Here is a 70,114-nt window from a genome sequence, read left to right as displayed (position 1 = left end):
AACTACGGGGAAACAGGTGATTTTTCCCCTCTGGGATCACTAAGTGGTAGGGACATGGGACCAGGATAGCTAGTGACTATCTTTGAGCATCACCCGAAAAAGGACAAAAATTGGAGCCAGTAATGAAGGAGTGAAGACATGAATGGAGTTGCTGGATCCAGCCATGCCTGAAGCTCAGACACATCTGACTCTGATGTGAGCGGCTACGTTGCTGATTGCATAAACTAGTTGGGATTGGGTTTCTGTCGCTTGCGTCCTGGTCTCTTACTCCTTGGACTCACCTTCCCTCCCTGCACTCATATCTTGGATAATGTCATCCCTTCAAATGATGGTTCCTCCAAAACCATTCTTCCAGAATCTCTCTGTACCCACTCGTCAGCCCCCGCCTCCTCACCCAGACCTTCAGCTGGGCTGCTTACTGACTTTATGGGGTCTCCCAGGATGGACCCCTGTCCCTGAGTAGCAGCCTATGCCAAAGCCATCTGACCACACCAGGGACAGATGAGCTCTCGCACCTGGACGGCTGAGGAGGGGTTTTGAACCTCATGTCAACAGCCCCTCCCGTTGCTGAGAGGCTGAGACCTCACAGCCAGCAAGTGGCCAGCTCAGGATTCTACCTGACTCTACAGCCTGTGTGTCCTGCCCTGAAGTCACACTCAGTTGTGGGGGAAGGAATGTCCACGATCCATTTACTTACTGTGTCCCCAAAATTGGCATCAAGGAGTCCCCGTTCAGTTGAACACTCAAGCCACCCGACACTCTTGAGTAAGGACATGGTACATGAAGGTTCAATCAGGACTGAGCTTCCATCTGTAACCTTTAGTCAGGAGGGAGTTGGGGGCAATCGAGAGGCTGAGGCTCAGGATTCTGGGCCTGGCTGCGCTGGGGTTTCGGTCTAGAGCAAGATTCCTCTCCCCGCTGGATGTGGTGGTCCACGACTGTGAGCCAGGCGCTGGGGAGGCTGAGGCAGGAGGATCGCCAGTTGGAGGCCAGCCTCAACAACTCAGCAAGACCCTGTCTGTAAAGAATCAGAAGGGCTGGGGACGTGGCTCAGTGGTGAAGCACCCCTGGGTTCAATCCTTGGGACCAAAAAACAAAACAAAAAAAATTCTCTCTTGAAGCCTGAGTTTCCTCATCTACAAATGAAGCCAAGGAAGTCTTGTTCGAATCACTCACCCGCTAAAGAGAAAGGCTCTCGACACACCGCATCCAGTCAGGGAACCCCCAGGCACCCCCTTCCTCACAAGAGGCTGGTTCGGGCCTTCCCGGGACCCTCTTTAGGATCTTCCTGGGTCCTCGGGTCTGATGGCCCCCCCGCCACCAGACAGCCCTGCATAAGTTGCCAAGGCTCTGTCCCAGGTGGTCCCTCTTGAGTGTCCCGGGGAAGATGGCGTCCCTACCCCGTCTACTTCCCTGACCAACGAGGCCTGAACAGGGTGGGCTGGGGGGATGGGGCACACTAGGCACGGGGGTGCTGACAGCTTCCTGTTCTAGCTCTGGGTGGTGGACCCCAGGTCACATCAGCTGTTCTGGCAATTTCACCAGTCACATGGGCGCAGCAAGGTCGTTTCTTTGCCCAGCAACACTACTGGGGCCACTTGCGGCTTGCAAGATGGATGCGGATAACTGGGTGCAGTAGTGCACGCCTGTCCTCCCAGCGACTTGGGAGGCTGAGACAGAAGGATTGCAAGTTGGAGGCCAGCCTCAGAAATTTACCGAGCCCCTGAGCAATTTAGTGAAACTCTGTCTCTAAATAAAAATTTAAAAGGGCTGGGGGTTTGGCTCAAGTGTCCCTGGGTTCAATCCCTGGTACCAGAGTTCCTTAGACAGAGGACTGAGTGCCTTTTAAGCATTTTCTTTGAGGCTGAGTCTCCATGACCAGTGGAGGTTTGAAGTCAATCCACGGCAGGCAGCAGCCCCCCAGGAGCACAGGCGAAACCCAAAACAGACTGAGCCCTGTGTCCACTCTGTGCTCTGACCTGGGCATGAGGGCAGCCTGCAGAAGCAGCTGCAGGGACCCTTGTTCCCAGAGCTAAAGGCGCCCCCGTCTGACTCAGGAGAAACGGGGAGGATCCTGGGAAAGCAGAGCGATGGAGGTCCAGGTGCCTGGCTCCGCACCAGGAGGTGAGTCAGCAGCCCTGCAGGCTACAGCTGCTTCCTTCCAAATCGGGCAAGAATCTGCACCCTGGCCCGCCCCAGGGAACTATGCAGGGAGGGGATTCTGGGAAATGTAGTTCAGCCTGGCCACGTGGCTGAGAAACAAAGCCACCACAGTTCCAAAGTTAGGAAATGGGGGTGCAGGGACCAGCGGTGGCGGGGAGACCAGGCCAGGCTCTCCCACACAGAGGTTGTGGCACCAGGCCAACAGAAAGGGACAGTGACTTCCCAGCTCTTGCTGATTGTTGCTAAGTGACCGCGGGACAGTGTCCCATTTGTATTCAAACTGTGTCAGGAGCCCTCCTGAAAGTTTGTGCTTGTCCAGAGACTGGGAGTGGCCTGGCCCGTCCAGGGAGACGGCCTCTGCCTGCTGGTTAGTTACTGATACGGGAAGTGACAAACCCCACACAGCCGGGCCTGACGAAAGGGCGTGACAAAGAAAGGCACCGCTGAGGGCCATCCCTGTGCAGCCCCTCCCAGGGACACAGCAGTCTCTAGAAAGGAAGCCGCAGCAGCGATCCTTCCCCAGACACGTCCCTTCCCAGGGACGGAGCCACGGGACCCTGAGGGAAAGGAGACGCTGAACGCTGACCCCAGGCCCTTGTTCTTCGCCACGTAAAAGTATCACCCAGTGAGGACAAACTTCTAAATCCCCATGAACCTGTTTCCTGAGTGCGCAGACTCATAGGCTCACCAGGCCACCCCCCAAAGTGACCCATACAAACCCAGTCCCTGTCTTTGTTCAGTGACTCAGTTTCCACCAGGAAAGTGGGCCCACCGGGCCGTCCGGTCCCCGCACCCGTTCCTGAATGAACGGCTGGGCTGATCCCTGAGGTCTGCGGCCCGTTGGGTCTTTCTGTGCTAACGCTTTGGTTCCCTGACTGGGGATGGAGAGCGAGGTGACATTCCTGACTTCAGTTAAACCCTGAGGAGTTCTGGAGGCTGACCTGCATCTGCTGGCACCCCCTGGGGTCCTCTCAAAGCTGGGAGGACCCCCGCCACGGCTCCGCACTGGCTGCGTCCCCACCCTGCGGGACAGCGGCCTCCCCTGCCCTGCTGTGTACCTCACGCGGGAGGCATTGGGTGGGACAGAGATGGGGGGCCCAGGACAACCGAGTCCAGCCACCAGGGCAACTCTGGTGCTGCGCTAAGGTCTTGGGTCTGACATGTAACTCAACAGCCCTCGGGGACCAGACGCCAGCCACCCACTACTCGGTGCAGCTTCGTGTCACACATCACACCCTTCGCTGGCCTCCCGGGTCAGGGACCTCCTTGCCATTTTCCTTCTGAATCCACCCCGGCCTCTGGTCTCTTCAGAGAGGTCGGACCCCGTCGCTCAACTAGGACCCTGTCCCTTATACGTTTCCTCTTTGCTGGACAGAGATGCCACCCCGAGGCTGACCGGGACGGGGTCCCTTAGCACTGGGATTGAGGCCAAGATGTTTCCCCTGTCCCATGTGGGGAAGTCCAGTCCAAAACTGGCATGTTGGTGGCAGAAAGAGTGCAGGGGACGCTTTGAACTCTGTTGTCACCTCCTCTGCCCAGGCTCTCCAGGATGGGAGCTCCCCCATCGATTCCCAGGGGCACCCGTGGGCTGTCCCTCCACCTAGGGTTAACCCCTCTCCTCCCTTCTGACCTCCAGATCAGACGCCGCCTGAGGCTGGGCCCTCGAATCTGGGCCACGGTTGGAACCGGATGGCCAGCACACGTGGCCCAATGTGGCACGGTGGGTACAGAGGTCCTGCAGGCCTAGAGACAGTGAGCCCCACGTGGCCGGCGCTCGGAGCACCGGCCTCCACCCGGCCCCTCCCTGATCAGCCTTGTGCTGCGACACAGCCACGCGGGACTAATGGACAGTCCCTCATTCACAGCCCCGGAGATGGCGGGTGGCCCCTCCTTACGGACCCAGGGTCCCCCATCCGACTCCCCTCCCCAAACCCCACCCTCTCTGCCCTTCGCTGTCCCCTCCCTGACACGGTCAGAGAAGCTCCAGCAAGACCTATGCGCCCTCTCAGGGAGCAGCAGGGGCTGAGGGGGCCGCCCGACTTCCTATCCCCTCCTCGGTGACAGCTATGTCCCCAGTAGAACATGAATGAGGCCCATTTTCTGAAAACCCAGCCAGGTTTAGGAAGGCGTTCACCTGTGGCCAGGTAGCCCAGCTCCCTGGGGCACGCGTATTATACATCAGCTGCCACCCTGGGGGTGACAAGTGGCCCGTCTGGCAGGCTGCTTGAGGTCCTGCCTGGCAGCAGATGCCACCATGCCTGCAGTTGAACCTGAATGGACGTCGGTTCCAAGTCGGGATGACCTCAGACCCTGGGTTACCGGGTCCCTTGCCTTCTTGAAGAAATGTCAAAAAAATCTGCCACCCGAGTAAACCGGGAGGAGCTACAGGAAATGACCCGGGGACCTGATGAGATTCCTGCCCTACTTTTGGTCCCACTTACTGAGGCCACCACCAAATATGCAAATTTGGATGTCCACGGCCCTGGTGGCGGTGTCTCTATGCACTTGATCAGCGGACCTGCACCTGATCAGCAAGAAACTCAGACTCCTAGAGAAGTTCCAGAACTTTCCAGAAGCACTTTCTAAACACTGCTTTCCAGACCTTTAGGCAGCGGGAAGATAAGGCCGAACAGGAGAAGGGGGAGCATTAGCTTCTGGCCTGGGGCATCCAGGGACCCCGGACAGCCACCGCCCCACCAGGGCTGCTAATGCACCTCCTGGGTCCTGTTTCCACTGCGGACAGACTGGACATTGGGATGAAAGCTGGTCCAAATCCAACGCCCCCGTTCAAGCCCTGTCCCAATTGGGGACAATGGGGATGCTGGAAGGTGGGCTGTCCCCAGGGAGAAGCACCCACTGCCGGGTATGGGTGACCGCCTGCTTGCAGCAGGCTCAGCCAGCGCCCAGCACAGGCGTTATTTAAAGGTAGTAACACAGACTCCTCCCGGGAGGGACAAGGGGACCACGCTGGACACTTCTGGAGTCCCCGCAAGAGAGGGCGCCCTGCCCCTTTCACAGACTAAGGTCCCCTTTCTTCTCCTGCTCTGTCCCCTCCTCTCTCTCCTGCCTGTGTGACCAGGCCCGGGAGACCTGGTGAGGGACGCAGGGGGACGGCCAGAGGGGGCCACCTGCGTCCCGCCTGCAGCCTTCGGGCGGGTGGCGGAGGCGGGTGGCCTTGGTGATCCAAGGGCTCTGGAGCCGGCGCCGTCCCAACCCCAGGCGCGTCCAAGGACCCGGGCGCAGACCGGCCTCCCCATCACCGCTCCATCCTAAGTGGCTTCGGAAGTGTGGCCGCGCAGAGTGGCCGGCGACCCTGGCGCGGGAGCGGGGCTCGCAGCCCGGCTTCCCCCGGGGACCCTCGCCCTGCAGCCCTGGTCCCCGGACCCCAGAGCGACGTGGCCTCCCCGAGCAGGGAACGTCCCCCTCCAGCTAAGTCGCCGTTCCTTGCAGCCTGGTGGCCTCGGGCGCGTGGCCTGCCAACCAGGAGGCGAGGCGACGCCCGGCCGAGCTCCGCGGGCCGCCTCGTCCCCAGCGCGACCCTCCGGGGCTGAGCGCGGCGGGAGGAGGCGTCGGCGGGGAACCGCGGTCGCCAAGCAACGCGGACACGCCGCCGCCCGTGCCGCGCATGCGCCTCGCGCCAGAGCCGCAGCCGGGCCGCGGTGCTGGGCTCCGCGAAGATCCGCCGCCTGCACCCCGGTCAGCTCCTGGCTCCTCTGCGCGGTCTTAGGAGTGAGTGTGGCCGTGCAGCGAGGCAGTGGCCCCGGAAGCTGGGGCGGAAGGAGGAGCCTGCAGGTCCAGCCCGTCACCCTATTGGCGGGCAGGGAGGGCTCAGCCTTGACCTCGAGGACCCATCGCCGCTTCCCCCTTTCAATCCCTAGAAAGGAAGCCACGGCATGGCATTGACTCTTCCCCAGTGCTGTCACTGTCCCCAGAGCCCTTTGATTACCAAGATTACCTGCTTATACTAAGTTGCTGAGGCTGGCCTCCAACTTTGGATCCTCCTGCCTCAGCCTCCCAAGCCTCTGGGATGACAAACATGTGCCACCACGCCGGGCCAGATTTGATTAATTTCCCATGGCCATGGTGATCTTCAAAAGAGAATAAAGTTCGAAGAAATGACTGTGAAGTATAATGCTTTTATTCTTTTTAGATAAAGAACGATTTGTGAAGGAATGACAAGAAAAATGGCTACCTTGGTCGGGTAGTTAATTCTAGAAATGTCATGAAAATTTTTGAGGGGAGGAATGTAGAAGTGAGGGGAAGATAAGGATTACTTCAAAGAATGGTTTATTCAGGTCCGCGGCTACTCCAGTCACCAGTCTCTGAGGATCAAGGCTATTTTCCTGGCCTTGGTATGTGAAGGCCATCCTTCCAAAGAACCTTTGTCTTGGTATTTTGCAGGAAACAAAAGAAAAGTCGTTTTTTTGTTTTTGTTTTTGTTTTGTTTTTTTAACCAGGAATTGAACCCAGGGACACTTTACCCGTGAGCCACATCCCCAGTCCTTTTTTGTGTTTTATTTTGAGACAGAGTCTAGGTGAGTTGATTAGGGCCACACTAAGTTGTTGAGGCTGGCCTCCAACTTGTGATCCTCCTGCCTCAGCCTCCTGACATATGCCCGCCATAAATGGCCTTTTTTGAAAACTTTTTCTCAATAATTTCAGCTGTAAATGGTTCATATACCAGTTTGATATATTTTGAGATGGCGGATCTTAACTCTTTCAGGATTCTGGGAGGTTGAGGCCTCTCTTGTGTCTACTTCCTAGCAAAACACCAGCAGCCCTCCTGGCCCGTCCCGGCAGCAAGCAAGATCCTGTCTAAACTCTCCAATTTGGGACACTCCTTCTTGGGTCTAACCTCAATTTACCTGTGCCAAGCCACATGCCCCTGGTCAAGCTCCAGAGGATGCCTGGGACCCAGGCTCTACCTGGACACACCCAGACAGGCCTGTGAAGGCGGTGCTGTTTGTTTTTTGAGATTTGGTAAAAACAAAGGTTAGAAGATACTCCAAGCTGGGCTTGGTGGTGCACGCCCCTAATCCCAGCAACTCAGGAGGCTGAGGCAGGAGGATTGCAAGTCGGAGGCCAGCCTCGACCATTTAGGGAAATCCTGTCTCAAAAGGAAAAAAAAAAAAAAAAAAAAAAAAAAAAACCCAGAGAATGGGATCCTAATGAGAATAAGTTATACTCCAAGTATGTATCATATGTCAAAATACAGTCTACTTTCATGGCTATCTGCAAAGAACTCCAAAAAGAAAGAAAAAACAGAAAGGGCTGGGGGTGTCGCTCAGTGGCAAAGCGCTGGGTTCCAACCCCAGCATCACAAAAACAAAACCATTTCTTAATAAAGCCACCAAACTCCACGTCGATCAGTGTGCAAAAGAAGGCCCTGTCCTCCCCAGCGCGAGGTCCCTGAGTACTGTCTGTCACCACCACGGGCGACCCCCTCCCCCTCAACCGGAAGGGAGGATGCTCAAAAGAGGAGTTAAGGACAGCAGGCCGGGAGGGCGGCCTCCGAGCCGGCTGGGCGGTCAGCGCCGGTCTGGGTCCGGCTGGCTGGCGGCGCCCCACCGGCTCCCGCCTGGCCGACCCGCTGCGGGCAGGATGCCCGGCGCGCACTCCCATTAGCAGGGCCCGGGTCGGCGCTGCCCGCTGATTGGTGGAAACTCCGATCCCTGATTTGCATAGGGCCCCAGGCCCGCGCCCGCGCAGGGGGATCCTCACCCGCCCAGTGCGCAGCGGCGGAGCGCTGGCCCGCCACGCCCTGTGCTCTCTGGTCGGCTCCCTCCAGGCCTGCTTTCTGCCAGTCCGAGTGGGACAGAGGTTTGGAGGCTCCTTCTTCCTTGATGCTCCAAAAAGGAAGAGCGGCCTGGCGTGGATGCTCCTTCTGGCCCTTTCCATTTGAATACCTGGCAAGGCCCCGCCCCGTGTGGCCCTCTGGGACCCTGGGCACTTTGTTCTGCTCTTCAGCAGAAACCTGGCCAGGAACCCTCAGCTCAAGCAGCCCCCTCGCCAGGCGCGGTGGTGCACACCTGTAATCTAAGTGGCTCTGGAGGCTGAGGCAGGAGGACTGCAAGATGGAGGCCAGCCTCAACAACTTAGCGAAGCCCTGAGCGATTCAGCAAGACCCTGTCTAACAAAACATAAAAAGGGCTCGGGGTGTGGCTCAGTGGTTTGAGTGCCCCTGGGTTCAATCCCTGGTACTGAAGGGTCATGGAAAATAATATTCCCCAAGAAAAACGAGGGACGGTGTGGCGCAGGAGGAGGGAGGGGAAACCAGCCAAGCATTAACCTGCCAGTTACTCCTGTCCCCAAAACACAGGGCCTTGAAGGAAGGAGGCAGATACGGAATGCTGGGCTCTGGCCTTTGACCTTCCCCACGCAAATTAGCCCTAAACGGAGGCTCGGCAAACATTGAGACTCCGGGACACAATGGATCGCAGAGAAAGGAAAGCAATGGCGAGACGTGGGCCTCGTCCCTGGGGACCTGGGCTCCTGTCTCCCCAGGTGACCATGAGCTCCAGCCTTTTACAGCTGCCCTCCTGAGCTAAAGTCCAACCCGCTCGACTAGCCCCTGACTGTCCAGCTGCACATGCGCAGTTTCCAATGAAAACATAAAACCCAGACTCCGATGACCGGGGCCACCTCCACACCCAGAAAATGGGCCCCCGGGCCTGATCGGTGGACCTGGCTGCAGAATAGAGGAGAGCTTGCGGATCCCCGTCTGCGTCCGGCCTCCTGCCGCCAGTTACGGCACCGAGAGAAAAACCAGGCCCTCCTGCTGGCGGCCCAGACCTTCACTGGAAGGATGGCCTTCCTGGCCGCCAGGGGCAGGGGCAGAGAACAGTGGGCACGTGGCTCCTGCTTTCAGGGATCCAAAGGTCGGGGAATGGAGGAGCCAAGGTCAAGAAGGAAGTCAAAAGCGAGCGCCCAGCGAGCGCGGCCGGGCTGCAGCTGGCGGGCAGCCTCGCTCCTGCCAGCCTGGGCGCCGGGAGTCGGGATGCGCCGCTGCCTCGCTCGCTCGTCCAAAGGCTGGGAATCTTCGCACAGGGCTGGGCGGGGCCGGCCCTCCCCGCTGGACTCCACGCTCCGGGGGAAGGGCAGGGCTGGCCTCTGCGGCCTGCTCTCTCCCAAGCTTCTCAATATGGTGGCCACTGCGCTCGGGTTGGTTTTAAGCTAAAGAATCACAAGTCCGGGTGGCAAGAGTGAAGAGAGATTCGACAAGGGGCGGCCGCACTCAAGGCCCAGTGGGGCGCGCACGTAATCCCAAGGGCTGGGGAGGCTGAGGCAGGAGGATCAGAAATTGGAGGCCAGCCTCAGCCACTTAGCGAGGCCCTGCCCTAAGCAACTCAGCGAGACCCTGTCTCTAAATAAAATATAAAGAGGGCTGGGGAGGTGGCTCAGGGGTTAGCGCCCCTGGGTTCAATCCCTGGGACCAAAAATAAATTAATAAATGCATGAAAGCAAGCCGGCGCCTGACTTGTAACTAAGCCGTTTCTTGGAACCCGCGCCAGGAGACAGCAGGGCGAGTCCAGGAACCCCCGCCCCCGCCCCCAGTGCCATCCTCTGCAATGTAGGTCAAAGGTTATCAAATATAATTTATTCAGAAAAAATATATTTTCAGAACTGATCAGCACGCTCCCGGAGGCCGGGAGGAGCACGGCAGCGGACGGCAGGGGCGCCAGGAGCTTCCCTGGCAGCAGGCCGGGCTCTAAGGGGAGGACCCAGCGCCCGGCCGCCCGCAGCAGCCTGCACCGGACACAGGCGCCGGGCCGGGAGTCCGCTACTCGCAGGGAGGCCGCTTGGCCGCGGGCTCCTCCGACTCTCGCTTCAGCCAGCGCTCCAGCAGGCCCGGGGCCCCTCTCTTGGTGGGGAGCGGGCTCTTCTGCAGGAACTGGCTGGTCCATTGCGGGACAGCCGGCTTGTCCTCCTTTTTGGGTGACTTGGTGGCCTCCTTTTTGGGTGACTTGGTGGCCAGCCACTGCATCATCATCTGGCTACTGCCACTTGCCTTGGGCTCCTAGGAGGAAGGAAGGTCGTCACCAGCCAGCTCAGACTTGGGAACAGGCAAACTCAGTGGAGGGGGCGGGGGGAGGGGCATCAGGGCCAGGCGTGGGAGGGGAGGAGCCACTGAGCGTGTGTCAAGGTCAGAGCGGAGAGCTCAAGGGCATTCCAGAGTGTGCAGACCAGGGAGGGCCAAAGAAAGACATTTAGAGCTGCGTGTGGTGGCTGCGCCCCCGATCCCTGCAACTGGAGGCTGAGGCAGGAGGATCACGAGTTTGAGGCCAGCCTCGGCAACTAAGCAAGACTCCGCCTCAGAAAGAAAAGAAACAAAACCCAGAAAGGAACTCAGTGTCACCAGGGGGTTGGGTTGGAGAAGAGGCTGTGGAAGGACAGATGAGCTTTCCACAGCCACTGTGATCAGGGACTTGAGCTAAACTGTCCCCCCTGGGTGGCCTGTCTGTACACCTTCTCCTTGAATGTCACCACTCCCCTCTGCTTCCTCGACCCCGTAGCCCAATCCAAAATGGAATCAGCATATTGCCACCTATCCAGAAAGTGACTTCTTACAGAGTAAAGACGCTGCAGAAGCCGGGCCCAGTGGCACACACCTGTCATCCTAGCAGCTCAGGAGGCTGAGGCAAGAGGATCCTAAGGTGGAGGCCAGCCTCAGCAACTCAGGGAGGCCCTAAGCAACTCAACTGTGTCTAAATAAAATATAGAAAGGGCTGGGGAGGTGGCTTAGTGGTTAAGCACCCCTGGGTTCAATCCCTGGGACCAAAAAAGAAAAAAAAAATTACTAATTTACAGCTGGATTATTTTCACATTTCTAACTACTGGCTTCTCAATAGTAGTTGGTATATTTTTGTCTTGGTTTACCCATATGGATTTCAGGGAGACGGTGAAATTGGAAAGCTCTGTTCAATAGGCAATTAAATTTTGGTCATAGCTGATTTGAAACTATGCTAGATTACCATTATCTGTTGTGTCATTTAATGTTCCGGAAGACCTGTGTTCATTAAACAGATTCAATAAAGAAAACCAGTTGCACTCTGGGCGTGGTGGCCCATGCCTGTAATCCAGTGACTGGGAGGCTAAGGCAGGAGGATCGCAAGTTTGAGACCAGCCTCAGCAACTGAGTGAGACCTGGTTTCAAAATAAAAAGGCTGGGCTGTACGTCAGTGGTAGAGACTTGCCTAGCATGTGCAAGGGCCTGTGGTCGGCTCCCTAGCCCGCACCCCATCAATGACTGAGACCAACACAGGACCACCGCCAAGGGTCCCTGGACCCCCAGTCACTGCAGGAGTCCTTTGGCTTATTGCTCACCAAAGACACCTGATGACATAGAAGCTCTAGCCTTTACCTTTGCCAAGAGTCTCTCTGGGGACACTGGGTCTGAAAATCACTGCGGCACTCTACCTTGCATCTTCAGAATATGAGCACTCTGGCTGACTTAGCCTGATTCTAATTCTATTTTTGTGCTGGGGACTAGACCCAGGGCTCAATAAGCCCCTCTACCACCCAGTTATATAGTTTGGTGGCTTCAAGTTCTGATCGTGGGGCCAGGCATGGTGGGATATCCCTGACATCCCAGCGGCTTGGGAGGCTGAGGCAGGAGGATCGCAAGGTGGAGGCCAGCCTCAGCATAGCAAGGCCCTAAGAATTCAGCGAGACCCTGTCTCTCAATAAAATAGAGAAAGGGCTGGGGGTGTGGCTCAGGGGTTAAGCGCCCCTGGGTTCAGTCCGCAGACACACAAAGAGTTCTGATCCTGAAAAGCCACATCCTCACTGCAAAGGCCACACTGACCCGAAGCCCACGTAGGACCCTGATGGCCACAGGCCCTTACCTTTTTGACCACGAGGCTGAGAGGAGTCAGACACTCGGGAGTGTTGTTCCGTGCGTTATTCACCACGGAGGAGACGGGATGGAAGGTGATATTGTCTGTGGGCTGGATGAGCCTCAGAGCTTCCTGAGCTGGAACCTCCCCAAAGTCAAGCCACTTGGAGATGGCCTCCTCTCCATCCAAGATGGCGGGCATCCTAGTCAGGCAGGGAAGAGGGTCTGTCAGCGGGTCCACCCTCTGCACGTCCGCTCACCTGTTCTGAGCACAACTTGACAGGGCTTGGAGACTCGTAATGAGTTCACAGGAGACGGCGGAGATGGCTACAACCCAATCTAGTGCAAGCCAGTGGACATTCTAGAACACCGATGAACTTTTGTTGATGCCCCAGCCTAAAATTAAAGAACAGATCCTCATCTCTTCACAACAATTTCCAGCCTCACCAGCTATGAAAGATGTACAGTGAACCAGGCCGAGGGGCGCACGTCTGTCATCCCAGTGACTCGGGAGGCTGAGGCAGGAGGATCGGAGATTGGAGGCCAGCCTCAGCAACTTAGCAAGACCCTAAGCAACTCAGTAAAACCCTGTCTCTAAATAAAATATAAAAAGGGCTGAAGATGTGGCTCAGTTCTGGGTTCAATTTTCAGTACCAAAAAAAAAAAAAAAAGTGTTTTTGATGAGGTGAAGTATGGGAAATTGTTTTAGGTTAATTAGCAAAACAGAATAGAACCAAATATCACAGGAAAGCGCAGGTAGAGGCTGGGACAAGGCTAAAGCCACAGAGGTAACGTCCCTTCTTCTCAGGACGCCACAGGACCACTGAGGTGCGTGTTCAGATGTGGCGATGTCACGCAGGCCACTCAGTTGTGCCGAGGCTGGCTTTGAAATGGCAGATGGGTTCCAAGGCGTGCGGAGATCTCAGGGCGCAAAAGGCACATAAAGAAAAGGTTCGCCTCTGCTCACGCGACACCCGCCTGTGAAGACGAGAGGCGAACACGCAAAGCCGGCCCAGCTGCACGGGGCCTTGGAGGCGCGCACACCCCATCTCAGACGTGTCTAAGCTCCCTGGCTCAAGACATGCTGGGGTGCTGGGCTTGTGGCTCAGTGGGGGGCGCTTGCCTCCCACATGCGAGGTGCCGGGTTCGATCCACAGCACCACATCAAAATAAATAAGTAAAATAAAACACAGGTGTTGTGTGTGCGCCCACACAACTAAAAAAAAAAAAAAATATATATATATATATATAGCAGGCCACCACGAGAATGGAAGCATTTTAAATGCTGAAGAGAAGCGTGAAATGATAGAGCGTCTTGAGAGAGAAATGAGATCATGTGATCATCTCCAGAGCAACCGACATACAGAGATCCGTACCGCTGAGGATGATAATCAATGTCCCCGGTGGGAACACCTTTAAAAAGTACTGTGAAGGCAATACTAGCCAGGCCTGAGGGGGGAGAAGCGATGGGAAGATTCTTCAGCATCTGCACTGATTAAAAAAAAAAAAAGAGCAAGAATCTTTCTCATAAAGAAAAAGCGATATTATATATATATACACATCTTCTTTACATATACATATATGACTCAAATACCACAGAACTGGCTCCTTTGGGAGCTAGAAGGGACTGATTCGGTGGCTCACGCGGCTACGATTTTCAAAGCTTTCTGTGGTTGGAAGAAGCCCTAAGTACACAGGAAAATGGCGCTAAGGAATTTTCAGCAGCGCACGCCAATCATTCCAGGGGCTCGGGAGGCTGAGGCAGGAGGATCGCAAGTTGGAGGCCAGCCTCAGCAATTTAGCAAGGCCCTATGCAACTCAGCAAGACCTTATCTGTAAATAAAATATAAAAAGGGTGAGGATGTGGCTTATTGGTTAAGTGCCCCTGGGTTCAATCCCTGGTACCAAAAAATAAAAATAAAAAATTCAGCAGTGGACTGGGCTGTGGCTCAGAGGTAGAGCGCTTGCCTAGCATGTGTGAGGCACTGGGTTCGATTCTCAGCACCGCATGTAAATAAAAATAAAGGTCCATCAACAACTAAAAATATTCGCAGTGACACAGAGTTACATGAAGGAAGAGGCTGTGCATTCATTGGTTCAATTTTTTTTCCCTGACTAAACCCAGGAGCTCTCGTGCCAGCCAATGGCTGTCCTACTGAGCCACATCCCTGTCCTGTGATTCCTTTTACCTTTGGTCCTGGAGACTGAACCAATGACCACATCCCCAGTCTTTGTATTTTAACAGCTGAAATCAATTTTCATAACATAACCCAATACATCCAGAATATATCACTACTAATGAAGTCCAGTTAGTAACTAGACTACTAGTTAATAACTAGTTACTACTAGTAGTAACTAAACTACTCTAGTAACTAGACTATTCCCTCCAATCTGACTCTGTCCAGCATGTCAGCTCCCAGTCCCTTTTTATTTTATTTTGAGACACGGTCTTACTAAGTTGCTCAAAGCCTCACTACATTGGAGGCTGGCCTGGAATTTGTGATCCTCCAGCCTCAGCCTCCCACGCCACGCCCTGGGATGGCAGGTGCCTGGCTTGTTTTGCTTAGTTTTTCAGACAGGATCTTGCTAAGTTGCACATACTGGTCTTGATCTCACAATCTTTCCGCCTCGGTCTCTCCAGAAGTTGGGGATACAGGCATGTGCCTGGACTCACAAAGTCTGCCCACCCACATATACATATATGTATGTTTCTGGTTCACACTGAACCACGTCTCCAGCCCTTATTTTGAGACGGGCTTTGGTAAATTGCTGAGGCTGGCCTCCAACTTGCAATCCTCCTGCCTCAGCCTCCTGAGGCACTGGGATGACAGACGTGCACCACCATGCCCAGCTAATCCACCCCCACCCCAAATTTTTGTTGGTGCAAGTTAATGGGACTTGTTATTACAGGTTCATACGTGCACATGATCTAAAAATATAATTTGGCCAATTATTGTTCCCTAGTATCTCCCCTTTCCTCCCTTGGTCTCTCAGTTGTTATGGTTTGGATATGAGGTGTCCCCCCAAAAGCTGCTGTGTTCATGTAGGAATATTCAGAGGTGAGAGGATTAGATCATGTGAACTGACACCCAATCGGTCCACCCTAGTTTGAATGGAGTAACTGGATGGTGACTGTTGGCAGGTGGGGTGTGGCTGGAGGTGGCGGGTCACGCCGGTCCTAAGCCCCTTCTGCCCCTCTCTGTTTCCCAGTTGCCAGGTCCTGAGCTGCTCCCTCCACCAGGCCCTTCTGCCATGATGCTCTGCCTCACCTGGAGCCCAGAGCCATGGAGTCGGCCCACCACGGACTAAATCTCTGAAACAGTGAAATAGTGAGCCCAAATAAAGTGCCCTCCTCTAAATTTTTTTTGGTACCAGGAATTGAAACCAGGGGTGCTTACCCACTGAGCCACCTCTGCAGCCCTTTTTAGATTTTATTTAGAGACAGGGTCTTGCTCAGTTGCTCGGGGCCTTGCTAAACTGCTGAGGCTGGCCTCCAACTTGGGATCCTCCTGCTTCAGCCTCCTGAGCTGCTGGGATCACAGTCGTCGCCACCGCGCCTGGCCTCTAATTTGTAGCTGTCGTGCAATGTGGTCCCCGTGATGTTTACGCCTGTGCTGCAGCCCCAACTGATGGTCCCTAGACTTTGTAAACTTTCCCTTCTCTAAAGCTGCCTGATAAGCGCACAGAGGACGAACCCTTCCCGGAACGTTTTGGGCTGGAGGACAGGAAGCGGACTTGCCTGGGGTGGATGTCGGTCAAGCTCCTGCAGGAGTCCACGGTGATGATGGAGTAGGAGTACAGCAGCTCTCCGCCCTCGGGGGGCTCCCAGCAGTCAAAGATCCCGGCCATGGTCAGCGGCCTCCAGCTGTCCCAGACCTTGGCCCAGCACTCAGGACTGTCCGCAGCATGGCCGCCTGGCTGCAAGCACAAGGGCAGATCGGACACCCGAGGCCTCCGTGCCCACGCCGGCACCATGGCAGACGTGACAGCACGGCGCAGCGGCAGGCGCCCGCCATCCCAGGTTCTCGAGAGGCTGAGGCCGGAGAATCTCAAGTTCAAGGCCAACCTGGGCAACTGAGTGGGACCCTGTCTCAAAAATAAAAAGGGGCACTGGGCTGGGGCTCAGGGGCGGAGCGCCTGCCTGGCATGTGTGAGGCCCTGGGCTCCATCCTCAGCACCGCAGAGAAATACATAAAATAAAAGGTCCATCGTCTACTAAATATATCTTTAAAAATAAGGGCAGAGGGTGGAGCTCAGCAGTAGCACCTATGTTCAATCCCCAGTAATAGAAAAAAAAAAGAACGAAACTTGGGAGCACTGAGGCTTCCCACGATCTGGCGCCCTGTTTGGGGCTACCACTCACATTATTAATTGGGACCCGAACTAGCTGTTTGTAAATACAACTCTCAAGCAATTTCACGCCCATTTCTCGTCTTTCTGTCTTACTGTTTTTTCACCAGGGTAGGGTCCCCCAGATTGAAGCCAGGGGTGCTTCACCCCTGAGCCACCTCCCCAGCCCTTTCTATATTTTATTCAGAGACAGGGTCTCGCTGAGTTGCTTAGGGCCTGGCTAAGCGGCTGAGGCTGGCCTCCACCTTGCGATCCTCCTGCCTCAGCCTCCCAAGCAGCTGGATGACAGGTGTGCGCCACCATGTCTGGCTATTCCTGTTTCTTGCAGAAGCAACCTACTTCTGTCCCAAAGATCCTTTCCAATCTCCTTTCTCCTCATGCTAACGCCTACTTATTATTCAGATCCAGCTGAAGAGCTAGAATATAGAAACCTGGAAAGAGCATCACTTCTACCCTAACAGTAAGAAAAAAGACGCATAATTTACACAATCATAATTTTCCCTAAATGTTTCAGAGAACTGACGTTGCTAGGCAACCAGTATGCCTAAAATTTAAGAAAAGACAGGGAGCTCCAAGAGGAAAGAGAACAGAAATACTCATTCATTGGTGGCAAAAAGAGGAAGACGGGGCTTTGTACCAGCCATTAAGAAGTCAGGTCTATTATCTTTCTTTATTTTTGGTACCTGAGACTGAACCCAGGGTTGCTTAGCCACTGGGCCACCCCCCAGCCCTCTTTATATTTTATTTAGAGACAGGGTCTCACTGAATTGCTTAGGGTTTGCCTAAGTTGCAGAGGCTGGCCTCTAATTTGTGATCCTTCTGCCTCAGCCTCCTTAGCTGCTGGGATGACAGACATGTCACAGCACCCAGCTATTATCAAATTTTTAAAAGCAGAGTATAGGTTAGTCTGAGGGACAGAAAGCCAAGCATTGCAGTCATCAGGGGAGTGTTTATCAGCTCCAAGGACCCCATGGGATGTTCACATGAAAGAGTGGGGACAGGGAAGGAACCTGGAGGAACCTGGGGGTGGCTGCACACAACTATAATTCCAGTGGCTCGGGAGGCTGAGGCAGGAGGATGGCAAGTTGGAGGCCAGCCTCCGCCACTTAGCAAAGCCCTGAGCAACTCAGTGAGACCCTGTCTCTAAATAAAATATAAAAAGGGCTAGGGAGGTGGCTCAGTGGTTAAGCACCTCGGGTTTACTATCCAGTACCTAAAAAAGCACCTAGAGGAGGCCTTGCTCTCTGTGTCAGGCCGCTGCCATCAGGTGACCTTTCCTGGTCGCTTTTTCCCTTAACAAATGAATCTTCAGTTGCCAGAGAAAATCCCAATACCCCTCGAATTCTTGCTGAAGCCTGTCGGGGTGGGAACAGAATACCGAGAAAGTTGCACACTCGGGAGCCAGGATCCCAGTGTGCCCAGGATTGAACCTCGAGAAAAAACCACACCCACCCAACCTGCAGATTAGCAAGCGCCAAGTTACAGGCAAGAGCAGGGACATAGACCTTCTAGAAGATCAACCCTCACCCGAGCACCTGAAAGCACTAGAAGGCAAAAGCCTGCAGGAAAGGTAACTAGCAGTAAAACCCAATCCCAGGTCCTAGAAGACGGACTGGACCCTGCACATCAAAACCAAACAATTTCCAGAAATAGTTTATTTCCACCTGTGTCCCGCACATTAGATCTGACAATGATGCTCTTAAGAAACACACACACACGAAAGGCTTGGAAAGAAACGAGCAACTGCTGAGAGAGAAAGCAACAGAAGTAGACTCAAGACATTCCCCAGATAAGGAAACTATTTATAGAGACTATGTAATTAGAAGGCTAAAGGCTCTTGTGGAAAAGGTAGACAACACACACGAACAGACAAGAGGGATTCAAGACGGGGTGGCGGCACACGCCTGCCATCCCCGGCTCGGGAGGCTAAGGCAGGAGGATTGCAAGTTGGAGGCCAGCCTCAGTCACTTATCGAGGCCCTAAGCAACACAGCGAGACCCTGTCTATAAATAAAATATAAAAAGGGCTGGGGAGGTGGCTCAGTGGTTAAGCACCCCTGGGTTCAATCCCTGGTATTGCAAAAAAAAAAAAAAAAAAAAAAAAAAAAAAATTCAGGAGAGTTGGAAACTGCAAAAACAACAGGTAAATTTAAAGGCACATCAATAAAAAGCATCTAAAGCAACATAGAAAAAAAGAAAAGCTAAATACAGAAGAGTTCAAGCAAGAGCTACAGGGCAATATCAAAGCATCTTCTGCCTGTCTCATTAGAATCCCAGGCCTGGCGTGCACCTCAGTGTAAACGCAGCACACACCAGGTCCCGGGGCACAATCCACAGCGTGAACGGAAGAAAAACTCATCTCAGGAAGACAAGAGAAAGCAGAGCAGAGGAAATCCTCAAAGGTAGCAGAGGAGAGTTTTCCGAACATTTCCCGAGTCACAGATGCAAGCAGCTCAGAGAGCAGGCCAAACTCCACAAAATCTACTGTGCTCCTCCCTTTCCACACGTGGCATTGGAGCTGCCGAAAACCAGAGAAACTCTTACAGGTGGACATGGAGGGAAGTACCTGCTACATACAAGAGAGGAACATGGGATCACCACACACTCCTCAAAAACCACGAGTCAGAGAGGACATGGTATTTTTTAAACTACCAGAAAACAAGAACCAAAAAAATCTGCCAGCCCAAATTCCTGTATGCACGTGTCATCTTCAAACGAAGACACCAAGCCAGGGGCGATGGCACATGCCGAGAAGCCCAGCGGCTCAGGAGGCTGAGGCAGGAGGATCATGAGTTTGAGGCCAGCCTCAGCAACTTAGCGAGGCCCTGAGAAACTTACTGAGACCCTGCGTTAAAATAAATGCAGGTTCCTCCTCCAACAGACGCTTGGTACATCTGTATCTCCTGCCTGCTCGGTACGTTCAGGAGGTGAAATTCATCGCCCGCTGAGGTGCTCCAGGCTGCCTGAGAGGACCTGAGCACGGGCTCGTTTTCTAGCAAGTTCCTTCAGGGTGGTGACTGGAATGTAGAACACAGAGGGTGCTTTTAGTGTGGTCAGCAGGTGAGAGAAGCTGGAGCCCAGTGAAGAATGTGTTTCCACAGATGACAAGACGGATGCCTTGAAATGAGCCCTCTGAGGTCAAGAGCACGCCTGCCACAGGACCGGGAGGCGGGGTCCCTCTCTGACTGCAGGTGGTCTCCCGCCCCCTCCTCTGTGTCCTCCCGGACACTGCTGCAGATGGACAGCACCGTCCACAGACAGTGGTCCAGGTCCTCCCTGAGGAGGAGTGGACGGACTTTTCAGGATCAGAATAGACTGAGCACTAGGGCGTCCGGCTGCCATTTTTAAAGCACATGTGAACAAGAACAAAGCTCAAGAATAAACTGCTCTGCGCCTCTTAAGACAACAACAAAAACAAAATATAGAAAGAGGGCTGGGGCTCAGTGGTTAAGCACCCCTGGGCTCAATCCCCAATTAAAAAGAAAGAAATGAAGACGGTAATTAACGCTGGGGGCAGGGAAGGAAGTGATGGCTGGTGGGTTTCTCCTTGGAGCAACGATGATGTTCTGGAATTAGACATGATGGTGGCCGTATGACATTTTGCATGTGCTAAAAACCACTGAGGGGATTTTATCACACTAGCTAAGCCTATGGAGCCGACCCAGGTGCCCTTCAACAGATGAACAGATCAAACAACTGTGGTCCATCTACACCATGGAATATTACTCAGTCATGAAGAAGAACAAAATGATGGCATTTGCCAGTAAATGGACAGAGTTGGAAAATATCACACTAAGTAAAATAAGCCAATCCCCAAATACCAAAGGCCCAGTGTTTTCTGTGAAGATAAGTCACAATAAGCGGGGAGTGGAGAATAGGGGTACCTTGGATTAGACAGAAGGTGAGGGAGAGGAGTGGGTGGGGGTGGGAGGGAGAGTAGATGCATGAGTCGTGATACCCCGTGTGCATCTGACTACACACCAGTGTGACTCCACGTCATGCACAACCACGACAATGAGAAGTTGTCCTCCATTTACGTATGATGTGTCAAAATGCATTCTACTGTCACACAGAACTAATTAGAATGAATTCAAGATTAAAAAAGAAAAAAAAAAAACCTACCCCCTGGGGGGGAATGAATATATATATATATTCTATTTAAAAAAAAGAGGTGAGGGGCTGGGGACGCAGCTCAGTTGGTAGAGTGCCTGCCTGCCAAGCACAAGGCCCTGGGTTCCATCCCCAGCACCACACACACACAAAAAAGGTGAATTTTATGACATGTGACTTTGTGCGTGTGTGTGTGGCACTGGGGACTCAACCCAGGAATACTTTACCACTGAGCTACAACCCAGTCTTTGTATTTTTTTTTTTTTTTTTTAGTTGTTGATGAAGCTTTATTTTATTTATTTATTTTTCTGAGGTGCAAAGACTCAAACCCAGGGCCTCACACGTGCGAGGCGAGTGCTCCACACGGAGGCACCTTCTGGTCCCATTGTTCACTTTGAGGCAGGGTTTCCCGAAGTTGCCCAGCTGGCCTTGAGCCTGTGACCCTTCTGCCTCAGTCCCAGATGGGTGGCTCACAGACCCTGGCCCGGCGAGACTCGACGTCTAGATGAGCCGAAATGATGAGTGCAGAAATAAATCCTCTCCTCTACAGTCGAGCGACCTCCATGACGCCAGCCCATCAATGACCAAAGAAGCTCTTTAATAAGGGGCACCAGGCCACTAGAGGACCGCCTGGGAAGAATGAGGCTGGACCCCACCTCACGCCGCGGACAGATGCCGGCTCCGACTCACAGAAGAGCTCATTGTGAAGCCACCAGGAACCAGGCTGGGGCCCAGCACGGGCAAAGCCCCGGCCTAGCATGGCCCCGGCCTAGCATGGCCCCTAGCACCACAGACACAAAAACCCCCTAGAGACCCTAGAAGAAAACACGAGTGACCTTCATGACCCTAGATCTGGCACCAAAAATAAAGGGGAAAAAACCAAAACAAAACGAAGAAACTAAGAAACTGGACCACGTCAACATCAGAAACTTGGGGCTGGGGTTGTGGCTCAACAGCAGAGTGCCCCCTGGCGTGCGTGAGGCCCTGGGATCAAGTCTCAGCACCACATAGAAATAAATGAATGAATAAAGGTCCATTGACAACTAAAAAGAAATTAAAAAAACAATTTTTTTTTTCTTATTTCTGGAGTGGACTGGGTCTTGCTCTGTTGCCAGGCTGGCCTTGAACTCCTCGACCTAAGCAATCCAGGTGCTGACAGTTTTCTAGATTTTATCTTTTATTTAGAGACAGGGTCTCACTGAGTCGCTTACAGCCTTGCTAAATTGCTGAGGCTGGCCTCCAACTTTCCATCCTCTTGTCTCAGCCTCCCAAGTTCCTGGGATTACAGGTGTGTGCCACTGTGCCTGGCTAAGGTTTTGTTTCTTATTTTATTTTTTTAGCAGTACTGGGGGTTGAACCCAGGAGTGCTATCACCAAGTTACATCCCCTGCTCTTTTAAATGTTATGTTGAAATTGGGTCTCACTAAGTTTCGAAGGCTGGTCTCAAACTTGCAATCCTCCTACCTTGGCCTCCCAAGAGGATGGAATTACAGGCGTGCACCATAGCACACAGCAATATTATTACATGAGTTCCCTGACAGAGTACCTAACCCAGAATAAGTACTTCATATTTGTAAACTATTATGATTAATAGAAGTTGGTTGATATTAATTCTTATAGATTAGACAAATTCAATTTCTACCACATTATCTGTATGTTACTAGATTGGCAAAATGGGATTTTCTGTGGATGAAGCAAACTTTGTTATTTTGCTACCACAGATTGAACCCAGGGGTGCTTAACCACTGAGCCACATCCCCAGCCCTCTTTATATTTTATTTAGAGACAGGGTCTCGCTGAGTTACTGAGGTGGCTGAGGCTGGCCTCCAACTTGCGATCCTCCTGCCTCAGCCTCCCGAGCCGCTGGGATGACAGGTGTGCGCCAGGGCACCCAGCTAAGCAAACTTTTGATTATGAGATATTCCCAAAAGATGACATCTGGAGAACAAACAATTCTCAAACCAAGGAAACTGCAGAGAGAATTTAAGTTCCGTGCCAGACTGATAAATCTAACTAAAAAGAAAACCCAAGATTGTCACAGCTGAATCTTTCCCAGTCACCTAACAAGGTCACGATGAGAACCATCCAGACATGTGTCTGATAATGAAAGTTCTACGTGGAAACGTTAAACACAGAGCTCCGGATGAGCCAGCAATTCCACTTCCAGACACACATCCACGCAAACCTCTTACGCCAAGGTTCGCTGCACTGTTATGACCAAGAGCCAAACAGCGGGAACAACCCAAGTGTCTATCAGCTGGTGAATGACAGGAAAAAGGTGATCGGTCTATACAAAGGATTATTATCCAGGCATTTAGAGAAACAAAGCACCGACCCTGAAAACCGTCCGCTGAGAGAAGCCGCGCACAAGAGGTCACCTACTGTGCGATGCCATTTTTCTGAAACAGCCCCAACAGGCACTTCCATGGAGACAAAGGAGAGTGTTGGGGGCCAGGGTCTGTGGGGACTGGCGAGGGACTCCTGTGGGATACGGGGCTTCTGGGGGTGCTGAGGGGTTCTAAAATGAGGTAGTGGTAACAGTTGTACAACTTTGAATGTAATAAAATGTCACTCAATTACAACTGTACTTTGTTTTTCTGGTACTGGGGACGGAAGCCAGGGGCAGATTGATACTGGGCCACGTCCCCAGTGAGTCCCCCCGCCCCACCTTATTTTTTGAGACAGGGTCACGGGGCCTTACTAAGTTGCCGAGGCCGGCTTTGGTCTCGCGATCCTCCTGCCTCGGCCTCTGGAGATGCTGGGACTACGGGTGAGCGCCGCTAGGCTGGGCCGGGTCTCAACTTAAGAAAGGTGCACTTGGGCCAAGTAAGGTGGCACCCGCCTGCAAGCCCAGAGACCCGGGAGGCTGAGGCACGGGACTGGCCAAGTTCAAGGCAACCTAGGCAACTTGGTGAGACCCTGTCTCAAAGTAGACGATCTTAAAAGAGCAAGGGCTGGGGACGTAGCTCAGTGGTAAAGACCCACTGGGTTCCACCCCTAGAACTGGGGAAGAAAAAAGGCGACTTTTGGGCTGGGGAGATAGCTCAGTCGGTAGTGTTTGCCTTGCAAGCACAAGGCCCTGGGTTCGATCCCCAGCACCACAAAAAAAAGTGAATTTTATGGTAAATCATATTTCAGTAAGGATGTTATTTAAAAATAAAGAGAAGAAAGAAAATGTCCCCTCTGCCCCTTTGGAGGTATTGGGAACTGAAATAAGGGGTGCTTTACAACTGAGTTACAACTTTCCCTGCTTTTTACGTACGGGGGATTGAATCCAGGGACGCTTCATCCCTGAGCCGGTTCTTTTATTTTTCTGTTTTGAGACAGGTCTCACTAAAGTTGCTGAGGACAGCGCTGAATTTGTGATTCTCCCATCTCAGCCTCCCAAGTGACTCCAGCCCTTTTTTTTAAATGTTGGAGACAGGGCCTCACTAAGTGGCTGAGGCTGGCCTCGACCTTTGTGATCCTCCTGCCTCAGCCTCCTGAGTCACTGCGAAGATAGGTGGGTACCACTGCACCCAGCTGAAAATACCCTTCTTGGGGTGGCCATGCACTGCTTGATAAGGGGGACATTCTGCACACCTGGAATCCCAGCAAGTCAGGAAGCTGAAGTGGGAGGACTGCCAAGTTCTGGGCCTGTCTCAGCAACTTAGTGACCCTCAGCAACTTAAAATCCAAAACCAGAAAAAAGAACTGAGGCTCAGTGGGAGAGCGCTTGCCTGGCACGTGTGAGGCACTGGGTTCCATCCTCAGCACCACATATGAATAAATAAAATAAAGGTACTGTGTCCACCTACAACTTAAAAAAAACAAATGGCAAAGCAGATCAGTAGGAAAGCGCCCCAAGTTCAAGTGTCAGTATCAAAAAAAACGGTAAAGTTCTGAGAAGTGGAACGTAAGGTGACATTGTGACGCTCACACAAACCTCGACGGTGAGGTCCAGGACACCCTGGCCGCGGGCTGCAGCCGGCCCTGGCGCACCCATCGATCCTGACCCAACACAGCCACGTGGCGCGTGGCCTGGCCGGGTCCCTGGTCCTTCCCATACACACTGCCCAGGCGGCGGCCGCTACCTTGTCCGTCTTGGCCTGGGGGAAGTAGATGAAGTACGGCTGACTCTGGCTGGTCACTTGGCTCCGCTGCCACTCGTAGAATCCATCTGCCAAGACCACGCAGCGTCTGCCCTTTCCCAGAGGAACCTGAGGGAGGCGGGCAGGACAGGGACGCGTCAGGCAGACCTGCGCTGAAGTCTCAGGTCCAGGGCTGCGGTGGAGGGAGCCGCCGGCTCCACACTGAGCGACATCCGAGCCCTGGACCAGCATGTGACCTCAGAGGAGTCCATTTCTGTGCCTCACTTATGCACAGCGTTTTTTTAGGCAGTACTAGGGTTCAAACCTCGTACCTGCCGGGCAAGTGCTGACTACTAAGCCATGCCCAGTGCCTCGCTTTTCTTACGTATAAAGTCACCATCCAATCACACACTTTTTTTTTTTGGTACCAGGGATGGAACCCAGGGGCGCTTAACCAATAAGCCACATCCTCACCCTTTTTAAATTTTATTTAAAGACAGGGCCTTGCTGATTTGCTTAGGACCTCGTTAAGTTGCTGAGGCTGGCCTCCAACTCACCATCCTCCCGCCCCAGCCTCCAGAGTCACTGGATGACAGGTGTGTGCCACTGTGCCTGGCCAATTACACAGATGCTGAACATTAAAAAAACCAGTTCTGACAGACTGGGGGATGTGGTAGCTAGTTTTTAACGTTGGCTCCCAGCCAGCCAGACCTCCTAGGGTTCACATTCCACGTAGGCCCCTCCCAGTGAATTGGGCTGGCTCGTAGGACCAATGACATGCAGCAGGAGCGACGCCGAAAGGCATCAAGGCCAGGCCCCAGCTTCGCAGCCCCTGTCTTGCTTTCTTGGGCCAGAAGCTTGGTGGTCAGGGAGTTGGTATGTCAGAGGCCTGGCTACCTGACACCTTCAGGGGAGGCACGTTGTTCTAGGTGACAGGTAGCAGATGCCCTGGAACTTTACCATGCGTACTGGGGACTTGAAAAGTCTGATGCAATCCTGCCGTCACTCAACAGTCGAGGGGTGGGCCTAGGGGTGTGGCTCGGCGGCAGAGTTTGGCCAGAGGGCAGTGCGTGAGGCACGGGTTCCACTCTCTGCACCACGTTAAAAAAAAAAAAAAAAAAAAAAAAAAAAAAAAAAAAATATATATATATATATATATACACATATATATAAAATAAAGATACCGTGTCCATCTACAACTAAAAAAAAAAAAAAAAAAAAAAAAGGTCAAGGGTGGACCTGGATGGGCTCTTCTAGAAACTTCCCTGGGATCCCCATAAAACTGGAAGACAAGAAGGGTGCGCCATCCCTCTCTTTCCCTTGACAGAACCCTTTTCCCCTATTTCTTTTTTAATGTAATTTTTTCTTTTCCTTTCCAAGATTTTTCAGCACCAAGGATTGAACCCAGGGGTGCTTGACCACTGAGCCACATTCTAGCCCTTTTTTGTATTTAATTTGGAGACAGGGTCTCACTAAGTTGCCGAGGCTGGCCTCCGACTAAAAATCCTCCTGCCTCAGCCTCCTGAGTCACTGGGATGACAGATGTGGGCCACTGCGCCCAGATCCCCCTTTTCTGTCCCTTCTAATAAACACATGCCTACCACTCTGAGTGACAGGTCTGAAATCTTTCTGGCGTTAATAGCTCTGGGCTGGGGCTCGCGGTAGTGCGCTTGCCTGGTGTAGGTGAGGCACTGGGTTTGATTCTCAGCTCTGCAAAAAATAAATAGTTAAAAGAAAAAAAAAAAAGAATGTGCCTTTTCCCTCGACCAGTGACCTACCTTGAATGACCGTTTCTCCATGATGGTGTCGCTGCGACAGTTGGTGATATTGAAAGGCAGCTTGGAAATATCGGCTTCTTTGAACCAACACGGAACCAGGCCCCATCGCATGGGGGCGATGACTCGCTCTGATGAGTCCGCATCCTGCCACGGAAAAACGGGGAGGATCTGGTGAGGAGATCGTGAGGAGATTCAAAACAAAATTTTCTAGGCGTGGAAGGACATGCCTGTTGTCCCAACCACTTGGGAGGCTGAGATAGGAGGATCACAAGTTGGAGGCCAGTCTGCGCAACTTACTGAGACCCTGTCTCAAAATAAAAAAATAAAAGGGCTGGGGATTAGGCTCAGGGGTAGCGACTCCCAGACTTAATCCCCTGTACTACAAAAAGAACACTTTCCAAGTTTAACATACGCACTGCAGTCTTTGCTGTACTGAAATACAAAGAATACAAGACTGAAAATGGAGGGGTCTACCTAAAAATAGTTTTAATGCTACATCATGACATAGATAACTTGCTTTTTTTTTTCTTGTGAGTTTTGGATCCAGGGATGTTCTAGCACTGAGCTCTATCCCAGCCCCATCTATCTATCCACCTACCTACCTTCCTACCTATTTATTTATTCACTGGTAGCAGGGATTAAACCCAGAGGTGCTTTACCACTGAGCCACATCCCCAGCCCATTTTTAATTTTTTATTTTGAGATAGGGTCTTACTAAGTGGCTTAAGACCTCACTAAGTTGCTGAGGCTGGCTTTGAACTCACGATCCTCCTGCCCTGGCCTCCCGAGCCACTGGGATAACGGGTATGCACCATTGTGCCCAGCCAGATTTTTGAGACAGGGTCTAAGTTGTCCAGGCTGGCCTTGAACTTGCGATCCTCCTGCCTCAGCCTCCCGAGTTGCAAGGATTAGAAGGGTGTGCCATTTCACCTGGACTAATCTGAGTTCTTTAGCAACCATTCAGTTGGCTAGGGCAGGGGATGCAGAGAGGTTAATCCCTACCATTTAACCCAGCTGTCCCACTCCTCAGTTTATACACAAAGCATACTACAGCATAAGAGTATACTACAGTGTACTATTAAAATCAGCATACTACAGTGACACAGCCACATCAATGTTTATAGCAGCTCAATTCACAAGAGCCAGATTGTGGAACCAACCTAGGTGCCCTTCGATTGAATGGATAAAGAAACTGTGGTATATATACACCATGGAATATTACTCAGTCATAAAGAAGAATAAAATCATGGCATTTGATGGTAAATGGATGAAGTTGGAAAATATGCTAAGTGAAATAGGCCAAGCCCAAAAAACCAAAGGCCAAATGTTTTCTCTGGTAAGTGGATGACGATATATAACGAGGGGGGATGAGGGGGAAGAGAAGAATGAAGGAACTCTGGAAGGTATAGAGGAAAATGGGGTGGGAGGGGGTGGGGACGGAAAGACAGTTGACTGAGACGGACAGAACTACCCTATGTGTATGTATGATCACATGAATGGTGTGAATCTACATTGTGTACAACCATCGAAATGAAAAGTTGTTCCCATGTATGTACAATGAGTCAAACTGCAGCCTGTAAAAATAAAACAAATTTTAATTTAAAAAAATGAATGTAAACACACACACACTTTAATCAGTGTCTATGGGACAGGCAATGCTAGGTCCTGTCCTTCATGTGGCCCCGGCTCTCTGTTTTTATTTACATGCAGTGCTGAGAATCAAGTCCAGTGCCTCACACGCTAGGTGAGCGCTCTGCCGCTGAGCCCCAGCCTGTGCTGTGGTCCCGCTTTTGAGAAGCGCAGGGAGGGGCTGGGGATTCGGCTCCGAGCTAGAGCACACACGAGGCCCTGGGTTTGATCCCCAGCACCAAACACAACACAAGGACAAGCACACAGGAGGCCTGGGGGTGCAGAGGGGTGGAGGAATTCACGCTTGGCATGCATGAACCCCGGGCTCCATCCTCAGCACCCCGCACACAAAGCAGCAGCAGATGTCACAGCACAGGATGATGAGACGCTTGCTGTGACCGGGAAGCAGAGTGCCCTGGGGACACGGAAGTGTTCGAGCCAAGGACTTGTACTTGAACCCGTGAACGCACACAGCACAGAAATATTAGTAACAGGTGGGACTGTATAGACTAAGTGGCACACGTAAGTGTCAGAAGAGTTTAGTGAGAGTCATGTGTGATAGCGAGTGAAGAACCAGGTCCTAATGAGGGACAGAGGAGGAGAGAGGTTTTTTTTTTGGTCCCAGGGATTGAACCCAGGGGTGCTCTACCCCTGAGCCACCTCCCCAGCCCTTTTTATATTTTATTTAGAGACAGGGTCTCACTGAGTGGCTTAGGGTCTCGCTAAGTTGCTGAGGCTGGCCTCCAATTTGCGATCCTCCTGCCTCAGCCTCCTGATCCACTGGGATCACAGGCATATGCCACCATGTCAGGTCAGAGGCTCCTGTTTTTCGGGTCCTGCTCTAGATGATTTGAGCCTCTGACGTCAAGTCTGCCCAGCTGAGGCCCTGGACATCAAGGAGGATACAAACCACACCAACTGTGCCCTGTCCTAATCCCTCACCAGTGAAAAGAAAGATTGCTTTAAATCACCAAAATAAAATCCAGGTGCGGCCGTTCACTATACCTCACAAGCGCCCAGAGGAGTAGAATCAGAGCTGAGGAGACACAGGATGGTATGAAGAAGGGATGAGCAAACTTCCTCTGCTGTCTTTGGAAATGTGAAAGCCACCCTAGTCAGGAGGTAGACACAGGAGCAAGCAGGGCGCCATGGCGCACGCCTGTCCCCAGCGCCTGGGGTGGGGGGGCAAAGGCAGAAGACTGCAAGTTCAAGGCCAGCCTGGTGACTGAGTGAGACCCTGTCTCTAAATAAACTATAAAAAGGGCTGGGGAGGTGGCTCAGGGGTAGAGCACCCCTGGGGTCAGTCCTGGGACCAAGATTAACTAACTGATAGGCGTGGCTGTTACCTTAGCTCTCCCAGACTGCCTGGGGAGCTGGGAAAGGGCAGAAACGTGTCTCTCACAGATCGAGAAGCTAAAAGGTCCAAGACGGGAACACGTGCTTTCCGCTGACAGCTGGCGTCTCTTCCCCGAGTGTGCGCAGGGTGGCGGGGCGGCCGCCCTCTGGGATCCCTGAAGGGGCACTTATCCTGGTGCTGACAACTCTGTGCTCATGACAGCCACTTCCCGAAGGCCCGCTCTATTGCTACCATCTCCTTGGGGACTGAGGATTTCAACGTGTGACTTTTACGCGGCTACAATTTAGATCACAGCTTACCAACCTCTGGCAAGGAGAAGGAAAAGGTTTTTGTAAGGAGATTCTTTTTTTTTTTAAACCTAGGGGTGCTTAACCACTGAGCTACATTTTTTATTTACAGACAGAGTCTCACTAAGTTGGTGAGACTGGCTTTGAACTTTTGATCCTCCTGCCTCAGCCTCCCAGTTTGCTGGGATGACAGGCGTGTGCGACTGCGCTCAGTCATCTGTAAGGAGAGGCGGGTTTAGAAACCCCCTCTCTTGCTGGGTACAGTGGCACCCGCTGCACTCCCAGCAGCTCCAGAGGCTGAGGCAGGAGGATCGTAAGATGGAGGCCAGCCTCAGCAACTCAGGGAAGCCCTGAGCAACTCTGTGAGACCCTGTCTCTAAATAAAATACAAAATAGGGCTGGGGATGTGGCTCAGTGGTCGAGGGTCCCTGAGTTCAATCCCTGGTACCCACTGAAAAAAAAAGATCCCCTGTCTCATACCAGGCTCAACTTCCTGGTCCTTCAACTTTCCTGATAGGTAAAAACAGAGTAAAGAACCCTTAGCTTGCTGAATTGGTTGGTTGGTCATTCATTCGTTTATTTTTGCAGTACTGGGGAATGAACCCAGGGACTTCTACCACTGAGCTACATCTCTGGCCCTTTTAATTTTATGTTCAGACAGGGTTTTGCTAAATTGCTCAGGTTGTCCTCAATTTGCAATCCTCCTGCCTCAGCCTCCCAAGCAGTTGGGATTACAGGTGTGTGCCACCCCCACCTGATCATCTGATGCAGGATGTTTTTTTTTCTTTTTTCTTTTTTTTGGTACCAGGAATTGAACCCAGGGGTGCTTCACCACTGAGCCACATAACAGTCTTTTTATATTTTATTTTGTGATAAGAGTCTCACTAAATTGCTTAGGACCTCACTTTTGCCGAGGCTGGCTTTGAACTTGCAATCCTCCTGCCTCAGCTCCTGAGCTGCTGGGATGACAGGTGTGGGCCATCATGCCCAGCCCTGCAGGATGATTTTTAGGAATTAAAGGTCATGAAAAAAATTTTAAAAGTAAATAAAAGATAATGATGCCAGGTACGACGGTGCACACCTGTAATCCCAGCAACTCAGGAGGCTGAGGCAGGAGGATTGCAACTTGGAGGCCAACCTGGGCAACTTTGTGAGACCTGTCTTGAAAAAAAATTTTCAAGGGCTGGGGATGTAGCTCAGTGGTAAAGCACCCCTGGGTTGAATCCCAGGAAGAAAGAAGGGGAGGGAGATAAGGAGAGATGGATGGAACAACTGACTTGGGGGTTATGAATAAATTGAAAGAGTAGGTGAATCTGCAATAGGACCTAAGAGTAATGGTGATCTGTATGTGAGAGAAAGAGGAGATGAAAACACAGAGCTTGGTGAATTCTTTCCCTTCCACAGTGAACGGTGCCTGCGAAGCAAAAGGGCCCCTGCTTAAAGCATGAATGAGAATGAGAGATGACATTGCACAGAAGTCACAGGTGTGGTGGCGCACGCCTGTAATCCCAGGGGTTTGGGAGGCTGAGGCAGGAGGATGGCAAGGTGGAGGCCAGCCTCAGCCACTTAGCGAGGCCCTAAGTAGCTCAGTGAGACCCTGTCTCTAAGTAAAATATAAAAAGGGCTGGGGAGGGGGCTCAGTGGCCCTGGGTTCAACACCTGGGACCAAAAAAAACTGAATTCAGGGTTCATTTTCATCAGAAATCTGCAAGGCTGAGGTGTGCTCTCACCAATTCTATCGGCGACCTTGAACTTGAGTGTGTTCGCTGTCCGGACCACTGTGAGCCAAAGGCACGCGTGAGGACAATGACTAGGAAGTGGGTGAGAAGCCCCAATGCTGAAAATAGTGCTCGGGATTAGTCATCTTGTCCATTTTGGTCCTAAACAGAACAGCTGGGGGCACTGAGGTGGATAAATGAGAGGAAGCCATTTGCAAAGCAGCGGTTTCAAATGCAAATGCGGATATGGGGACCCGTGTGCTGGCCGTTGAGGGTCTGGATGAATGAACTGCTGAAATATTTCAGATTTTGTCTTACAAATTACAGGTTTGAGAAAAATGAAATACTATTTACCACATTCTAACACCCATGCAATCTTACCCAGACTTATTAGAGATGTGCTGTCAAAAGTGAATTCATGACAGTCACCCAAGGGGGCTGCTGGCTTCCACTTTCCCTATTGCTAGTTCCAGGATCCATCACAGAAATGGGGATCGGGTCTGGAATTCGGCTCCAGCTTCACCCTCACTGATGAGGCAACCTAGGACAAGTACCCATTCCCCCACCCCTGTCCCCAGGGGGAGGGGTACTGAGGATTGAACTCAGGGGCCCTGGACCACTGAGCTACACCCCCAGCCCTATTTTGTATTTTATTTAGAGACGGGGTCTCACTAAGTTGCTTCGTGTGTCGCCATTGCTAAGGCTGGCCTCGAACTCCTGATCCTCCTGCCTCAGCCTCCCCAGTCACTCGGTTGACAGTCCTGTGCCACTGCATCTGGCACAAGTCCCAATCTTTGGGTACTTCTGTCTTCATATCTGTTAAACACTATTTTCTTCCAGCTAACCATTCTATAAGTCTTCAGAATATTTGGAAGAGAACTAAGGCTAAAAGCACATGAGACACACACACTTAATCCCCTCTCTTCTAAATTATGCTTTCCTTTTGAATATGTTTTATCTTTTCCTTTCCCCTTCAAGAATCTCCTTTTTTTGGGGGGAAAGAGGGTACCAGGGATTAAACCCAGGGGCGCTCAACCACTGAGCCACATCCTCAGCCCTTTTTATTTAGAGACAGGGTTTTGCTGAGTTGCTTAGGGCCTTGCTAAATTGCTGAGGCTGGCTTTGAATTCACGATCCACTGTCAGCCTCCCACGCCACTGGAATTACAGGTATACACCACCACCTCGGGCTCCCAGACCTTTTTAATTTTTTTATTTTGAGACAGGGTCTTGTTAAGTTGCTTAGGGCCTCCCTAAATTGATGACGCTGGATTTGAACTTGTGATTCTCTTGCCTCAGCCTCCAGAGATTTGCTGGGTTTACAGGCATGAGCCACATGTTCAGAGTTGCTGCCTTAAAAAAAAAAAATTTTCCCTTCTATAAATCGGGCAGGCATTATGGCTAGTAGAGCAAGTGCATTTTAAATTGAGCCTGGAGAATAGTGAATCAAGTCCTTAGGTTAGGAAGCAATAATAAAACTACTTTCAGGGGCTGGGGTCGTAGCTCAGTGATAAAGCACTTGCCTAGCACACATAATGCACTGGGTTTGATCCTTGACACCACATAAAAATAAATAAATAAAATAGTGGGCTGGGGATGTAGCTCAGTTGGTAGAGTGCTTGCCTCACAAGCACAAGGCCCTGGGTTCAATCCCTGGCACCACCAAAAAAAATAAATAAATAAAGTATTGTGTCCACCTACAACTAAACATATTTTAGAAAAAACAACAAAAAAACTACTCTTAGTGAGGCCCAGAACAGTTCTCATCTGGCAGCCAGAATATATAGATAAAGGCTGATTTAAATGAAATCCCAGCCAGGCACAGTGGCGCATGCCTGTAATACCAGCAGTTTAGGAGGCTGAGGCAGGAGGATCACAAGTTGGAGGCCAGCCTCAGTCACTTAGCAAGGCCCTGAGTAACTCAGCAAGACCCTGTCTCTAAATAAAATATCGAAAGGGCTGGGATGTGGCTCAGTGCGTAAGCACCCCTGGGTTCAATCCCTGGTACCAGGGGGATAAGGGAAAAGTGACCCCACAGGCTGAGCATGTACCAAAACGAATAGGAGTGAGATGTGCACCAAAATGCTGAGTCAGAAACTGGCTGGTCCAGACCAGACTGGTTACCTTCTCAAAGTGCAGCCGAGACAGAAGCACGGGGCTGCTGGACTGAGGGCTCTTGTTGTAAGAGGGGCAATATTTGTCCGGGTCCCTCCACTCAGGGAGTCGCCGATGGCCCTGTCGATCGTGATAGGCACAAGCTCTGGTGAGGACATCTCTAGGTAAGTGACAGGATGTTCGCCCACACATTATTCAACTCTGCTTCCCTCTCACAACCTTCAAATAAAAACATAAGGAGATCGTTTATATATGAAATACTGGGTCTTTTTTTCAGGGGGGGATTGAACTCAGAGTGCTTAACCACTGAGTCACATCTCCAGCCCTTTTAATATTTCACACAGAGACAGGGTCTCACTGAGGTGCTTAGGGCCTCGCTAAGTTACTGAGGCTGGCCTCCAACTTGCAATCCTCCTGCCTCAGCCTCCCGAGTCGCTGGGATTCTAGGCATTCGTGGGAAATATCAGGTCTCACTCCCTTAGTCTCGGCGTTCTCCTGATTTCCAGGTTCTATGGTAACTACTTGGAACCACTAACCTTCCCCCAAAGTCCCATTAGGGCAAGGATTTGCCCCTTAATACCTAGGCCCACTGTCGAGCTCCTTGCAATTAATTTGTTTGCATTAAAGTATTAGATGCGCCCAAGTATCTGCCAGGATGCAAGAAAAAAATTCCCCGAGGAGGTTGATTTTGTTGGTTCCCCGGTGCAGCCGAGAAAGGCAAGTGGGGCCACTGGCTCTGCCCTCGCGGCGACGCTTGGTTCCCGCACTCCTGGTCCTTCTCTCCCGGCTGGCGCCGCGACCCTGCCGAGGGGCCCGGGTCCACCTCGGGGCCCGCGCCGGGCTGAGCGGGCGGCCGGAGAGCAGAAACCGCCTCTTCCCCACCCGCCGGCCGAGACCCGCCAGGCCCGCACTGGACACCTGCGGCCCGCGAGCCCGCTCGGGCTCTGCTCCCCGGGAGGGGCCCGGCCCTCCCCGCGGGCGACCCGCGTCCCCTCACCCTTGCGCGGCGAGATCCAGGGTCTCCGGCCGCCTAGCGTCGCCTCACCTCATCTCCAGTGCGCGCCGCGCTCAGCCCGGACGCCGCGCGCCTGCGCGAGGCCCCGCCCCCGCCCCGTCAGCTTCGGCCCCGCCCCGCGCGCCTGCGCAGGCCCCGCCCCCGCCCCGTCAGCTTCGGCCCCGCCCCGCGCAGGCCCCGCCCCCGCCCGCTTCGGCCCCGCCCCGCGCGCCTGCGCAGGCCCCGCCCCCGTACCAGGCTCCGCTCCCACCCGCCGGTCCTCGCCCCGCACGCCAGGCCCCGCCCACCCCGTCAGCTTCGGCCCCGCCCCGCCCCCGCCCGTCCCTGCGCCCGCCTGGCCGCCGGGTTCCTTTCCCTGGCGCCGGGAGGCATCTTCCCGGAATGTCCAGGTGACTGCCAGGGGACTTGGGCCCACGCTTCTCGCAGCTCCACTTTCCTCCCGGCGGGGTTAGTCGCCCCCGTCGCGAGCACCCGGGCGGGTCCTCGGCCGTGCTAACCAGCGCGCCCGGCCCCAGTGCGAGTGGTCAGGAAAGCCGTCTTCATTTCAGGGTCCCGGTCAGGGCCTCCGCGGGGACAGACGAGCAGCCGGGGACGCCGAGGAGTCGCGCAAGCTCCCTCAGTCCGCTGGGCACCGAAGCCACCCCCAGAACAAATCCCAACGCGAGGTCGGCCGGCCTCCCACCCGGCCCGGACTTGAGCCTCAGCCAGTTTCCTCGTGTCGCCCCCGCTCAGTGCGGAGGCCGTTCGTCCCACTCGCTTAACCTGACACCTGGGAGCAGAAGTCCCAGCACCTCAGAGCTGATGCTCGGTGCTCTGGTGAGGGGTCCCCAGAAGCCCCCGTGGAGACGCTGCAGGAAGGTCAGGGGGACACGATCGGGTCCTGAGAGCCTCAACCCGGTCCGTGCCTGGCTCCCTGGGGGATCCGCTGGGGGCACCTGGAGGCAGGTGGTGTGGTGAGGAGGTGGCACTGGGGCCTGGCTCTGGGGACACATGTGCATCTGGGAGTGGAGTCTCTCTGCCTCCTGGTCCCCAGGGGAGCTGCTTCCCTGCACCACACTCTTCCTCCATGAGGTTCAGCCTCCCCTCAGGCCCGAGGAACGGAGCCGGCCGTCTGTGGACTGAGCTCTCTGCCCCGTGAGCCCCAAACCCACTCCTCCTCCTCTGCAGCTGTTCTTATCAGGTCTTTTGGTAACAGGAGCAGAAAAGCTGACGAAAACGCTGGATCACAGCCGGTTCACAACCCAACCCTCTGACGTTGCCAGGTGCCATCTGTAAAATGAAGGGCTGGGACCCCAGGAGCTGACCTCCCCCAGCAAACCTGCACTGCTCCTGCCCGGCTGGGGCAGCATGGGTAGAAGATTCCACAGCCACCGGCCTTCCACCAGGAAGGCCCCTGAGCAGGAGTCTGCGGAAGCAGCAGTCATTCAATAAATACATGCTGATTTATTATAGTAGGAAGGTGACTGCTTTGGGGACGTCAGGGTGTGAACATTTTACTCAACTGGGATGTCCCTTCCCTCTCAGGCCAGGCAGCCAGACCTGGGACACACTAAAAGCTAAAATAATCCTCTATTAAAAAAAAAGTTACCCCCTAGCAGTTCTGGGGGGGCGTGGAATTTTTAAAGAAACCCATGATGATTCCCGGTCGTTTTTCAGTATGAAGGCTTGAGAGCGTTTCCACCCTTTCATGGGGAAGCAGGATTTCTGCATCATGTTGGGGGAAGAGGAACGACAAGGGCTCTGCAGCTGGCCCCTTAGCCCACGGATGCCAAGATGATGTCCACTGGCAGCTCCTCGGAACTCCTGGCTGTCACCTGCATGGTCACTGTGTCCAAAAGCAGCAGTCGGGAGCGCACCAGGACGTCGTGACCGCCCCGGAACACACCTGGGAGGGAAGAGAGGCAGGCTGGAGAGGAAGGCAGAAAGGATGGCAGGGCCCAGCGGAGGGTCAGATCGAGTGGCTCTGCAGGGAAGAGGGAAGCAGAGCTGGGCTCCTGAACCCAGAGCCACACAGGAGGAGGATGTTTCCGGCGTCCTCCGAGCTCTGGTGACTTCACGGACATGCACCTGATGCCACAGAGGATCTCAGACGCGGGGCTAAATCTGACAACAGATGAAGGGACAGCCCCACCAGGAGGAAACCACAGAGCAGGTGTCTGCGAGACCCAGGGGACAGAGTTACTTCAGTGTGGCCAGAAATGAGGGGTTTGGGGCTGTCAGCTGGGAGCAGGCAGTGAAGCACAGCACCCTCCCTACCCTGTTTATAAACACTCAGCTAAAAAAAAATCCCATTTCCTTTTCTTAATTGTTTTGGGTATGGTAACTGCACGGCCCTCTTTGCACTGAACACAGGATCATGCCAGGCTCCGAGGTGCACGCCTGTCATCCCAGCGGCTGGGGAGGCTGAGGCAGGAGGATCAAAAGTTGGAGGCCAGCCTCAGCAACTTAGTGAGAGACCGTGTCTCAAAGAAACAAACAAAAAAAGGGCTAGGGATGTGGCTCAGTGATTAAGTACCCCTAGGTTCAACCCCCAGCACATCTGGGGGGGTGGGGGAGAGAAAAAGCAAGCAAGCTCTATATATTGACAGGGACTACCTCCCAGATGCATTATAAAGCCAAAAGCAAATTACACAATAGACATACTATTCTTGCAGAAATGTGTGGGTTAAGACAGCAAAACAAAAACCAGGCAGTTTTGAACTGCAGTTACTTAGGAGGCCGGGGCAGGTGGATTCCAAGTTTGAGGTCATCCTGGACAGCTTAGCAAGACCCTGTCTCGAAAATAAAATTAAATCAAAAAACAAAAACCAAAAACGGGATGTAGCTCTGTGGTAGAGTGCTTGCTTGGCATGTGCCAGGCCTGGGGTGGTCTTCCAGCACCTCCAAAAAAAAAAAAAAGTGTTAGCCTTCATAGCCATAAAATGGCTGAATTGCTGTTAGAGAAGACAAGGAGTGGGGTATCTTTCTTCTTTTTTTTTTTCTTTTTTGGTACCAGGGATTGAACCCAGGAGAGCTTAACCACGGATCCACACCCCCAGCCTTTTATATTTTATTTAGAGGCAGGATGTCACTGAGGGCCTTGCTAAATTACTGAGGTTGACCTCCAACTTGCGATCCTCCTGCCTCAGCCTCCCAAACCACTGAGATTACAAGCATGGTGCTTCGTAGGAGTCGGATTATCTTGTTACCAATCTTTTTATACTTCGTGAATTTTAAACACAGTAGATTTTTGACTCCCCATGTTCCCAGGGGAGTCTGCAGTCCAGGATCCAGCAGCATTCCTACCCGTAAGCTGCCCAGGCCCTCCCACCGGAGAGGCTGCTCACCTGCCAGGAGCAGCGTGTGCGTGTTCTTGTTCTCCGGCACTCTGTCGGACCTCTCGCAAGGGTGCATTCCTAAGAACTTCACGATATTGCCCACAGCCTCTGTAGGGAGGAAGCCCAGCAGCACGGCGTCATGTCTGTGTGTGTGTGTGGTCCTGGAGGTCAAGCCCAGGACCCGCTAAGCATGCCTCTACCTTCTCCTAGTGGCCACATCCCCCACCCCACACCATGTCTCTTGTCTCTTATGTTTTCATTTTTTTGGTGCCAGAAATTAAACCCAGGAGTGCTCAACCCCTAAGCCACATCCCCAGTCCTTTTTATTTTTTATTTGGAGACAGGGTCTCGCTAGGTTGCTTATAGTATCGCTAAGTTGCTGAGGCTGGCCTCCAACTTGCGATCCTCCTGCTTCAGCCTCCAGAGTTGCTGGGGATGACAGGCGTGTGCCACCGCGCCCAGCTCTTGTCTCTCATTTGTGGCACTACCAGTCCCCCGTGCTCTGAATGGCTTTTGGTGAAGCTGCATTAAAGGTACGGGCTCTGGACATGGCCCTGGGTCTTTGGAAGCCATGGGGGGACACCTCCGGAACGCCCAAGGGTCCGACGGGCAGGCAGGCATCCCTGGGACTCACCTTCCAGCGTCTTGATGGTGGACAAGGTGAACGTCTCCTCCTTTTCAAATTCGTCCCCCACCTCATCCCAGGCGGCTTCGAAGTTCAGTTTCATGACCTTTTGGATGTGGTCGGCCACGGTGACTTCCAGGTCCTCCAGCTGCAGAGGGGGCAGAGGTCAGACGCCGTCTCCCTGCCCCTCCCCCTGGGCTGCCACTCGAATCATCCTCTCTTGCTGCCCTGCACCTCGCCTGACCCGGACACTGAGGAGGTGGCTGGGTGCCCAGCGCCAGGAGAGTGTCCGGCCGGTCCTGGAGTGTGTGCTGGGAGGCACGTCCTCGTGACCTGCCTGGAGTGGTCCCGAGGAGCGGGTATCCAGGGACAGCCTCCCTGCTCAGTCACTCAGGGGCAAGGTGCGCGGGAGAAGCCACCAGTTCTTTAGCTCTCCGTTTTTTTTTTTTTTTTTTTGGGTGGGGGCCCTGAGGTGCCCTGCCATTGAGCTGCATCCCTAGACCTTTTTATTACTTTTTAAATTTTATTTAATTTTTAAAGAAATTTTTGGTGGCACACGCCGTCATCCCCAGCAGCATGGGAGGCTGAGTCAGGAGGATTGAAAACTGGAGGCCAGCCTCAGCAAGAGTGAGGCCCTAAGCAACTCAGTGAGACCCTGTCTTTAAATAAAATACAAAATAGGGCTGGGGATGTGGCTCAGTGGTCAAGTGCCCCTGGGCTCAATCCCCAGTACATGAAAAAAAAAATCTTTACTTTTTAGTTGTGGATGGACACAATACCTTTACTTGTTTATTCCTATGTGGTGCTGAGGATGGAACCCAGTACCTGACATGTGCTAGGCAAGCGCTCTACCGCTGAGCCCCATCCCCAGGCCTAGTCCTTTTTATTTTGATAGGTTCTAAGTTGCTGAGGGTCTTGCTAAGTTGCCAAAGTGGCCTGGAACTTGGAATTCTCCTGTCTCAGCCTCCCATGTCTCTGGGATTACAGGCATGTGTCACTGTGCCCAGCTGATTTTTTTTTTTTTGGTACCAGGGATTGAACTCGGGCTCATAACCACTGAGCTACATCCCCAGCCCTTTTATATTTTATTTAGAGACAGGGTCTGAGTAAAGCTGAGTTGCTTAGGGCCTCACTAAGTGACTGAGGCTGGCCTCCAACTTGCAGTCCTCCTGCCTCAGCCTCCTAAGCCACTGTGCCCGTGATGAAATATTTTAAAGTCATTAAAAATTGTTAGGGGTGGGGGTTTAGCTCAGTGAGAGAGAGCATGTGTTTAGTAAGCACAAGACCCTGGGTTCCATCTTCAGCATAGAAGAAAGAAAAGAAAGGTGTTTCTGAAGTATATCTAATGATACAGGAAAATATATGAGGGTTTTAAGTAAAAACCCAAAGCCTCTATAACATACAAGTTACATACATGATCTCAGTTATGAATTTCCCTTAACAAAAGGACTCCTAAGGTTTATGGGTAATGTTTGTATTTTGTTTTTGTATTTCCCAAGTTTTCTTTCTATTCCATTTTTTTGAGGGTGCGCTGCACAAGCTAGACAAGCACCTGATCTCTCTGGCCCATAAGTGTCCTCTTTTCTTTCTTTTTTATTTTTAATTTTTGCTTGTACTGGGGATCGAACCCAGAGGTGCTCTACCACTGAGCCACATCCCCAGATCCATTGTTTAAATTCTGAGACAGGGTCTCACTAAATTGCTGAGGCTGGCCTTAAACCTTTGATCCTCCCGCCTCAGCCTCCAGAGCTGCTGAAGAGCAGGCGAGAGCCACCAGCCCTTCCTTTCTGCTTTCTGCCTTTTTTTACGGTACTGGAGGTTGAACCTAGGTTCATTCTACCGCTGAACTATATCCCCAGCCCTTTTCATTTTTTATTTTGAGACTTAGCCTTGTGAAGTTGGCCAGGATGGCCTCAAAATTTGGGATCTCCTGCCTCAGCCTCCTGAGCTGCTGGGTGACAGGTGTGCACCGCCGTCCTGGCTCACATTTTCTTTTTACATGGGAACATGAATTTTTCAAGTTAAAATAAATAAACAAATAAATTCTTTGGGTTGCTTTTTTCCAGCACTGAGGACTGAACCCGGAGACGCAGATGTGCTAGGTCAGCACTCTGCCAGGGAGTTACTAGCGGCCCTCGGAAAAAACAAAACAGCAAAAAAGCCAACAACAGCCGCAGACCGTTCTGAAGGCCGCGGCCGCCTGCTTACCACGTACTCATCCTCGTAGCCTTCCTCGTCCGTCTCCCCGGTGGTGGGGTCGCAGTCCTTGACGGTGAACTTCATCATGCAGCTGAACGTGCAGGCCACTGAGGGGAAGATCGGCCGTGGCCAGGTGACCGGCCCTCCTCAGGGGCAGCCGGCCCTGTGGCAGCAGCGACACCCCCCACCCCAGCAGGCCGGCGGAGGTGCCACCGCAAAGGACAGCAGCGTCAGGCCACATCTGAGGAAGGGGCAGACACGGCGCCCAGAGGCCCTGTCCATGTCGCGTCACAGGGTGGAAAAGGAGTGGACGTGGGCTGTGTGAGTGAGTGTGTCTGTCCCCGAGGGGCAAGGTGACATGCTGAAAGGTGACATGGTGACTGGCGTGAGGACCAGACAGGCTGGGTCCACGGAGCCCGGCCTCCGTGCTCAGCCGCGAGTAAGGAAGCTGCTCGCTCCTGCAGGTCTGCTCCGAGCAGGGAGCGAGGCGACAGAGGGAAAGGACCTGGACTAAGTCCCGGTCACACGGTGCTGACCAGTACAGACAGAGTGACGAGCACAGCACGGGTGTCTTTACATAAGTATGAATGACATAAACACGGCATGATACCTAAAACACGTGAATATTACACACACTGAATACCTACAAATATATAAATATTACGACTGACGTAAGTATTGTACTAACATAGAAATTAATATATTTATATAAGTAAGATGTTTATATAAATATGAATTATAATTAAGATAGCTGGGCGCGTGGTGCACGCCTGTAATCCCATCGGTTTGGGAGGCTGAGGCAGGAGGATCGAAGGTTGGAGGCCAGCCTCAGCCACTGAGAAAGGCCCTCAGCAACTCTCCAAGACCCTTTCTCCAAAATACAAAAGAAAGGCCGGGGATGGGGCTCGAGGGCTGAGCACCTCTGAGTTCAATCCCTGGTACCCAAAAAAACAGAAAAAAATTCAATGTTTATGTGTACGTCTGTGTGTACACAGACGTACACGGGAATATGTCTGAGTCGATGTGAATAATGACAACATGAACATCACAGAAGTCATCATCAAGACCATTCCCAAGGAGTCACCCACCCGCAGCCCCCAGAGAGGGCTCACCAGCTGTGGGGTCTTCTCTGGGCAGGGCCACCAGCGTGTAGCAGGTCCCAGGCTGGTTGTAGGGCAGGGTCCGGGCGGGCACATAGCAGAGCACCTCGTAGGCCTCTGTGGGTTCCATCTGCACGGTGACGTTCTCCAGCGTCTGGTCGTTGAGGGTGTTTGTACAGTCAAACTGGACCGGAGAGGGGAGAGAAGCTCAGCGGCAGCCCCAGGGCCACGTCAAGCCGCCCGGGAGCCCCTGCCTCAGCCCACGCTCAGGAGCCAGCGAGGGCCTGGTGGGGACGTGCAGGAGCCGCACCTGCTGGCGACAGAGCCTGTCGTCAAGTCGGGCAGCTGACCACCCCGAGAGGCAGCGCCAGGACCCGGGGGACGTGGGAGCGACAGGCACAGCCAGCAGGCGCTCGGCTGCCCGCTCACCTGGAACACCATGTGGTCGCTGAAGGTGTGCTTGGTGCAGCGGATGACATACTCCGTCTCGGACTCGGTGAGGGCCACCGGCTCAGGCGAGGACTTGAAGAGGGGCCCCAGCCCGTGGAACTCAGGCACCGCTGCCAACTGCTCTAAACCCACAGGCGCAGACACTCAGCCTCCCCACCCCACAGCGTGGGGTGGTTCCCAGTAACCCCACAGCCACCGCGCGAGGTCTTCAGCCCTTGGAAAGGGCGCCCGTGTGGACAGTACCGCCTCCCAACCGCTTCCTGAGTGGATCTGCACGTTTCTCATTTCTCTCACTTGATCAGGTTGTACCTCCTCCTAGGAATACTCTCCTCCCCTGTCCTACATGGGACCTCAGAACAAGCAAATCAGCTGGGCAGATGCAGTGGCCCAGGCCTGTCATCCCAGCGGCTCGGGAGGCTGAGGCAGGAGGATCACAAGTTGGAGGCCAGCCTCAGCCACTTAGTGAGGCCCTACGCAACTCAGCGAGACTGTCTCTAAAAAAAATACAAAATCGGGCTGGGGAGGCGGCTTAGTGGTTAAAGGCTCCTGGGTCAATCCATGGCATTCCCCTCCCCACAAAAAAGAGAGTATGTGAACAGAAGACAGGCTCCAGAAGGGGATTTCATTTAAAATCCACAATGAGAGCTCACTGTGAGCAAGAAATGCAGCGTGCTGAGTGCTGCGATAAGACCCAGAAAATAAAGACGGGACATCTGAAGACCTACGCAGCACCCAGGAAACAGAACCGCTGGGGTGGAAATGCTGAGCTCAGGAGATCAGAAAGAACGTCATGAAGGAAGAATGGCGTAGGCTGGTCCTTGAAGTAAGACTCAGTGGGGAAAATGGTTTGCTAATTAATCATGTAGTCTCTGCTCTTAAAAATGCAAGACAAGCTGTGAGGCCGAGGCAGGAGGATCTCCAGTGTGAAGTCAGCCTCAGAAACACAAAGACCCTGACTCAACAAGGAAAAACAAAACAAAACAAGCAGCAGCAGCAAGACGAGGCTGGGGAGGCGGCTCAGTGGTAGAGCAACTGCCCAGCTCGCAGGAGGCCCTGGTTTGCGTTTGCATCCCCAGCACTGTGAAATACAAATGCATTGAACCGGGCGTGGTGGCACCCGCCTGTAATCCCAGTGGTTCAGGAGGCTGAGGCAGGAGGATTGCAAGTTGGAGGCCAATCTCAGCAATTTAGTGAGGCCAAAAGCAACTCAGCGAGACCCTGTCTCTAAATAAAATATTAAAAGGGCTGGGGATGTGGCTCAGGGGTTAAGCACCCCTGGGTTCAATCCTCAGTACCAAAAATAAATAAATTAAAAATGTGAGACTAGAGGAACGGCTGGATGCCTGAGTAAAACCTCACAAACAATGTAAACCGAACGCAAGCGGAATAACAACAAAAGTACGCGTACCTCTGAACCTCAGCTGCGCTGCATGAGACATCCTGAACTGCTGTGCTCTGGGGACCTAAGCCCTCAGGACTGGGGCAAGTAGCAGCTGGGGGCCAGTTGGAACTGGATCTTAATTAATTCCAGCGCTTCCATTTTCTATCTGGGCTACCTTGGGCTAATGCCTTTTTTTTAAGAGGTACTGGGGATTAAACTCAGGGGTAACTGACCACTGAGCCACGTCCCCAGCCCTATTTTGCACTTTATTTAGAGACAGGGTCTCACTTGAGTTGCTTAGGGCCTTGCTTTTGCAGAGGCTGGCTTTGAACTCGCGATCCTCCTGCCTCAGCCTCCCGAGCCGATGGGATGGCAGGCATGCACCTCTGCCCAGCGGGCCAATGACTTTGTCTCCCTGAACTTCCACTTCCTACGATACAAAGGGCCCTCGTAGCTGAGAGTGGGCAGAAGCTCTCCCTGGGGCCCAGCACCGGGAGAGACCCGATCAACTTTTTACTTATTTTGTCACGCTGGGGATGGAACCCAGGGACTCGCATGTGAGAAGCAAGAGCTCTACCACTGAGCTACGTCCCCAGCCCCTAAACTAAGGTCCTCTCAGGTTCTGAGCCCCCTGAGGACATGACCCAGTCCCATGCACTCCTGTGGCCAGGCTTTGGACGGCACGTGGCCCACGTGGGCACTGCTACTCACCCTGGAAGATCTCCTGCCGGGTGGCGGCCACTTTCTCAGGCTGTCTGACGGCTGAGATGGGGGTGGTCTCTGCAGGGACAAACGCATGCACTGACCAGCAGCCCCAGGGGCGGGTGGTGGGGTGCTGCCCCTAGGACTCTCCCTGAACTATGGATCCCAGCAGCCTCAGGATGCGCAGCACATGAAGAACAAGAGCGAGCACCCCAAGTACGTGCGTCTCCTCCCCCTGGAGCTGGGGGCTCCGAGCCAGGAGAGCTGGGCCCAACCCACCCAGCCCGCTGAGACCCTCCAGTGGAGGCCGAGACCCGAGGGCCTCTGGGAAGGACACAGGCCTCACCTGTTCTCTGCTCTGCCATGGGCGTGGTGGCCAGGGGCACAGACTTGAGGTCAAAAGGTTTCTCCGATGGTTCTAGAGTATACTGCTGTAGAGCCCTCTCCAGGCCAGGGATGGACACGGTCAGACCTAGAGGCCGGTGGGAGAGAGGTCACTTGGCCTGTGTAACACAACAGAATGTGCACCCGGAACCACCACAGAGGACTGAGGCCCTGGGGCCCCCAACTTACAAATCCTAGGGGGTTCATCCCCAGCCCTTTTTGAATTTTATTTAGAGACAGAGTCTCACTGCGTTGCTTAGGGCCTCACTAAGTTGCTGAGGCCGGCCTCCACCTTGCGATCCTCCTGCCTCAGCCTCTGCAGCCTCTGGGATGACAGGCGTGCACCACTGTGCCCTGCAGAACTTTTTTTATTAACGGTATTTCCAATTGACGAGCTGTTCCCACCCACACGGGAGGGACCCGCATGACCCTGGGTCTTCTGAGGTTGCCAGGAAAGTCTGGTGGGAGTCCTGTCTTGGCCTTCCCCGCCCTGGGAGACCCACCGTTGAGGATGTAGCCTGCGTTGAGGGCCTTCTGCTTCTGCTCCAGGACGTTCAGGTAGAAGGTGGCGCGGTCCCTGACCTCGTTGTCGTCATCCATCACACACCTGCAGCCGGGACACGAGGAGCTGCCGACCGCAGCCCAGCAGGGCTGGCAGGAAGGACCCTCAAAGCTTCGTCCATGGGAGGCAGGAGGAAGGGGCCTCCTGGAGCTCAGAGAGCTCAGTCCCAGAGACGGCACCCGGCCACCCTCGAACACAGCCTGAGGGGCGGGGATGGCGCCCAGTGGTGGCTCGCTTGCCAGTGCGGCAAGGCCCTGGGTCAGCACCGCCAAGAAAAGGCCAAAACCAACAAGCAGAAAGACCCCCCAAGATGCAGAGGGGCCCCTGGGACTCATAATGAGCTAGGAGGCAGCATATCCCTACGCCCTGGGCCCTCTCCCTAAAGCCCACCGGTGAGGGTAGCAAGCTTCTCTATCAACAGCTTATGTCAAAAGCGTAGCGCATGCCTGTCATCCCAGCAGCTAGGGAGGATGAGAAGGAGGATCATGAGTTCAAAGCCAGCCTCAGCAAAAGTGAGGCCCTAAGCAACTCAGTGAGGCCGTCTCTAAATAAAGAATAAAAAGGGCTGGGGATGTGGCTCAGTGGTGAAGTGCCCCTGGGTTCAATCCCTGGAACCAAAAAGAAAAAAAAGTACATTGCATGTGTTGGAACCGGAGAGGCTGAATGAATGAGAATTGGCTAAGAATGGGTATAGGTTTTGTGGAGGAGGTGATCATTTTTTTGGGGTATTGGGGACTGAACTCAGGGCCACTCAACCCCTGAGCCACATCCCCAATCCTATTTATATTTTATTTAGAGACAGGCTCTCACTGAGTTCCTTAGGGCCTTGGTAAATTGCGGAGGCTGGCCTCCAACTTAGGATCCTCCTGACTCAGCCTCCCGAGCTGCTGGGATTGTAGGTGTGCGCCACCCCACAAGCTGGTGATGGTCTTTTCTTTCTGGTGGTACTGGGGATTGAACCCAGGGGCACTCTACCACTGAGCTATACAGTCCATCATATTTTTTATTTTGAGACAGGGTCTCACTGAAGTTGCCAAGACTGGCCTTGAACTTGCGATCCTCCCACCTCAGACTGCACAGCAGCTGGGGTTACAGGCACATACCACCGCACTACGCTCAAAAGTGTTTTAAATTTGGATTGCAGCCTTAGCTGCACAACTCTGTGACTACATTAAACACCGATTGACTGATCCATTCATCCACTCACTCACAGTGCTAGGGTAGAATCGGGGTCTCACACATGCTAGCCAAGTGCTCTGTGTGGACCCACAGCCCCACCTTGAACCACACACCTCAGATGTGAATCCTGCGGTAGGTGAATCATCTCAACAAAGCTATTTTTTTAAATGGAATAATTTAAATCACCCAAGATCATATCTGGTGGGGGGACCTGTGTATGGTTTTTTAACGCCTCTTAAACTCAACAGGCATATGAACCTTTCTTCCCCTTTTCCGTCACGCGGGGACCTGGGCCTGGGGACAGCGTCGCCCAACAGGCCCTGGGCTCAGACTCACCTCTTTCTTTTTTTTTGTTTTTTTCCGGTGCTGGGATCGAACCCAGGGCCCTGTGCTCGCAAGGCAAGCGCTCTACCAGCTGAGCCACCTCCCCAGCCCTCAGACTCACCTCTTGAGCAACACCAAGATGCTGGGTAGCATCTCCTCATTCTGGGCTCCAAATTTGGCCAGAGCACTGACGGCACCTGTTTAGGAGGCACATGTGGTCACCACGCACCCTGCCCACCCCCGCTGGGCACGGCGGTGCTCACTGCGGCTGCGCACAGGAGAGCCAGGCGTCCCAGCGCCCCGCCCGCGCAGTGACCGGCTCCGGGTGGGTGCTGGCGCCCAGGGCCTAACTACCCCGTCCACTCAGTGGAGAGGAGGCACCCGGGACCCGCGTCCAGAGCTAGTTTCCTTTTTCTCGATTCCTTCCTGGACGTCGCGAGGCCTTTATTCTGATTCATTCCTTTCCATGCGGGGCGGGAACAGCCCAGCGCCTCACACTGCTAGGCAAGCTCCACCACCGAGCCGGGGCCCAGCCTCCGGGGCCCAGCCTCCTCTTTTTTTTGGTCCCAGGAGTGGAACCCAGGGGTCCTCAGCCACTGCGCCGCAGCCCAGTCTGTTCTTTATTTAGAGACAGGGTCTCGCTGAGGTGCGGCCTGGGCTTGGCCTTGTGGTCCCTGGGACCCGGGCCTGCACCACCGCGCCTGGTCGCGGGAGCTCTTTTCGTGCTAACTACGGCCAGATCACAGGGCGGCCTTCCCAGATTCCAGAGGGCCTCGGTTCACACTCAGCGGAATGCAAATGTGAGCAGAAACCGCTACTTAACGGTGACGCGGTCTGGAAGAAGAAAACCTGCCTGGCGGGGTTTAAAAGAACAGAACGAATTAAAAACAAAGAACAGGACCTTCTTTGGGGTGGGGGTGTGGCTTTGTTTGGGGGTGTGGCTCCATGGATGGGAGTGGCTTAGCAGTTGGGTAGGGCTTGATGGTTGGGGTGTGGCTTAGTGATTGGGGGTGTGGCTTAGTGGGAGGGAGTAGCTCAGCGGTGGGGTGTGGCTTGGCCACTCAGGGTGTGGCTTAGCGATTGGGGGTGTGGCTTGGCCATTGGGGGTGTGGCTTAGTGGTAGCGTGCTGGCCTAGAAGGCTAAGGGCCTGGGTTCCATCCCCAGAACTGCCAAAAACAAAATGAAAAACAAAAGAAAAAACAGATGGTCGCTTGGTGAACTGCATAGTTACATAAAACTTACGGTATATGAATTTATCTGCTATTATAAGAACAAATACAAACACCCTAAAGAGCAACGTATTTTGAAACTTAAATTACAGAGCTTGTAGCATCATTAACGTTAGATGACAGCTAAGGTCTTTCTTAACAGGCGTGTCCCGCCTGCCAGGCTCCCTCGTCAGCTGTGGCCACCTACCTGCTCGGACCTCCTCGTGCTCCAAGACCACCCGGTTGTAGATGAAGCGGATGTACTTGGAGGGGTTGTTGGTCTTGGGCCCCTCCTGGCCCAGGAGGTGCAGGATGCGGGTGGCCAGCACGGTGAACTCGCAGTCCTCGATGAACTCGCACAGGTGCGACAGTCCGGTCTCCTTGCTGTCCGCGTTCTCCTCGATGATGCCGATGATGCAGTCCACGATGGCCCGCTTGTATTCGAAGCCGCCCTGCGTGGGGGGCGGGGTGGCTGAGCAAGGGGCCCTGCTGCCTCCAGAGACCAGGGACCTAGATCCAAACGCGGGGTCTGGAGGCGGGGTGCCTGGCTCTCTGGGGCTGTCTCTCTTTTCTGGGTAAAACAAAAGGCTCGGCCTGGCTACTCATTGGAGAAGAAAGTTCAATGAAATCTTTTTATTTTTTGGTACCGGGGATTGAACGCAGGGGCACTTAACCCCTGAGCCACATCCCTGGCCCTTTTTATGTTTTATCAGAGACAGGGTCTTGCTGAGTTGCTCAGGGCCTCACTTTTGCTGAGGCTGGCCTCCAACTTTTGATCCTCCTGCCTCAGCCTCCCCAGTCGCTGGGACTATAGGCGTGGGTCACCACACCTGGCAACATCTTACTTTTCATTTTTAGTTTTTACCATTGAGGATTGAACCCAGGGGGTGCTTTACCACTGAGCTACACACCAGCCCTTTTTATTTTTTATTTTGAGCTAGGGGCTTGCTAAGTTGCAAAGGCTGGCCTCCACCTTGCAATTCTCCTACCTCAGCCTCCGAGTCCCTGGAATTACAAGCATGCACCCTGCACTGGTGTTTTAGGCCATGGGTAAGTCACTTTGCTTTAGTAAGCTTCACACCATGAGTATGTTTGCCTCAGAGATTATTCTGAAGGATAAACAAGATGTAATCCATCTGCAAAATAATTAGCTCAGTAAGGCTCGTACGTAGAGGTACACTGTGACACTACTTCCGAGGTCAGTGCTGCAGTCAGGGAGCCTGGGGGCCCCTGGGAGGTCAGAGTCACTGTGCCAAGGCGTGGCAGGCACCTGCCTGGCCTGGAGGATGGTGGACCATCTGCAAGAGCACAGAACCGTTTCTAAAGACAAGGTCTCAGGTCTGAGTGCTGCGGCCTAATAAGCAAAGGTCTTACCCTCCCTGCTATGTGGAAACCTGCATTTCCCTGGGAGGTTGGAAGGTCAAGGAGAAAGGCTCAGGCTCTGGAGCCAGGGTGATCTGGGCCCAGACACTTACTGGCAGGCCACTCCCTTGAGCTCAGATTCCCCGTTCTTCTTTATTTTTATTTTTCCCAACTGGAGATGGAACCAGGATCTCGCCCACACACGTAAGAATCCGACCACTAAGCTGTTTCCCCAGCCTTTTTTTTTATTATTATTTTGGCACTGGGCAGTGTCTCTAAAGTGCCAAGCCTACTAGCTGGACACTCACTAGGCTGACATTCTTGGGCAACTTCAAGACACCCTTTACTGCTTGCTCCTTGGTACCCTGGGGCTGGGGTGAAGGGCACCACATATCAAGAGGTCAAATCCACTCCATGAGCGTTTGCTCCTATAAAATTCACTGGTGTTGTTGAGACAGCCAACAGTGAAATCACTACTTCACGTCAGGAGCAAAATCAGATCCACTATCACATTATTAGCATCCATTTCACAAGAAACCACCTGTAGATATACACCCAAAGGACTCAAAGTCAGCATTTGACAGTGACACAGCCACATCGATGTTTTTACAGCAGCTCGAGTCACAAGAGCTAAGCTATGGAAGCAGCTTAAGTGCCCTTCCGCAGATGAACAGATCAAGAAAATGTGGTACATATATACAACGGAGTATTACTCAGCCTTAAAGAAGAATGAAATGATAGCATTTGCCAGTAAATGGATGGAGCTGGAAACGATCATGCTAAGGGAAATAAGCCAATCCCAAAGAACCAAAGGCTGAATGTTCTCTCTGATGTGTGGATGCTGACTCACAATAAGGGGTTGGGAACAGACGTTCAGTGGATGAGACAAAGGGGACGAGGGGAAGGGCGGGGGATGGGCACGGGAAGGACAGAGGAATGAAGGGCACAGAACTCTCCTGTTCACACATGGACACACGACCAGGGAAACTCCACGTCCTGTCCCACCACAAGGATGGGGAGTCACACTCCACGTGTGTGTGATGTGTCAGAGTGCACCCTGCTGTCATGGATGACTAAGGATGACAAAGAATCAAAAAAAAAAAAAAGAAAAGAAAGAAAGGAAAAGAAACCCCCTGAAGAACTCCTGGAATATTCCTGCACTAGTCTTGGCCAGGTGAGAACATAACGGTTTCCCGTCTTCTGGGCGAACATGGCCCTAGGGCATCTGCTGCGGCTGATGCCAGGCGGTGAGTCACACACTTACTACTGTGATCACCAGCAATTGGTGCAAGTTGACGTGATTCACCCACAGGAGCTGACAGGGCCGCAGGCACCGGGAAAGCCAGCCAGCCAGCCGGCCAGCAGGCTGCTCTGAGCACACCCACCAGGAGGGGAGCGGCAGGCCCAGCCTGCTGCCGGCACCCGTCCCTCCCTGCCAGGAGACCTGTCCTTACCTCTTCTCGCAGCATGGTGAACAGGAAGTTCATGAGCACGGCGTGCTTGCGAGGATACTTCTGACACAGAGCACTGATGGCCTGGACAACCACCACCTGAGCCAGACAGACAGACATGAGCCACAGCCCTGCCACGGGCCTGAGCAATTCAGCTTGCTAGTGCCAACTGGGTTTTTGTGGTACTGGGGATGGAACCCAGGGTGCTTAACCACTGAGCCACGTCCCCAGCCCTTTTTATATTTTATTGAAAGACAGGGTCTCGCTGAGTTGCTTAGGGCCTCGCTAAGTTGCTGAGGCTGGCCTCCACCTTGCGATCCTCCTGCCTCAGCCTCCTGAGTTGCTAGGATGAAAGGCATGTGCCACCACAACTGGCCAAAGCCACTGCTCTTTGGATTCAGAGGACAAGTAGATAAAGGACCAGAGGTAGGACATGCATATTGCTCAGGGCCAAGTCCCCTGAAGGATGAGGTGACTGCTTTGGCTGAGCCTCGAGGCTGACCAGCAACTCGGGTCCACCTTGGTACGAGGTCTGTGACCCAGACAGCGGCACAGGGCCTCGACCCCTGGGACCCAGGGACCTTGAACTCGTCCGAGATCTCCGACATGAAGGACGAGATCTGCTTCATGAGGCGGTCGATGCTGCTCTCGCTGCCCGTCTTGAGGAGGGTGGTGATGGCCAGCGTCGCGATGCTGCGATTCGAGTCTGTGACCAGGTTCTCCAGGTCCAGGTTGCAGGCTGTCACCGCTGACGGGTGCTTCATGGCCACCTGTTCAGGGAGCCGAGAGGCAGAGGACAGGACCCGTTCTGTCACTTTGTTTCAACAATCTGGCCCAGTCCGAGACCCTGCGACACGTCCATCATCTGAAGAAAGTGACTGACCCCAGCACCACACACAGTCACATGACCAGGTCTACATTCTTATCAGTCAGGTCAGGGGCTAGAAAACGGCACCAACTGGCCGGGCGCGGTGGCGCATGCCTGTCCTCCCAGCAGCTCAGGAGGCTGAGGCAGGAGGATCACAAGATAGAGCCAGCCTCAGCCACTTAGTGAGGACGTAAGCAACTCAGCAAGACCCTGTCTCTAAATAAAACACAAAAAGGGCTGGGGATGCAGTCAGTGCTCCAACGCCCCAGGGATCAATTCCCTGTGACCCAAAACAAAACAGAACAAAACACAGCTGGCTCAGCCCACCAAGGGTCAGGACCTCTCTTCCCACCATGGGACTCTTACCTTATTGAGGGTGCGGACGGCCGCATAGCGAAGAGCAGCCTTGGGCGAGCTGCAGAACAGCTGGAGCACTGTGGGAAGACACAGGGAACATGCCAGGCTGCCCTCGCTGCTGGGCAGAGCAGGCACAGGCCTAGGCCCCTGAGCCGGGAGCAGCCCCCTTGCAGGTCAGTGAGAACCCCTGGTGCTAGTGAGTGTCACTGACTGAACACCTGCTGTGTGCCAGGCCCTGCTCAGAGCGGCTGACAGGCCCTGGACGGCTGATTGTTATGACACTGGGGAACAGCTCCTGTGAGGGTTTTACAAATCCTGAGGGCCTTCGACAGGCCGTTCTCCATGCCAAGCCAGCCTGCTGAGCTTTAGAAGAGACCCAAAACCTCATCTTAGCCTCTTTAGCGGAAAGATGGAATTAAAAATAGGCTTCCCAGCTGGGCACGTGGCGCACACCTGTCATCCCAGGGGCTGGGGAGGCTGAGGCAGGAGGATCGAAAGTTGGAGGCCAGCCTCAGCCACTTAGCGAGGCCCTGAGCAACTCAGTGAGACCCTGTCTCTAAGTAAAATATAAAAAAGGCTGTGGGTGTGGCTCAGTGGGTAAGCACCCCTGGGGTCAGTCCCTGATACCAAAAAAAAGAGCCTTCCCCCAAAAGTCACCCCAGGCACTTCATGGGCCCTGGTGGCGTCACACCAGAGCTTGGCCTGTTTCAGGACACCTTCCTCCCCCAGCCCCTGGCTCAGGGTCTGGCTCTCAGCGGGCGCTCACGTGCAGTGGGCAAAGGGACGGTGGTGACCTGACACGGCTGGGGCCAGCTCCTTGGCGCTGCAGCCTGGCAGGTTGACAATGGCTGAGGCGGCTTCGTACACCACCATCTCGTGCTTATTCCGCAAGCAGCTCTCGATGAAGTCGAACAGCGGGCTGTCGCGGCTACGAGAGGACGCGGGAGGAGAGCTGGTTGGGGAGGCCGGCCCAGGACAGACAGGCCCCGCCCCCCCAGGCGGCGAGCGTCACCTGCCGTCCTCCTCCTCCAACTGCTTGCTGGCCACGCGGATCATCATGCAGTAGGCGAAGGGCGACTTGAGGCCGTGCCGGGTGAACTTGCTGAGCATCTTGTTGACGGCCAGGCGGTCGTTCTTGCGCACGTGGTACAGGAGCCCCAGCGCGTGGTACTAGGGGACAGAGACAGCAGCTCAGGTGTGTGACGCGGGGAGGAGGCACTGGTCTGCAGGAAAGCACCAGGTTAAGAGAATCGGGCCAGCTCAGCGCTCCAGGGGCCTGCTGCCCCTCGTATGTGGAAGCCAGAGAGAAAAAGGGAACAAGATTTAAAAAAAAAAGAAGCTGTTTGTGGTGGGGAGCTCATGAAAACAGAAGGGAGGCCAGCAGAGGAGAGGTGAGGGACCCGGGGAGGGCCAGGTGCACTGCAACAGCCCACGCATCAAAAGGGGCTCAACTGCGGGTCAAGACATCTGACGATTCGGGCACAGTGGCCCACGCCTGTAATCCAGCGACTCCGGAGGCTGAGGCAGGAGGACTGCAGGGTCGAGGCCAGCCTCAGCCACTTAGGGAGACCCCGTCTCAAATTTAAAACATAAAAATGACTGGGGATGGAGCTCAGTGCTGAAGCACCCCTGGTTCAATCCCCAGACAAAACACAACACAACACAACACAACACAGTTGACTGAGCTAGAGCCGACGGTGCAGGCCAGCAATCCCAGCAACCCGGGAGGCTAAGGCAGGAGGGTCGCAAGTTGGAGGCCAGCAAGACCATGTTGCAAAATGAAAAAATAAAAAGTGCTGGGGTGCAGCTCAGTGGTAGGGCACCCCTAGGTTCAATCCCCAGTACTCAACAAATGAGTTCATAAAAATACATAAATTGGGTCTGGGGCTGAGGCTCAGTGGTAGAGCACTTGCCTAGCATGTGTGAGGCACTGGGTTCCATCCTCAGCACCACATAGAAATAAACGAATAAAATAAAGGCATTCTGTCTATCTACAACACAAAAACAATCAGAAATAAACAAACAAGGGCCATGTGCAAGGCCCTGCGTTCAATCTCAGAACTGAAAAGGGAAAAAAGAGAAGAGAAGAAAAGCCACTTCTCTATTTGGGTAGAGGGACCGCTCAGCACTTTTTTTTTGGTCCCAGGGATTGAACCCAGTGACCACTGCGTTACCCACTGAGCCCCATCCCCAGTCCTTTTCTATTTTATTTAGAGACAGGATCTCCCTGAGTTGCTTAGGGCCTCGCTAAGTTGCTGAGGCTGGCCTCCAACTTGCCATCCTCCTGCCTCAGCCTCCCAAGCCGCTGGGATCAGAGGTGTGCGTCGCCAAGCCTGACTGGTGAGCAGTCTTGAACCCAAGCCCCCAGGTGGTACCCTGGATTCCTTCCCAGAGTCCCCCGACAAGTTTCCCCACCATGACGACCTAACAAACAAAAGGATGACCGGCAGGGGCCCCAAGAGTGTCCCAGATCTCTGCCGGCCACGGCTCACCTGGACCATGATGTTGTCGCTGGATGCCGCCTCCTGGGCCTCATTCACCCAGCGCTTGACCACGTCGAAGCTGCACTTGAGCAGGTGCTGTGGGCGGCAGGGCGCGTCAGGGGGCAGGTGGGCAGCACTGCCCTCGCCTCAGACGCAGCCAGGGCCTCCCGGTAGCCTGGCTCCCGCCCTGCTGCCCCGCCCTGGCAGATTCCGCAGGACCCCAGCCCCAGCCGCCTGTCCCCCCAGGCCCTTCCCGGGCTCTCCCAGGAGGCTGGTTCCGATTCCCTGCTGCTCCCGACAGAAAGGGCACGCAGCCGTCTTCCACCCCCATGCCCTGCAGGTCCCAGGGCAGTGACACACCAGGGAGGACACCAGGGCGGAGCTGGAGACACTGGGCACCTTGTCCACAATGGCCTGCTTCATGTAGCGCTCGATGGCCTGCAGCATGGTGCTCTGCGGGCACAGGGGGCGGAGGGACCTCAGGAGAGAGGCGGCGGGCACTGGGGCACGCGGGTGGGGGAGAAGCGGCTCCCAGCGCCCCGCGCCCCACCCTGGCTCAGGGAGCGGCGTCCGCCTGTGGGTGGCGACTCACGTCAGTGATCTGGCAGAGCGCTCGCACTGCGGGGCCCCGGTAGTTGTCCTCCTTCCCCGTCATGTCTTTCGTCAGGCTGCAGGAAGAGGGGGCACGGCTGAGATGCAGGGCGCCTGGGCCTGTCCCCTCCCATCCAGTTCCCGTGCTCGCCTGGATCCCGAGTCCCAGAATGCACGCGAGCCCTCTGGGCGTTTGCCCACACCCCCAGCCCTTTTTATGTTTTATTTAGACACAGGGTCTCGCTGAGTTGCTTGGGACCTTGCTAAGTGGCTGAGGCTGGCCTCCACCTTGCGATCCTCCTGCCTCAGCCTCCCGAGCTGCTGGGATGACAGATGTGCGCCATCCTGCCCAGCTGCCACAGCCGTCTCGTTTGCTGCCACGTTCCCCGAGCTACGTGTACTGATACACACTTGATAAAATATTTTTCACATGAATCAATGAATCTACTAATGAGCGTATGGGCATACCCCAAACAATTGCGGCGAGAAAAATATCAAGGAAACTGAGCCCCGTCTGACAAGAACAGGGATTACTGTTCAGTGACGTCTGCCCCCAGAATCGCTCAGCCCCGTGCAGAAAGCAGCGCCTGTCCACAGGCCTAGACCTCTCATGGTCTGTCTGTCTTGTGTTCTGTTACTACTCAGGAAAGTCTCTGGAAAGTTCCAGGCTGGGTCAGTTGACTGAGAAGAGTCCAGGGGCCACGAGGGACACAGAGGACAGGGCACCCGGATACATCCAGGCCCGAGCAAACACGCGCCCGTCCCCGGAACCCACCAGGGCAGCCCCGACCGCCTGGGACTTGCCTGCTGGTGACGATGATGACATCCTCGGCGATGCAGGACATCTCCTTGATGGTCAGGTAGCACATCCGGCGCAGCGTGGGCTGTGAGAAACGACGCGCCCTGTCAGCCCCAAGAGTGGGAGGGCCGCGGGAGGAGCAGGAGCCTCCAACCTAACGGGTGACCGGAGGCCCGGCCTCCCTGGGCCTGCCCGCCACCCTCTGCTCTCCAGGAAGGCTGGGGCCAGGCACTCACGTCATTGGACTGGAACAGCTTGGTCATGGCGAAGAAGGCCTCGGTGGCCTCCGTGGTCCCCAGGTGCTCTCCCTGTGGTCAGCAAGGAAGCCTGAGCTCAGGGAGGGCCTGAGGCACCTCCTCAGGACCAGCGTGGCCAGAGCCTCAGGCCTCAGCCCCAGCCCCGCAGGGATCTGTGAAAGGCGACAATCCCGCCTCCCTTTCCCCAACCCGCAAGCCTCGCCCTGCTACCTGGTTGATGAGGTAAAGGATCTTGGTCAGGATGTGAGCACATTTCCGAGGGTTGATGGGAGTTTCATTAAAGACACGGGCCTAGGAAGAAGCCACCAAGCACATCACCTTCCAGCCCAGGTCAGGCCCCTTCTGCTGACGACGCTCCAGTACATTTGTGGGAATTGCCTACGCCAACCTTAGTGTCTTAAGAGTGTTGTTTTCTTTCTTTCTTCCCTTTTTCTTGGTACCAAGGATCCAACTCAGAAGCCCTTAACCCCTGAGCCCCCTCCCCAGCCCTTTTTATATTTTATTTAGAGACAGGGCCTCACTAAGTTGCTTAGGGCCTCGCTAAGTGGCTGAGGCTGGCCTCCACCTTGTGATCCTCCTGCCTCAGCCTCCTGAGCCACTGGGATTATAGGCATGTGCGATCATGCCAGGTCCCTGACTGTTCTTTGAACCAGCACTCTGTGTTGGTATTCTGCCGGCATCGATGACATTCACGATGGAAGGCAGAGAGTTACTATGACACTTGCCTCCTGGAGTACTGCACTCTTCTCAAGGTGCTGGAAAGGGTTGGAGCCTCCACCTAGAGTCAAGGAGAAGAGAGAAAATCAGTAACAGGTTATGATCCTGATTTCAAAAAAATTCCAGAAGCCAGGCTCAGTGGTGTACGCCTGGAACTCCAGCTACTCAGGAAGCCACAGCAGAAGGCTTGCAAGTTTAAGTTCAGCCTGGCCACCTCAGCCAGATACTGTCTCAAGATAAAATAATAATAAAAAGGGCTGGGGCCAGGTGCGGTAGCACACGCCTGTCATCCCAGCGGCTCTGGAGGCTGAGGCAGGAGGATCTCAAGTTGGAGGCCAGCCTCAGCAATTTAGCAAGACCCTAACTAACTCAGTGAGACCCTGTCTCTAAAAATAATCTAAAAAGGGCTGGGGATGTGGCTCAGCGGTTAAGCACCCCTGGGTTCAATTCCAGGTTCCCAAAAAAAAAAAAAAAAAAACCAACAAACTACGGCTGGAGATGTAATTCAGAGCACTTACCTAGCATGTTCAATTCTAAGCATCAAAATAACAAGGGCACTTCTCCCAGACTCAGGGAAGGGAAAGGTGTGCCTATTATCTACAAAGTCAAGTGTAAATGCCTCCGGGTGGCGATCAAGGCCCTGCAGTCTGTCCACAGAGCCTACGGCTGTCCTGCAAGGGACTCCACTCTGCCCTAAGCCACTCCCCAAGTCACCCAGCAGCCAGGGCACAGTCCTTGGTGCCTCTGAGGATTCCATGTCTTGCATTCATTCGTGCAACCCCCTAATTAACTGAGTCCCTACATGCCAGGGACCAGCAACTGCCTGTGCCTAGGTGTCCTTCACGGCAGATGTCATATTTACAAGTGATCACATATGTGACAACCTAGTTGACATCTATTTCCTCCCCTGAAAGGTCATCCTAACATTCCCAGCTCAGGCACCCGGTGTCCACCTGTTCCAGTGCAGTCTCAGGGTCAAGACGTGGTACAGTGCCTGGCGTTCAGCAAAGGATGGCTGCTGGGGCTGCAGACTAGGGCAGCCACTCTGGAAAGCAGGATGGAGATGCCTCAGAGTAAACATGGAATGGACCCACCATTTGACCCAGCTATCCCACTCCTCAGTTTATACCCAAAGTACTTAAAATCAGCCTATGATAGTGACGCAGCCACATCAATGTTCATAGCTGCTCGATTCACAATAGCCAGACTGTGGAACCAACCTAGATGCCCTTCAATTGATGAATAGAGAAAGAAACTGTGGTATATATACACAATGGAATATTACTCAGCCATAAAGAAGGAAATGATGGCATTTGCTGGTAAATGGATGGAGTTGAAGAATACCATGCTAAGTGAAATAAGTCAATCCCAAAACCAAAGGCTGAATGTTCTCTCTGATATGCGAATGCGAACATACAATAAGGTGTGGGGAAAATAGAAGTCCGCTGGATGAGACAGGGGAATGAGGGAAAGGGAGAAGGATGGGAATGGGAAACACAGTGGAATGAAATGGACATTACTTTCCCTTTTTTTAATTTAGCGGGAGGTACAAGGGATGGAACTCAGGGGCACCTGGCCATTGAGCCACATCCCCAGCCCTGTTTTTTATTTTATTTGGGATGGACGAAACTTTTCTACGTTCACCTATGAATGCACCACCAGTGAAAGTCCACATCATGCCGAACCATAAGAATGGGACCCTCGTTAGACTAAGTCATACTCCACGCATATATAGCATGTCAAAATACAGGCACCGCGCGAGCCTGTCATCCCAGCAGCTCTGGAGGCTGAGGCAGGAGGATCGCAAGGTGGAGGCCAGCCTCAGCAACTGAGCGAGACCCTGTCTCTAAATAACGTATAAAAAGGGCTGGGAGGTGCTCAGGGTTGAGTGTCCCCGGGCTCAGTCCCCAGTAAGGGCGAACGAAAACATCAAGACATCGTGGACAAGGGTCAGTGTGGGACGGGGAGTGAACGGAGGCCAGCGTCCTCGAGCCGCAGGACCCCGGCGGCGTGGCCCTTGCCACCGCTGAAGGATCGGGCGGGAGGCCGCCGGGAGCGCGCGGGCCCCTCCGTGACAGGCGGGGACGCGGGGCCGGGGAGGCGCGGGCCGCCCGCAGACGCCGGGGGGACTCCCGCGAGCCGGGCGGGTCCAGGGCCTCCGGCTCCAGGACCGGCAGGGGCCCCGGGCCCGGCCTCCCTCACCTGACTCCTCGTCCTTCTTGTCGAATTTCTTCAACATGGTCGAGGCCGGCGCGGCGCCACGCAGCAGCCGGACGTCGGGCCCAGGCGGCTCGGAGCGGCGGTGCGGCGACCGTTTCCGCGGGCACTTCCGGGCTGCGGCCGGCCACGTCGCCCTGCGCTCTGCGCAGGCGCACTGCGCGCCCCGCGCCTGCGCGCCCCGCGCCTGCGCACACTCGCCGGCCGCCGCCGCCGCGGCCGGGGCCTGTGTTAACCCGGTCGGCGCCGGCGCGCGGCAGGCAGAGGACCCGCAGAGGGAAGCGCGGGGACGCCCGGTCCCCAGAGCCTTGGGCCCGAGGCTGGCCTGCACCCGGTCCCTGCGCCTCACTCCCGCTTATGTGTATCTCGGATTAGTGGTGACCTCGTGGCCGAGCTTAGAGGCCTTTCGGGTGGACGGTCGGGGCGCCCTGGCCCAGGGTGGACATCCAAGTTCTGTCACTTCTCAGGAAGGCGTTTCTGGCTCCTCCTCGCTTGCAGGCATTTGCATTTATCCCTGATTTTCTTTCCTGCCTGGAGTCACCATCTAACACTCTGTTTTCGCTCTACTTTTTAAAAATTATTAGTCTTCTTATTAGTTATTATTATTATTTTGCACTGGGAATTGAGCCCAGGGGCGCTTTACCACTGAGCCACATCCCCAGACCTTTTTATATTTAATTTAGACACAGGGTCTCGCAGAGTTGCTTAGGGCCTCGCCGAGTTGCTGCGGCTGGCCTCCAACTTTCGATCCTCCTGCCTCAGCCTCCTGAGCCTCTGGGATGACAGGCGTGGGGTTACAGATGTGTATGCTGTTTTGTACTTTATTAACCCATTTTTTCCAGTGTCCCAGATGTGGAAGACCTGTAAAAATAGCATATAATACACGATAACAATTATTGTAATTATATAACAATATTACATAGTATTGTAATCACATCACAGCATGTATGATCATAATAATTAGTGTTCTCTTATTACTGTTCTATTTTAGAATTACTATTCTATTAGTATTTTGTTATTCTAGAGAAAGAACTTTTCTTTTTTTTTTTTTGCGGTACTGGGGATCAAACCCAGGGCCTTGTGCAGGCAAGGCAAGGCAAGCTCTCTACCAACTGAGCCACATCCCCAGCCCGGATTTTGTTATTCTAATAGCTAATATGATTCTGTTACATGGGCTGGGGTTGCGGTTCAGTGGTGGAGCATCCATGTACATGTGTGAGACACTGGGTTCGATTCTCAGCACCACATCTAAATGAATAAAGTAAAAGAGCCATTGACAACTAAACATCAAAAGTAAATGTCCATCAATAACTTAAACTTTTTAAAGTGTATGATTGTCATAACAGTCCTGATCACGATTGTGTTGATATGATTGTCATAACAGTCCTGATCACGATTGTGTTGACATGATTGTCATAACAGTACTGATCACGATTGTGTTGATATGAGTGTCATAACAGTCCTGATCACGATTGTGTTGATATCATTGTCATAACAGTCCTGATCACGATTGTGTTGACATCATTGTCATAACAGTCCTGATCACGATTGTGTTGACATGATTGTCATGACAGTCCTGATCACGATTGTGTTGACATGATTGTCATAACAGTCCTGATCACGATTGTGTTGATATGATTGTCATAACAGTCCTGATCACGATTGTGTTGACATGAGTGTCATAACAGTCCTGATCACGATTGTGTTGACATGATTGTCATGACAGTCCTGATCACGATTGTGTTGATATGATTGTCATGACAGTCCTGATCACGATTGTGTTGATATCATTGTCATAACAGTCCTGATCACGATTGTGTTGACATGATTGTCATGACAGTCCTGATCACGATTGTGTTGACATGATTGTCATAACAGTTCTGATCACGATTGTGTTGATATCATTGTCATAACAGTCCTGATCACGATTGTGTTGACATGAGTGTCATGACAGTCCTGATCACGATTGTGTTGACATGATTGTCATGACAGTCCTGATCACGATTGTGTTGACATGATTGTCATAACAGTCCTGATCACGATTGTGTTGATATGATTGTCATAACAGTCCTGATCACGATTGTGGTGACATGATTGTCATGACAGTCCTGATCACGATTGTGTTGACATGATTGTCATGACAGTCCTGATCACGATTGTGGTGACATGATTGTCATGACAGTCCTGATCACGATTGTGGTGACATGATTGTCATGACAGTCCTGATCACGATTGTGGTGACATGATTGTCATGACAGTCCTGATCACGATTGTGTTGACATGATTGTCATAACAGTCCTGATCACGATTGTGTTGATATCATTGTCATGACAGTCCTGATCACGATTGTGTTGACATGAGTGTCATGACAGTCCTGATCACGATTGTGTTGACATGATTGTCATGACAGTCCTGATCACGATTGTGTTGACATGATTGTCATAACAGTCCTGATCACGATTGTGTTGATATGATTGTCATAACAGTCCTGATCACGATTGTGGTGACATGATTGTCATGACAGTCCTGATCACGATTGTGTTGACATGATTGTCATGACAGTCCTGATCACGATTGTGGTGACATGATTGTCATGACAGTCCTGATCACGATTGTGGTGACATGATTGTCATGACAGTCCTGATCACGATTGTGGTGACATGATTGTCATGACAGTCCTGATCACGATTGTGGTGATGTCATTGTCATAACAGTCCTGATCACGATTGTGTTGACATGATTGTCATGACAGTCCTGATCACGATTGTGGTGACATGTCATTGTCATGACAGTCCTGATCACGATTGTGTTGACATGATTGTCATAACAGTCCTGATCACGATTGTGTTGACATGATTGTCATAACAGTCCTGATCACGATTGTGGTGACATGATTGTCATGACAGTCCTGATCACGATTGTGGTGACATGATTGTCATGACAGTCCTGATCACGATTGTGGTGACATGATTGTCATGACAGTCCTGATCACGATTGTGTTGATGTCATTGTCATGACAGTCCTGATCACGATTGTGGTGACATGATTGTCATGACAGTCCTGATCACGATCGGTCCTGATCACGATTGTGTCGACATGATTGTCATGACGGTCCTGATCACGATTGTGGTGACATGATTGTCATGACGGTCCTGATCACGATTGTGGTGACATGATTGTCATGACAGTCCTGATCACGATTGTGGTGACATGATTGTCATGACGGTCCTGATCACGATTGTGTCGACATGATTGTCATGACGGTCCTGATCACGATTGTGGTGACATGATTGTCATGACGGTCCTGATCACGATTGTGTCGACATGATTGTCATGACAGTCCTGATCACGATTGTGTTGATGTCATTGTCATAACAGTCCTGATCACGATTGTGTTGACATGATTGTCATGACAGTCCTGATCACGATTGTGTTGATGTCATTGTCATAACAGTCCTGATCACGATTGTGTTGACATGATTGTCATGACGGTCCTGATCACGATTGTGGTGACATGATTGTCATGACAGTCCTGATCACGATTGTGTTGATGTCATTGTCATGACAGTCCTGATCACGATTGTGGTGACATGATTGTCATGACAGTCCTGATCACGATTGTGGTGACATGATTGTCATGACAGTCCTGATCACGATTGTGGTGACATGATTGTCATGACAGTCCTGATCACGATTGTGGTGACATGATTGTCATGACAGTCCTGATCACGATTGTGTCGATACATAGATAAGCGCTGGATCTTGATTCCCAGCGTGTGTTGATGCAGAGTCTGGTTCGTTGTATTGAGATGCGCGCAGAATCGGCAGCTTGGGGCGAACGGGCTGAGTTTCGCGGGCTCGGTCCAGTGCGGACGAGCTGGCGGCCTGGGGACGCTGCGGGTGGTCACCCAGAGCCGACCCCTTGCGCCGCCCAGTGGTGGGGCCGATCTTCCTGGGGACCGAGGCGGGACGCCTCAGGCGAAGGGAAGGTCGGGACCTGCCAACGTGCCCCGCGGCGCCGGGCTCCGCACAGCCGGCCGGGTGGGCAGGCGCCGCGGAGCGCAGCACGGCTTTCCCGGGGCGGGGATCCGCCGCCGGGCGGGGAGGCCAGCAGCGCCGGCGAGCTCAGTGTGGGCCGAGCGGCAGGAGCGGGGGCAGAGGATCGCGCTGGGAGGTGGAGAGGACGGCCAAGCCGGGGCTGGGTGGCGGCGGAGGCTGTGTGCACAGACCTTGCGCAGCGTGAAATTGGCAAGAGCCGAAAGATGTCTAAGACCTGTCTGTCCATATGTATTTTGTACCAGGAATTGAACCCAGGGGTGCTTAACCACTGAGCCACATCCCCAGCCCTTTTATTTTATATTTACAGACAGGGTCTTGCTAAGTTGCTTAGGATTCTCAGAGTTGCCGAGGCTGGCCTCCAACTTGGGATCCTCCTGCCTCAGCCTCCCGGGCTGCTGGGATGACAGGCATGCGCCGCTGTACCCAGTTTGGATAATCTTTTTATTGTAGATTTATGAGAGTTTTTAAATATATTGTGGATGCTAGTACCAAAAATCAGAGAGAGAGAGAGAGAGAGAGAGAGAGAGAGAGAGAGAGAGAGAGAGAAAATATTTTTATGATACTTTTAACACTTTGCCCGCATTCCCCCCATTTATAAAACGAAGACGGAGTCTAAGAATTTCCCCAGTCCTCCTGGGACATGGCCTCTCTTGACCTCTAGGTGGCACTAACTCCCGTTTTACTTCTAGTTTTTCAGAAACCAGAGCGTGAAGAGGCTGGAAGCCCCCCAGGCACTCCCTGGTCCCCCACCAGAATGACCCAAGGCAGTTACAGAGTCCTGGGCCTAATCTGAGTTCCCTTCCATATAACAGGGAGACCGGAGGCCTCTCTTGGTTTAGGGTCAGTTTCCAGCCTCATAAAAGTCACACAGTGAGTTGTCCTGTCAGTCAGGCTGTTACCTAGTCCTCTGCCCACAGCCACTGTTTCTCCCCCAGGACTGGGGACTGAGCCCAGGGGCACTCCACACTGAGCCACATCCAAGCCCTTCTAATATTTTATTTTGAGAAACGGTCTCACTCAATCGCTGAGGCTGGCCTCCAATTTGCCATCCTCCTGCCTCAGCCTCCTGAGTTGGATTACAGGTTCGTGCCACCAAGCCTGCCCCTTTTCTTTTAGACTGCTTGAGGGATCCAATGAGCCTCTCACATGTGCTTTCCTTACATGATTTTTTTTTTTTTGGTACCAGGGATTGAGCCCAGGGGCGCTTCACCCCTGAGCCACCTCCCCAGCCATTTTTATATTTTATTTAGAGACAGGGTCTTGCTGAGTTGCTGAGGCTGGCCTTGAACATGTGATCCTCCTGCCTCAGCCTCCTGAGTCACTAGGATGACAGGACTGGGCCATAAAGACCTGCAGGGCTCAGTGATGGAGGCCCTGGGTTCCACCCAGCAAATGGGAATACCAGGCATTCTTTTTTTAAATTTTTGGTGGTGCTGGGAATCGAACCCTGGGCCTTGTGCAGGCAAGGCAAGCACTCTACCAACTGAGCCACATCCCCAGCACTTAGACATTTTTTTATTTTAAAATTTATTTTTATTGTAAACAAATGGGATACATCTTGTTTCTCTGTTTGTGAGACATTCTTTTCTAAAAAAATATTTGTAGTTGTAGATGGACACAATACCTTTATTTTACTTATTTTTATGTGGTGCTGAGAATCGAACCCAGTGCCTCACACGTGCAAGGCAAGTGTTCTGTCACTGAACTACAACCCCAGCCCCTTTTATGTTTTATTTAGAGACAGGGTCTCCCTGAGTTGCTCAGGGCCTCGCTAAGTTGAAGGCTGGCCTCCAACTTGCGATCCTCCTGCCTCCGCCTCTGGAGCCACTGGATTACAGACATGCGTGGGTCAGGGTTACCTCTTGAATATATTATACATCCTCAGGGAGGGAACTGCCTGGGATATTCAACCTTATACGATAATGCCAATTGTGTACAAAGTGTCTTTTCTGATGTACACTGTTGCTATGGGCCATGTCCTCTCCAGTGTGCTATACCCAAACATTTTTTTGTCAACTTAGTGGGTATAAAGTGGAATAGCACTGCAGTCTAATTTGCTTTCCCTGAAGCTAAAGATCATGTTTTTTAGACAATCATGATACTTCTCTGAAACGCATGGGATGAGCCCCACCCACATGAGGGAGGCCCATTCTGCTTTCGTCACTCCATCCCTTTAAATCTGAATCTCATCCAAAACCCCCTTGCAGAAACACAAGGTTAACGTTTGACCACATATCTGACATTAAAGGCCCAGTTAAGTTGACACATAACATGAACTATCACCACATTTGTAAGTCCCTTATCCAGGTGCAGGGACATACACCTATAATACCAGCAGCTCTGGAGGCTGAGGCAGGAGGATGGCAAATTGGAGGCCAGCCTCAGCAACCCAAAATAAAATATTAAAAAGGACTGGGGATGTGGCTCCATGGTTAAGCACCCCTGGGTTCAATCCCCAGTACCTAAAAGGTGGGGAGGAAGAATGAAAAAAGAAAGAGAAGGTGTTCCTTCAGGTTTACTGAAAAGGAAATCACAACATCAAACTCGAATTGGCGTCTGAGTGCTCACAGTTACATTTCTTTTTTTGCGGGGAGGTGGGTGCCAGGGATTGAACTCAGGGATACTTGACCTTTGAGATAAACCCCAGCCCTATTTTGTATTTTATTTAGAGACAGGGTCTCGCTGAGTTGCTTATGGCCTTCCTAAATTGCTGAGGCTGGCCTCCAACTTGCCATCCTCCTGCCTCAGCCTCCTGAGCCGCTAGGATGACAGGCATGGGCCACTGTGCCCAGCAGCTGCCCTTCCTTTTATATGATGAACTGCAGAATCCTGGACTGGGGGTCTGAGGGCACCACTGAGCTTTTAATGGATCCTTATTTCCTGAGCAACAAAATTCAAACCCATCCTGGTCCTCTGGGTGGTGACTTTTCGCTGTCTAGACTGTGGTAAATCTCCAGGGTTCCAGAGAGCCAGCTTCCCTGCAATACAGGAAGACAAGGGACCCTTTGCAGACTCTCCCCACCCTGCAGAAGGGTGCTGTGGCCAGAATAGCTATTCGTGACTCAGCAGGGGCTGGTGACAATGAATAGGAAGGATTTGGAACATCTCCGCCCACCCCAGATTGAAGAAGGACCCAGGAGACCAAAGGGTGTTTGTAGTGAGGGCTCAGATGCACCCACCCCTCCCAGCTTGGGTGGGGTTGCGCCTCCCTGGAGGGATTTTGTAGTCCAAAAAATCCCCAGGAGCAAATCTGAGTTGTTCACAGCAGCTGAAACACCCACGCAGGATAGTGTGGGCTAGTGAATCAAACTCGGGTAGAAAACAGGCCGCATCTCATGTGCAGGGACCCAGCTCGCAGGACCCAGTTCTAGCAGATCCCTAGGGAGCATTGAATTCTTCTTCTTTTCTTCTTCTTCTTCATCATCACGGGTGCTTAACCACTGAACCACCTCCCCAGCCCTTTTTTATATTTTATTTAGACACAGGATCTCACTGAGTAGCTCAGGGCCTGGCTAAGTTGCTGAGGCTGGCCTCCACCTTGCGATCCTCCTGCCTCAGCCTCCTGAGCTGATGGAAATTGAACCTGCAGCTCTCCACCCCTGGGTTCCATCCCCAGCCCCTTTGGCCCAGGCTGGCCGAGAACTTGGCATTCTCCTGTTCTCCTGCCTGGGGTTCCAAGTGTGAGCCACCAACCTCAGTAATTAGAGGGTGGTCGTTTGTGAAGGACCTTGGATATGGAAGATTATCCACGGGGCTGATTTTATTTTCTTAGTCAAAAACATCATTCATCTACTTGGGAAGGTGAGGCAAGAGGATTCTAAGTTCACGGCCAGCCTGGGCAATTTAGCGAGACTCAGTCACAAAATTAAAAAAAGAAAGGTTGTGGGGTTTGGGATGTAGCTCAGTGGTAGGGCACCCTAGGTTCAATCCCCAGCAAAAAGAGAATAAATCCAGGTCTGAAGCGGCGCACACCTGTCATCCCAGCAGCTCAGGAGGCTGAGGCAGGAGGATTGCAAGTTGGAGGCCAGCCTCAGCAACTTAGCAAGGCCCTAAGGAACTCAGCGAGACCCTGTCTCTAAATAAAACATAAAAAGGGCTCGGAAGAGGCACTTTACCTTAGCAAATGGCTCAGATGGTCCAGCTTCTTTTTCTTTCAGATGCAGGTTCGTTGGGAAGAGAAATGAGTGAGACATTTATCTCTAACAGTACTGCCTAAATGCGAGTGTCAAATTTTCCTTCTCCCGGAAAGAAGAGCTTAGACAGATGATAGACAGCGGGTGTCTCTGGACGCGGGTGTCCCTGGACGCCACAGGTTTGCTGCCCTTTCCTCTGTTCCTTCCAGGAACCACTTGCCCAATAGCCTGGCTCAGGTGTGGCTGAATCCTCCCCTCGGCCCCAAAGAGGAGCCATCGAACTGACCAATCAGCGTCTCCTGAGTACTGTGATCGTAACCAAAACATTCAGCCTTTGGTTATTTGGGCTTGGCCTATTGCACTTAGCATGATATTTTCCAACTTCATCCATTCACCAGCAAATGCCATAATTTTACTCTTCTTTATGGCTGAGTAATATTCCATTGTATATATATACCACAGTTTCTTTATCCACTCGTCAATTGAAGGACATCTAGGTTGGTTCCACAGTCTGGCTATTGTGAATTGAGCAGCTATGAACATTGATGTGGCTGTGTCTCTGTAGTATGCTGATTTTAAGTCCTTTGGGTATAGGCCAAGGAGTGGGACAGCTGGGTCAAATGGTGGGGCCATTCCAAGCTTTCTGAGGAATCTCCACACTGCTTTCCAGAGTGGCTGCACTAATTTGCAACCCCACCAGCAATGTATGGATGTGGCTTTTTCCCCACATCCTCGCCAACACCTATTATTGCTCGTGTTCTTGATAATAGCCATTCTAATTGGAGTGAGATGAAATCTTAGGGTGGATTAATTTGCATTTCTCTAATTACTAGGGATGTTGAGCACTTTTTCATATATTTGTTGATCACCTGTATGTCTTCTGTGAAGTGTCTGCCCATTTCCTTAGCCCATTTATTGACTGGGTTCTTTGTATTTTTGGTGTGAAGTTTTTTAAGTTCTTTATAAACTTTGGAGATGAGTGCTCTGTCTGAATTGTGTGTGGAAAATAATTTCTGTCTTTTCACATTATTGATTGTTTCCTGTGCTGAGAAAAAGCTTTTTAGTTTGAATCCATCCCATTTACTGATGCTTGCTTTTATTTCTTGCGCTATGGGGGTCTTGTTAAGGAAGTCTGGTCCTAAGCCAACGTGATGGAGATTCGGGCCTACTTTTTCTTCTATTTGGTGAAGGGTCTCAGGTCTAATTCCTAGATCCTTCATCCATTTTGAATTGAGTTTTGTACAGGGTGCTGGTTAAACTTTCGAAGTGTTCAATCTATGGCCAAACCCCAGGACGGCCAAGGCAAAACAGAGAGTGAGAAAATCTGCCCGTTCTTTAAGCAAACTGGTCCCCACCAGCTGGAGACCTCCAGAGCCAGCCGATCGGCTGCATGCAGCAAAGGAAGATGGGAATCTGAGCTGAGAAAAGCAATGTCCTCTTCCAGAAACTTCCACAAAGGACCTAACTAATCCAGTGGGGAGGGATAACTGACAGAAAACCACAAGCCCGTCTGTCAAAGCAACAGTCAAATTCTAATGCTTTCCCATCGTGATGAATGACAAAGATTTTACTGAGTGTCTACTATGTACCTGGCTTCTCTTCACAGGAAAAATTAAATGCAGTCTTTCCAATGGCATGAGCTTGGTACAGTCAGTATCCCCATGTTATATCTGGCCACAGACAGCCTGTTAGCAAAAGAGGCCTGCTGGGTTCTCAAAATATTTCACTCATGAACACTGAAATTGGACTTATTTTCACAAGTCATGAAATACTGTTCTTCTTGTCTTTGTCTTTCTTTCAATTAAACACATAAAGGCTGTTCTGAGTTCACAGCCAGCAGGCAAGATTTGGTTCTAACTTCCCAAATCTGCTCTAGAGCACCATTTTTCAGTGTCACTAAGACAAAATCCTTCCTCAAGATGGCAACAGATGTCTCTGGAGAATCAAGATAAAAGGGGACTCTGGGTCAAGTGGTTTGAATAATTTTTTTTTTTTTTTTTTGGTACCAGGGATTGACCCCAGGGGGCTTAACCACTCAGCCACATCCCCAGCCCTTTTTATATTTTACTTAGAGACAGGGTCTCGCTGAATTGGTTAAAGCCTTGCTAAGTGGCTGAGGCTGGCCTCCACCTTGCGATCCTCCTGCCTCAGCCTCCCAAGCTGCTGGGATGACAGGCGTGTGCCACCACGCCTGGCTTGAATAAATTCTAAATCTACTGAATTTCTCTACTAGACAATTCAAGTCTTTGCTGTGTTGACATGCAGGGGGTTATGTCCTTTGCATAAAGGGCATAACAATGTCTCCAGATGTTGCCAGATGTCCCCGGGGTATGGGGGGGAAGACAAAACAGCTCTCACGTGGGAACCACTGCTGTAGAGCTCAGAGAACGTGGGCAACATTTTAGTGCACGCCGTGTCCCAGTGACCCTATCATTGGATTTGAACAAGCCTATGCCTAGGACACCATCCAAAAACAAAGGGGTCATAGCCCTGCACGGTGGCACAACCCTGTCATCGCAGCAGCTGGGGAGGCTGAGGCAGGAGGATTGCAAGTTGGGAGGCCAGCCTCAACAGCTCAGCCAGGTTCTAAGCAACTCAGCGAGACCCTGTCTCAAAATAAAATGTAAAAGGGGCTGGGGAGGGGGCTCAGTGGTTGAGCACCCCTGGTACAAAAAGATAAAAAATAAAAACGAGCATTAGAGGGTGGAAGTTACAGCTCCATTGCAGATCACTTTCCTATCGCCTGTAAGACCCTGGATTCCTATCCCAGCATTGCAAAACCAAACCCAACCCGGTCGTTAGGGACCAACTTACATTGTACTTGGCTCAGAAGAGACAGAAACAAGAGGGGGGAAGGGCACGGAGCTGGATTGCCTAAGACACAACCTAAAATTGTATCTGCAACCTGGCCAACCAGAGGCACCAAGAAGGGAGGGAGAGAGAGGCGAAAGACAGAGTGGGAG

General features: G+C 52.7%; 2 protein-coding genes across 2 annotated transcripts; both read right to left on the bottom strand.

Moving 5' to 3' along the window:
- Positions 1–9,938: 9,938 nt before the first annotated feature.
- Positions 9,939–34,515, bottom strand: HMCES (5-hydroxymethylcytosine binding, ES cell specific). The gene is made up of 7 exons (XM_079122166.1): positions 34,408–34,515; positions 33,420–33,629; positions 26,306–26,449; positions 24,510–24,656; positions 15,738–15,916; positions 12,009–12,201; positions 9,939–10,180 (listed from the first exon to the last, which is right to left on the bottom strand). Exons 2-7 carry the CDS (start codon positions 33,600–33,602, stop codon positions 9,944–9,946), a joined length of 1,083 nt encoding a protein of 360 aa, XP_078978292.1. The 5' UTR covers positions 33,603–33,629; positions 34,408–34,515; the 3' UTR covers positions 9,939–9,943.
- Positions 34,516–36,111: 1,596 nt separating this feature from the next.
- Positions 36,112–59,102, bottom strand: COPG1 (COPI coat complex subunit gamma 1). The gene is made up of 24 exons (XM_079122109.1): positions 58,945–59,102; positions 56,751–56,803; positions 56,236–56,316; positions 56,005–56,076; positions 55,774–55,853; positions 54,971–55,046; positions 54,739–54,831; positions 54,388–54,474; positions 52,908–53,065; positions 52,690–52,823; positions 51,905–51,972; positions 51,252–51,440; positions 50,674–50,769; positions 48,066–48,309; positions 46,770–46,845; positions 45,087–45,190; positions 44,546–44,671; positions 44,209–44,277; positions 42,096–42,238; positions 41,679–41,850; positions 40,576–40,673; positions 38,377–38,515; positions 37,752–37,850; positions 36,112–36,310 (listed from the first exon to the last, which is right to left on the bottom strand). The coding sequence occupies exons 1-24, from the start codon at positions 58,979–58,981 to the stop codon at positions 36,180–36,182; spliced, it is 2,625 nt and encodes an 874-aa protein (XP_078978235.1). The 5' UTR covers positions 58,982–59,102; the 3' UTR covers positions 36,112–36,179.
- Between the last annotated feature and the right edge of the window lie 11,012 nt (positions 59,103–70,114).

Source organism: Sciurus vulgaris, assembly GCF_902686455.1.
Source record: "Sciurus vulgaris genome assembly, chromosome: 19".
Classification (NCBI taxonomy): Eukaryota; Metazoa; Chordata; class Mammalia; order Rodentia; family Sciuridae; genus Sciurus; species Sciurus vulgaris.
The sequence above is the reverse complement of the archived record's forward strand: the minus strand, read 5'-3'. Positions and strand labels throughout refer to the sequence as shown.

Bases quoted from the DNA above. Each gene is read 5' to 3' on its own strand.
- HMCES (XM_079122166.1), bottom strand. From the start codon at position 33,602: ATGTGTGGGCGAACATCCTGTCACTTACCTAGAGATGTCCTCACCAGA. The intron at 26,450-33,419 runs GTAACCAGTCTG...TTTCCGTGGCAG, and splicing joins CTCGGCTGCACTTTGAGAAG to GATGCGGACTCATCAGAGCG. The intron at 24,657-26,305 runs GTAGGTCACTGG...CGCCTCCCTCAG, and splicing joins TGGAGAAACGGTCATTCAAG to GTTCCTCTGGGAAAGGGCAG.
- COPG1 (XM_079122109.1), bottom strand. From the start codon at position 58,981: ATGTTGAAGAAATTCGACAAGAAGGACGAGGAGTCAG. The intron at 55,047-55,773 runs GCAAGTCCCAGG...CTCTTCCTGCAG, and splicing joins GTCATCATCGTCACCAGCAG to CCTGACGAAAGACATGACGG. The intron at 44,672-45,086 runs GTGGGTCTCCCA...ACCGGCCTCTAG, and splicing joins CGCAGGCTACATCCTCAACG to GTCTGACCGTGTCCATCCCT.